Source organism: Physcomitrium patens, chromosome 16 (genome assembly GCF_059467195.1).
Source record: "Physcomitrium patens ecotype Gransden chromosome 16, ASM5946719v1, whole genome shotgun sequence".
Lineage (NCBI taxonomy): Eukaryota > Viridiplantae > Streptophyta > Bryopsida > Funariales > Funariaceae > Physcomitrium > Physcomitrium patens.
The window spans coordinates 9637224-9709312 of record NC_143425.1 but is presented as its reverse complement, the minus strand read 5'-3'; the positions used below and the strand labels follow the sequence as shown (position 1 = coordinate 9709312).

Here is a 72089-nt window from a genome sequence, read left to right as displayed (position 1 = left end):
TGTTGTCCCAAAAAATGAGTATATTATAATTGCACTATAAGCATCTCTTCCTATTAAAAATTTTATTTATAAATTAGCATATAATATATTTTTGTTAATAATTTTTCCATTATATCCTCAAAATTAAAATCTAGAAGTAATATTATTCCTTGTATAATCATCTCATAGCTTTGCAACAACCTGTTCAAGACTACATTGATGAGTAATTTTTCATTGACACATTCTTCAAAGGTGTATAACTAGTTATGTATGTTTATAATATCAATGATATATCCATTTTTATCTCTTTTATTCTTGAATGCCATATTATTCAATTTCTTAGTTAATAAGAAAATCTGTTATTGATCTTCAACTTGAAACATTCTATGAAGCATATTCTATGAATTTGTAAGATTGTCATGTTGAAATACTATATCTATTAAATTACTTCTTATTGACATAATGAGTCCATATTATGTTTTTTTTTTTTACTCTTTTAGTCTAATCTTCATGTATACAATCTTTGCTATGATTATATGATATTGATTTGGGATGCTTTTTTGATTTTATTAACCTCTACAAATTCTCTTGTTTAAAGACTGCATTTATCTTAAAATTCCAAATATTATAGTTTTGCAATCCTATCAGCTTATTCAACTCATCTACCTTGCAATTTAATATCTTTTCTTTGGAATTGAATATTGTGAGCTATTTTAGTAAATGAGAATATAAATATTTAGACTCTTCTTATATCTAATTATCTTTTAATAGTAAGGGAGCAAAGCTCACCTTCTTATTGCTTCTATCTACCTAAGGATAATACTATGCTTTGATATCATATTGCATAATTATCTATTTATTAAAAATGAAAGTAATATATATATACAAAAAATATCTATTTATACTAAGTTTATTTTCTAGTTAGGATTAATATAACATATTAATAAAGAAAAGGTGCTAGATTATTTGATTAATAGTTCTTGACTTGTACTAATATATTGCAAAGTTGTTCATGGCTAAAATAATTTTACTTAACATCTTAGATTTTCATGTTTTCTTTGCTTATGAATATACATAGTTAGTTATTAACTATTTTATAAATCTTCCTTATGAATCTAGACTACTGTTGTTCTCGTTGTATTCAAGCTTCAATATACCAAAGCAATTGAACTAATAGAGGTAGATTTGAACACGAAGAAAGACTAGTTATATGAATTGGATCTATTAGTGTCACAATTGACTGTACTCTAGCTATCTGAAATCAATTATCAAACTACAAAATACCAAGGCTTACTACTTCCATCTTAATTCAACCCATAATCCATTCTACGACTATCAATTCAATAATACTTCCATATTCTTATGCGTTCATCTCCCACTTACTCTCTTTGTGGTTTATATATATATTCAATTACTGATCTCCAGCTTACCTATTGTATTCAGTTTCTCAATTCATCACACAAAATTCAATATTTCGGCTTATGACTCTCACAGTCTGGCACTCCAGACTAACTTCTCAGTATTCAGAAACTATCCATTATTCATCAACAATTAAAAAAGAAAAAAGAAGTAGCACCAAGCTTGCCCCGGCTCATGACTATCATAGTTTGATCCTTGGCTTATGACTCTCACAGTTTGGCACTCCAGACTAACTTCTCAGTATTCAAAAACTATCCATTACTTGTCAACAACAAAGAAACAAAAAGAGGTAGCACCAAACTTGCCCCGGCTTACGACTATCACAGTCTGTCTTCAATCTCTCTTTCCTCAACTTTTTTATTCTACCAAAAAGATGATCCGTCGGCCAGCAAATTCCAAAGGTTATGACCCTTTGAATTCTTAACCATTTATTCCACTAACAACCTACTATTACCAACTAAATTGCATAACCATCAGTCTAATTCTCAAAGTTATCAATAATCAACTAGTAACTTATGACAAAGTTTATTTACCTATTTTGCATAGCCCCACTCCTAATTGTGCAGCGCCCTCGCAAACACATAATTGGTACCTATCTAAAAACTACTTTACAAAACTCTACAAAGGTACTATTTTTTCTAACCCATCCAATTTATCATTTGCTACATTATCGAATGTGCGTTCCATCGAATCTGGTTCCAATTGCAAATCTTCTTCTTCCTCCTCCAGTCCGTTTATCCACTCCTTCTTCAACTAGTTTGAGAGATCTTCATTATACTCTCTCAATTCACAGACTTGAACTTTCAGTTTTAAGATCTGGACATCTTGAAGTTCCAATTGTTGTTGCTGTCGACTCATCCATTCTAAAACATCTTCAATCGACACTTGTAATCGGCTCCTCATTATTAACTCTTAACTGGAACTACTACTCTCGAAAACATAAGAAATATAAGAATATGGCACTCCAGCCAACCCAAAACAACACCACAGAATGACTTTAACTAGTGCCCCACTCCTATTCTATTATTACCTAGTGATAATGACAACATATTATCCATACTGTCTGTGAAAGATAATGGGAAGTAATCTTTCTTCGTGGCCGCATTAAGTTTTTAAAAATCCTGATAAATTTGGATTTTTTCGTTCTTTTTCGGCACCATCATGATTAGAGAATTCCACTCACTATTCGGTATTGGATAAATAAAACCAATTGCAAGAAGCTTGTCCAATTCCTCCTTCACTATGAGAAAATATTTAGGATTAAGGTGATGTTGCATCTACCATATCGATTTAGCGTTCTCCTCTAAAATAATACGATGCTCACAGACTTCAGTGGAGATACCTTTTAGATCAACATAAGTCCAAGCAAAAGTTGATTTATGATGTAAGAAAATTTTTGTCTAGCAGATTAACTCATGTTCCTTAATACCTTCGAATACCTTAATTGTCCGAGGCTCTATTGTGGTTGCCAAGTTGATAGTTTGACATAAAGGTGTAGCGATGATGTTCGATTTCAACCCCCGTGCTCGTTTAAAATCAATTGGTAAGTCCGACATGTACAAAGTACTAAATCTTGTATCCAGGGCACTCACATGGTGCACATCATATTTGGTCATTTAATCAATACTAACTTTAGCAGAGATTTTTGAATCCATGAGATATATCAAGTACTCCCTCGGATTGTCACATTGGTACACCACTCCAGGGTATTGGTCTATTTCCATAGACGCCTTTGTAATCGGTACTACTGCATCATCATCGGTGCTAAGCTCATCATCTGGTGTCAATTCAGATGCTAGCAATTGAGATTACCTGTGATAGTATATTGGGTACATTTATAACACCATTTTATCTCCGCTCTTGTCAATTGTCAAAGTACCCTAATCTCAATCATTCTTGGCCTTTGCTTGATAAAGCCAAGGTCGTCCCAATAAAATTGAATATGATAAAATCGAACATTGTAACTGAAAGATGATGTAGTCAATTTCATACGCAATATCGGTAATTATAGTTTGAACACTCCGTAAAATATCCATTGGTTTAACTCGGCTATTATCTGCCATCCGTAACACGAATGTTGTGGGTACTAAGCATTCTAAATCTAAAGCATCCATTGTATCAACATTCATTAAATTGATGTTGGAACCACCATCCACCTGAATACCCAAGAACATAACATTGTCAATCGAAACATCCATGGTTGGTGCACCTAGGTCAGGGTTCAAATTGACTTCACAAACTTTCTTGTTACGTTGCCTATGCCGTATTAACGATGAATTCAATGTAGAACGGCACTCTGGTGCGACCGCTAGAAGTTACTTCATAGAAATAGAAGGCCAAATAGCATCCAAATCCTTCAAAATGTCATAGGGTTCTATATGTAAGGTAATATCCAATGTCCTCTTTCTTTTTATTGGTTTGAATTTAACTCTGTGAGGTAAGATATTCTTCCACCGTGGACTCAAAATTGAAACAATAGATGGAGCTTTTTTGGAATTTATGCCTCTGAGAGGATCTTTCAATGGATAGGACGTTTCTCAAAACTATGTAGAAAACGGAACAGCTTGACATGAAAGCAAAGCCTCCGTAATTAGTACCTCATTGAGATACACAACCGATTCAGGTCTTACACTGAATAAGGGACCCATGTGAGGACCTGGATTGGATGGCCCCATAATTGGGTCCAATTGGCCCTTCGCTTTAGGATCATCCAAATATTGAATTAGTCCTTTCTTCTTTTGCTGACTTTTTGTATGGACATCTTGGACTACTTCTACCCGATGAACTGGTGATTCCTGTGTCTCGTTATTTTTTTCCTCCACAATTTATACAGTCGATTGTATCTTCTAATTATAATTATTAGGATTAAATGGAACATTGCATTGATAATAAAAATGACCCGATTCCTTGTAATTTCTACATACTGGAGCATATTCGTCTATAAACCTTGGATTAGGGCATTCACTGGCATAATGACCAATTTGCTGGCACCGGTAGCAATGTAGTGGTTTTCGATCCATACTGTCAGGTATACTTGGAATTTCTATTGGAATATATTTACTAGGCCGATTCCAGGTAGCCATAGTAAATAATCCTAGCTGATCAGTTGCTACTGATCAAGAATTGGACTGTTGAATTGGTATAGTGTAGGGATTACCTCCTTGATTATTTCCACCATTCTGCAACTTTGTTCTATAAACCAGATTATAATTAGTATTTTAAAAATTTCCAAAGCCATCATTAGGTTGATTTGAGCGATTACTATTCCAACCACCTATATTTCCAGTCTGTACTTGATTAATATTCCATTGAGTTGGCTATATCGTCTGGTTATTGAATTGTTGTTGCTTGTGTAAATGCCAGTAATTTTGGGTAGGGTGCTTTCCTCTACAAAATGTATATTGAACACTCGTTTGTCTGCGTGATAGACATTCCGTATCAAAATGACCTTGTTCCTTACAATTATTATACCATACATTAGGTCTCGTATTAGAAGGCTTATGTCATTTCTCCTTGTCTTTAGTCAAATTTACGGCCAATTCTTCCATCTTCTTTGTTAGATTTAATAACAAGGCTTCATTTGGATCTTTAACAGTTGCATTTTTGAGCAACTCCAATTGTTGATAGATTAGCGATGTACAATAAGGTGTCATTATTATTGGCGCTATTGCTTGGAGTGGTGTAACATTAATTGATTTTTGCAATATAACATTCTTCATGTTGGATGCAACCATTTGTAGATAATTATCCATCGACACATTTTTCAATTGTATTTGTTGGCTTCTTGAACTAGGAATCATCATGGCGCCCACTATTAACAATTTGTCATAATGACATTCTTCACACACCTTTGCTCATACCAACAATGCCTCTATCATAGCTGGTTGAGCCTCTTTTACAAACATTTTTAATTTTAGTGGATGCAAACCATTGATTAATATTGACAAAATAAATGCATCTGGCATTTGATTATTTACCCATTTACGAAGTATATCTGCCACCCGACCATAATAGGACTCCATTGATTCTCCTGCAAACATCCTGCTATTCATAAATTTTTTTCTAAGCCGATTTTCAAATCTAATTGGTCTAAAATGGGTTAGGAAGGTATTATTCAAGGCCTTCCAATTGGAAAATCTATCCACTGGTTGCCGAATATACTATTCAAAAGCTATATCTTTTAAAGTTGCTGGCAACCATTTCAATCAAATGTCTTCAATTTTATCATTATTAGCCACACAGGTTGTCAAGAATTGAGATATATGGTGATTGAGATCAGAGCCCAACCAACTACTAAAAATAGGTAATAGTACCATACTTATAGTTCAATCTCCTACTGCTCCCATTTGTACTGTAATTGGTACTTCTAACATTTCCATGGCCATTAGTGTTATCACTGGTCTCTTTGTTATTTGAATTTGAATTTTTCTTCCTTTGCTTTTACTTGGACTTACAATTCCTTTTCGTTGTTCATGTAGGAGATTTCTTATGCGTATTTGCTCTTGTCTTTCTTTTTCTTATTGATTAATTCTTTGATAATCCTCTCCTTTATGATTATCACTCATAATCTTTCATTCTTCTTTACAAAATCAATACTGCCTTGAATTATAACTCACATATTTATAATCCTAAAACTGGTTCTTTTCATGTTCTCATTCAACATATAATTCCATCTCCTATACAATAAATTTCTAACATTTCATATTGTTATCATTTCTCCAGCAACGGTGCCAATATGTTGTTCTCATTGTGTTTAAGCTTCAATACACCAAAACAATTGAACTAATAGAGGTGGGTTCAAACATGGGGAAAGACTGGTTATATGAATTGGGTCTGTTAGTGTCACAATTGACTGTACTCTGGCTATCTGAAATCAATTATCAAACTACAAAACACCAAGGCTTACTACTTCCATCTTAATTCAACCTATAATCCATTCTAGGACTATTAATTCAATAATACTTCCATATTCTTATCCGTTCATCTCCTACTTATTCTCTTTGTGATTTATATATATATATAAATTCAATTACTAATCTCCAGCTTACCTATTGTATTCAGTTTCTCAATTCATCACACAAAATTCAATATCTCGGCTTACGACTCTCACAGTCTAGCACTCCAGACTAACTTCTCATTATTTAAAAACTATCCATTACTCGTCAACAATAAAGAAACAAAAAGAGGTAGCACCAAGCTTGCCCCGGCTTACGACTATCAGAGTCTGACTCCGATCTCTCTTTCTTCAACTTTTTTATTCTACCAAAAAGTTGATCCATCAGCCAGCGGATTCCAAAGGTTATGATCCTTTGAATTCTTAACCATTTATTCTACTAACAACCTACTGTTACCAACTAAACTGCCTAACCATCAGTCTAATTCTCAAGGTTATCAATAATAAACTAGTAACTTATCACAAAGTTTATTTACCTATTCTATAACTACCAACTTCATGAAGCAAATGCAAAATTTGAGTACTTGCAATTGAATGTTGTTTCTTTGACTAAGAGTCTATGATTTTGATTTACTCTACGTAGATCAAAATTCTACTTGATGATGTTATCTACTTGGATTGGCACACCTAAAAGGTGCATCTTAAGATTAGAAGTAGGAATAAAGTCTTATCTCTATGTCATAGAATAAATAAAATAATATTAAAATAGTAGTATTTCAATTATACTTTGAAGGGTCTTACTTATTCTATACTTCTTAAGTCATTTCATAAAGTTGGATTAGAATCAAGCTTAACATGGTCTTTCTTATTATGTGTAGGTTAGATAAGGAGGTTAATAATAGTTTAAAAGTATCTTTGATTGCTAAAGAAAAAATTATCTCTAAGCTCTACCATGAATTGCACACAATAAAAAACGTCTTTGGAAAGTGAGCATGAACAATATATTATTGAAGGACTTCTAAATCAGAAGGTAAAATAAATACTATAGAAACAATTATTTTGTAGATTCTTAAATTTTAAAATAAATATCATGAGTATCTTGAATTACTTCTAAATCAAAATATTACTAAGAAGTTTCTAATTATGTATAGATTACTAATGTCATGTAATTACTCACTTAGAATTAAATTTTTTTGAAAAAAAATCATTTTTCAAGGATTCAAGAATATAGTCCATATTTTTCAAAATTAAATTAATATTATCGAATTGTAAATACTACATAATGCTTTTTAATACTACTACTAAGTTATATAATTTTATTTCAAATGCATACAAGATAGGTGGTTCTACTAATTTTATATGAGCAATCTCAACTATTGAGTCTCCTATTTTTTGCTTATAAAGTTCTATGAATAAATGCAACATCTCATTTGACTAAGCATGGTAAGATCCATGATCTACTATCACTACTCCATCACTAGGCTTCAAATTACTGATTCTATTTTTAATGCATGTCTTTTCAACTTCCATTGTAGAGTCATTAAAATGCTTATCTTCAACAAGTAATATGTCTTTCAAGAAATTAGTTACTTCAATCTAAGCTTTTCTTTGTAAGAATGAATAAAATTCATTATTATTAGTTTCCATGCTAATAATAATGAAATAGTAATTGGATCTATTTAGATTTCATTGAAGAAATACAATCAATGAAACACGACTTCGTTGCCATCCTCATAGAACCATAAGTTTGTAATAGATTCATTATTCAATTAATAAGAATTTAGTAATATTATTAGTTTAAATTACTCTTTCTTTCTTATATCATATCAAAGTGATAAAATCTAATATAAACTAAAGATAAATAGATAATTAGAAAAAAAATAAAAGCTCATAAGAAAAAAGATTGTACTTAAGATGTTTTATATAGAAATTGAGGCACCAATAGATATTCTCTCAAGAGCATGGCTTCCAATAGCATTACAACCAAAGAATGGCCAAAGTTCAATGGCACTTAGTATACAGTTTAGAAGCAAAAGTAAAGAATGAAATTCAAAATAGAAGAAATGTAGAAGTTAGTTTTTGAGAAGAAAAAAGCTACAACATCCATTATAGTAAATAGGACATGGATGTTTTTTTGACCTCCTTTTTGGTTATTACCCAATTACTTGCCAATGGATTTTTAAGCTTAAATTTAATTCTAATGGCATTATTAATTGGTTTAAAGTATGCTTTGTTGTAAGAAAATTTAGCAAAGTATCAAGTTTTTATTTAAACAAAACATTCAATCTTGATGTTTGCATTCAATCCATTCATCTCATTCTTGTTTTTGCTATGCAACAAGACCTTTTCATTCACCAAATAGATGTGAAGATTGTTTTTTTTAATGTACTTCTAAATGAAAAAATTTATATTCAATTCCTAGATAGAGTTGTTTCTCCATAAAAAGATATGGTGTATAAATTACATAAAACTTTATATAGAATAAAATAATCTCCAAAAAAATGGTACAAAATAATTGATTATTTTCTTAGCTCTCTTGGCTTTACCAATTCTAATGTGAATAGAAATGTGTATTATCTTTACAAAGGATCAATATTTGCTATTCTTACCTCACATGCAGATGACACCTTGATAGTGTGCAATGAGCTTTCCCTTTTACACCATCTCTCAAGCATTGAAGTTTATTCTTGAGGCCCAACATTTCCTTATGCCAATGCAGTTGGGAGCCTCAATTGGGTGAAGCATGTACACTTGGCTCAATCTCACGTTCACAATTGATTTATTGGCTCAATATATGCACAACCCTGAAGTTGCTCACATCATTGTGTGTAAACACAATTTTTGCTATACGCAAGGGACATTTGAGTATTATATCATAAAATTGCCGTAATCCTATTCCAAAACCACCCTTTGGATTTAGTAATGCAAATTGGGGGGGGGATATCAACCAACAACAATTGACCTTTGAGTATTGTTACATTTTGTTACAAAGAGCAATGAGTTGGAAATCCTTGCAACAAAAGTCAACTGCTTTGTCAAGTACAGAGGCACAATACATGGCTATGGCCATCACCCCCTTTGAGGTTGTCTGGCTCCAACATTTGCCACATGACCTATGATAAGATCTCTCTGCCCCTTCAACAATCTTCTGTAATAATCAATCTGCATTAGCCCTTGTTGATATTGCTAAGTTCCACAATCAAACCAAGCACATAGCCATGAAATACTTCTTCATTTGACAACTTTCAGCTCTCAAGAAATTATCTTTTCAGTGCTGCTTGACTAAAACAATGCAAGCTGACCTCTTTACTAAAGCACTTTCTAGTCCCAAATTAACTTAGCACTTATCATCATTAGAAATTGCTGAAAACAACAACTTGATAACCTCTGCATAACAACTAAGCAGGCTTGTAAGAATGAACAGAAGTCATTGTTATTAGTGGCCATCCTAACTGTAATGACTAACAGTTAGTTGTAACAGTTTAGATCTCATTAAGGAGGTAGGGTCAGTGAGGCATGACCTCATTGCCCTTCTCACAGAACCATAAGTTTGTAATAGACTCATTATTCAGTTAATAAGAATTCAGTAATATTATTAGTTTAAGTTACTCTCTCTTTCTTATATTCTTTGGGGTCCATCTGAGAGAACCTGATGAAATAAAATACAGAAGAGAGAGAAACAGTATGAGTGGTAAGCTTATCTATTCCAGCCCTAAAAAAAACAGAGATTAATGAATATTTTGTGGTCTATTTGGCAGGACTTCAAAGTGAATAAACCAATGAGTTTACAACTAGATCATGTTTGGAATGACAACTTCCATCAATGGTCTTTCATTGCAAACAAAGAATACAATTTAACAAGTGCAGTAGAAGCATCTTGATGCCATCTGGTATAGTGAACAAGGTTGCTGAGATCAGTTGATCACTTAAGTTTCATCACTATTAAATACTGTCACACTCATCAGCATTTTAACTGATGTTGCTTGCCAAAAGGCTTGTATATATACTACATTAAATGTCCATCCTGCCAGGATTCAATTCTGTGGGGGTAACAATGTTCTGCAAAATACAGCCATTGCATAAATCACTTGACTGACCAGGGCTAACAGTAGTCCTGGATTCCATTAATTACATGTACACTTGGCCATTGTGCCTTGAGGATTTCAGGTGTATCACAGAAAATAGAAAACTGTTATGTAGACTTCTTTTACAGTACCAAAGATTTGTTGACAGCTCCTTGGACTCCCAATGCAGTGCACATGCAGGTATTCAGATGATGTTTCATTTGATATTGTTCCAGGCATGCACTTTAGACAACAATCCAGTATTTCAAAGACTCCAATCATTCACTGATCACAGGAAAAATATGAAGTCTCAAGGTTACATCCACTTCAGAAATTCTATTCATTTTTGTTTTGGGATGCATTTTCACAAACATATTCCACAACATTGGCACATGGCTGAGGAAGTATGATGGCATATACATCACTAGCCTTTGAAGTAGTATCCTCAGAACTGTGAGCTTATCACACAACTACACCCATGTGAAGGGCCTGCAATGGTGCTGTAACTACAACAATTGTTTAACATGATAACTACACAGTGAGATTGTAAATTTCCTCATTTTTCATTCACAACAAACTGCACCCAACTCACAGAGAATCAATTTGACCAAAACACTTCCTTCAAAACAAACATGTGCAGCAAATACCTTACAATAAGTTTAGACTTACCTGCAGCATACAACACTCCAATACACTGTTCTACAAAAGAATTTAAACATTGCCAAATTGCTTAAAGTCTCACTACAGAATCACAATTCCCATTCCAATCCTCTTGGCCCTGAGAAAACGGGCTGTCTCTCTACCCCAACCGAGTGGATTTAAGCAGCTCAACAAACCCTCTGCACTTGGGCAGTCTAGATGGGGCTGCCCTGGGCATGGAACAATTCATATAATAAATTTACTAAAACTATTAACATTTGATAATGTAAATTAAAACATCGTCATCTTTAAAACAAGATTGAAATTGAATAATATAACTCTTTTTCAATTTCTTTCAATATTACATTCAAGTCATTGAATTAAATAGCATATCATGAAACAAAGCTTCTTTCATGTTGTAGGTTTTGTTATTTTGTTTTTGCAATTTTTATTCTATTACTAATTTCAAAATGTGTTATAAATTTTTTCATAAATTATTATTAATTTCTAAAAATATTTAAATTATAAATTTATTAATGCTGCAAACTAAGCCCAGGCATCACTAGTAAAAAAAGGTGCTTAAAAAACTTGCATAGGTGTTAGTTTAAAATATACAAATATATAAAGAAATCTCACTTTAAAATTAATTAAATTAAATTAAATTAAATTTCTTCTATGAAAATAATTTTAAAAATATAAATTTTGAATTGATAATCAATCATATAAAAATTTGGTTGCTTAATGAAAAATGGGTGAGAACTTGTGGATGCAAACTTTAATGGTAGTTTCAAAAGCAATTTTGTTTGCCATTTATAATTCTATTTATTGTTGTTGTTACTTATTTGAATGGCTTAAGAATTTTTGTGGTTAAAAAATAATATTTCGGAAATTTAATATATAAATATAAATATAATTTATACTTATGCATTATAAATATATTCTATGTAAATATACCACATAAGCTTCTTAATATTCATGTTGCAATCTTTTCTTATTATCAAATTAATAAGTTTAGTGTTTAAATAGATATTTGAAAATAAAATTCAATTATATGTATTTTATTTGGATAATACTAGAAAAAATCATCATTTTATTTTAATATGAAATTAATTGAATATCAAACTTATTAAAGTATATTTAAAAAATAATCATTTCAAAGGATAAGTTTTAATTTTAAAATCAGTACAAGCTTAAGTAAATACCATTTGCTTTCAAGATTAACATGCACAAGTATCCAGGTTCCAAACAATCAAGTTTAACAAATTTATCAAATATTAAAAGTGATGTTGATTTGATGTGTTATACACAAGCACACGAAAATCTTGTTGAGGGTGTTTGTGGATTTGATATGTGGGGTTGCTGTTTTTTGTTGTCCATCCATTTGCTTTTGAAACTACCATTAAAGTTTGCATCCACAAGTTCTCACCCATTTTTCATTAAGAACTTCCAACTCATCACAAATTACTGGTTGCATCGTCAGAGAAACAAAAAAAGAGGATTCAAGGATTCAAGTGGTATTGTATCTTGGTGTCGATGCCTTCCCGATGCATTCTAGAATAGCTGCAACTCCTGCTCATGCCTTGTTTTAATAGATTCCAAGTGTTTTGCTTCGTCGCAACTACAAGATGCCAATCCGACGACGTGTGAGTTATATTTGGCTTTACTTTAACTTCTCAGTTTGATTTGTGTGGAGACAGGTAGTGAGAGCATATTTGGGGTGCGTTGTGAGGATAATTTAGGGGGGTGACATGGCTGTGGAGATGACACACCGTAAACATTCGACTTTGGCCTTCGGAAGTGCGGAATCTGTGCATTGGATGAATCCTGCTTTGTGGTTGAATCTACCGGAGGATATGATTTAGCTGGTGTTTGCACGCCTTCCTGTCACAGGAATCACTCGCCTGCGATGCCTCTCTAAGGAATGGAAGAGGAACATCGACACAGTAGACTCGAAGTTCAGACAGATGTGTGCTGAGACATCCGCATCATTTATGTTTGCACTCATTTCCAGGAAGGAAATCGAGACTCTGAGCTCGGAAGAACCGCATGAGAATTACCTCTGTGTCACGACGTTCGATGTCTCCACTAACAGATGGCACGGTTCCGACAACACCTTCCCCCCCGGCCGACACTGTCTCACAGTGGATTCATGTGAAGGAGGTTTGGTGTGTTTCCCCTCCAAAACATTCGCAAGGGACATGACCCAGCTTTTCTTCATCGTCGTGAATCTGTTAACAAACGACGTCATTGAACTCCCCTCCCTGGATTACTGGAGCGCTTTCAGTACCACGTTGGTACAACATTGTGTGGACCACCGGAGGAAACGTTACAAGGTGATCATTGTGAACAAGGCGTGCCTAAGAAGTGGAGGAAGCGACAGAGCCGACTTGTATAATTCATAGATACGGCAGTGGACCGTAACCGAAAGGTCCACAGAGATCCTGCTTGGCCATTCATACTCTTGGATGTATACCTCCGATGTAGTTGAAGAAGTTTAACACAACGCTGATAAAATGCAGACTAGTGCGTGTATGTATGATTTTGCAGAAGAACTAATGTCTCCTCTCATTCTTGACAAGACGATTCTCCAAAACCTGCGGGAAGGAGCTTCGGTTGAGAGCTACGTGTTTCTGATGGACCGTGTCTTCGTGCTGCTGCGAAGACATGGGCAAGATAATGAAAACATGCCACAAGAGCGTCGAAGTCCATGTTATTGTATATCCGAGCTGATTGTATATCCGGAAGGGACGCGAGGGGCTTGATGGAGGTGAGAACCCATTCGTGCAGGCCTTTCGAGTGGTGGCCGAACGGAGCATACCGGATGCAGCTTCATGGTTGCAAAAGCTTTCTCATGGTTGTGGCCAGGAACAAGCCTGTGGCATTCTATCACCGGCATCAGTGCCAGTGGCTTATCGACGTGTTCACTAAGAATTTGCGTGGGTCACCTTCGTTGTTAGAAGATGGCACCATTCCCAAGGATTCCGTCATGTGTGATCTTCACTGGAATGTGATCGTTTAGGGGTAGACAGACCTTTCCTTTGAGGGCTCAAGTTGTTCGATTGCGCATTCTATCGCCGTAGTAAATCGCTCATTGTGTCAAACTTGCGCCATCAGGAAGGTGATGAAATTGAGTTAACTCAGTTTTCAGTTTTTTTTATGATTTTTCTTCAGTTCGTTTAAGATTTCCGTTTCCAGTTGGATGGGAAATGATAAAGGTGCGCATGAAACATGATCATAGATATTCCCACCTTCATGCACTGTCTTCCGCTATCTTTGAGCAGGACCCCTAACAGAGAAAACTTGTAGCCCTGGCATTGAGTGAGAGAGTTTACTTCAAGGAAAAATCAGTTATCAGGTAAATTCGGCACTCCGTGTCAAGTCCACCTCGACAAAAAAGCTTACATCGATCTAAATTCTGACATATACTCTGAATATCACAACAATCTGGCTAGGCTGCCCATGGGATGATAAATCATCGACTTAACCCTCCTGCATAAATCGTCTTCTGTCTCGAACTATCCAAAACCTCACAAACACTTCAGATGCAAATTCTCTCGTAGTTAGACCTCCTTCAATCAAAGCACTCAACTCATGAATTGTAGACCTCCAAGAGACGGAGGATGTGATCGCACAATTTGCCAAAGGAATTCAATACGCCGAACGAATGTGCGCTAATCTGGACACTATGTCAGGGCTTGTACTATCAGATGAAAAGAATGCATTGTAACCAAGAAAAAACACTGGTGGTCATATCTGGACAGACAGCTCTGGTGGGACTCTGAAACAAGTGGATCATTAAGTAAGTACGTGTCATTCTTACACACACAATGTGCGTATGAATTCTCTTGTCGACTAATAATTCTGATTCTGTGCAGTGTCTTTTAACATGGGGTTCAATCATACTCTTGAATGGACATCCTGCAAATCGATGTTGATGGCTGCTATTTTCATTCTATTCATGTACAGACAGATGTGAAAGTGACTTACTGAAAAATGAAAATGAACATACAATTTAGCATAAAATGGTGCAACCCAACTTGAAACCAGGGCGTTGGAATAAGATCCCAGCTGGGGAGTGAAACGATTAGACAAGCTTCTTTCACCATTATTACAGCCCCATAATGAGGTGGTTGGAGACACTTCGATGTTTTTATGTCTCCTTCAACTCCAGTAACATCCAACCGCCAACGCAATTCCTTCTAGTACCTGGTGGTCTCATCTACGATCCGTGCCTTGGATCCTCGCAAGTATGAAGCATCACAATTGTTGGAATCTGTAGTTTTCGCCTTCGTCTTCAGATTACTCTGTGCAGCACTAGAGCTTTAAATGCAAGGAGAAAAAAAATTTCTATTTCTTTATAATTTAAAGTGAGGGCTTTTTATTAATAGTTATGGAGAAACAAACCAATAGGACCTCCAACTTCCCGGTCTGGATCGGATTTGCACGAGGAAGAATTGTTGAAGCTGGCCTGTAATTCATCTCTTCAATCTATGATGAACTCAACCTTAATTTTCGTATCTGATAGACATGAGGGTTGGACGTGGTCCTTTTGACAATGGGCTTGGAATTCGCAAGCAGAGGATTAAACCTAACACTTCGAAACATTCTGAGCTCATGTCCTCCATCTGTGAAAAATAAAATCCATTACATCGTGTTCAAATGACTGCAAGATTTTTATTCTGAGAAGACTAACTTTTGCTCACTATTGAGGAATGACGATGTAAGCGCTTCACTTGTGAGGCATGGGCTACCCATATCAAGTTGAAACGCTGGTGAATCCGAACTGGACACATCAGAGTTGGAAACGTTGCAGGAATGAGACAAACTGGACACTGTGAGGGTGCACAATCTGATGCTGGACGACCTTAATTTTCTTCATCTTCAAAACTGTTAATTAGACCGCAGTTACATGGGAATTTCTACCCCAAAGTGGTCAAGAACGAATTGATTAATGATTTAATCTGCAGCCATGATTATTGACTTTGAACCTCTGCAAGACAAAGTCCGTAGAACCCAATATTTTTTAATTTTTAAAATTTTACCAATATCAATAATGCTGAAACGACACTGTTTATCAGATAGGATCATAATAACCGACTTGAAATGCGCAATTTTCATTAACAGTGAATCCCACAGTATTGGGAGTATTATACAGTTTAGTACACTAGTCTCTAGTATAGTATACAATCTACTAGTTGTGACTCTACACCAAGAGTTGCGACTCTTGGTGACACTCTTGTATACACAATATAATGTTGATGTTTCTAACATGGTATTGGAGTTATAGAAATATTTGATTCTTAAAACTGTAAAAGTAGATGAATGTTTTAACCTAAAAAGAATTGCTGAAATTACAAATTAGATTGTAATGATAACAATAAAACAATCTATTGTAATAGGAAAGGATGATAAAGAACTTGAAGTTCTTCAAGCTATGAGAAAAAATTCTAAACCTAAAAATGACAACATACAAACCATAAGCTAAGGTAAAATTAAATTGTTCAAGAATAAATTAATAAATAATTACAAATCAAATTCAAATTAAGAGTATTTAAGATAATATAAAAGGTCGATATCAATTAAGTTCCAAAATTTGATGATTTACATTTTAATTTATAGAACATAGACTAATATTAGTTTTTAGGGTTGAAAAATTATGGCCCATAGTGAGTGGTGAAGAATTCTTATCAATGGAATCAAGAGTAGTTGAAATTGCTGCCAAAACCTTAGCTTTACTTGCCATAGGAGTAGGAAGTATAAGTGCATGGATAGACAAGGATATCTTGTTTTTAACTATAATAAAAAATAACCTAGAAAATAATATTTTTTCATATATACAATCTTGCACATCAATACATTCAACATGACAATAATTAGTAAAAATAATTGAATTACATAATGTAGTAATTAAAATATATTTAAAAGACAAGTTTTAAATGTTAAAAATAAGAAAAAGTAATAGTGTTATTAAACACATACATACTTTTAGAACACATTTAAAAAAAAAAATGGTAATAAGATTAACAATTTTAGATGATTAAGCAATTTTCACCTTAATGAAAAGTTTGGCTTTAAGTTGTAGATTCTTTATTAGCTCCTTAAGAAGACAGCTTGGAATCACATTACAATCATTAATAAAAAATTTGATTTAAAAAGAAACTCTCATGAAAAGAAAATCATGCAATTGACAAAAAGCATTTTTTTTTTGCAAGAAATCAAGTCACTTGATTAAAGATTATTAAACTAAAAATTATAATAAGAAAAAAAAAAAAAAAAACAAAACAAAATAAATATTGTTACAAAATCAAACAAACTATATGTAGCAGCACTTATAGTCAAAGATAAATCAAATATAATATAATATAATATGTGGACTTGGAAGCAACTCAATATATGTGTCATGAATTAAAAGGATTTGTCAAATACATTTAAAAGTAAAGACAAGTAAGTTGTCTATTTAGGAGATGATACTATATCATACATAATAGAAGAATATGGTGATGTAAATATAAAAGTTACAAATAGAGATGAGAAAATCAAACCTAATATTTTATATATACTAGGACTTACAAAGAATTTGTTCTTTGTCAAACAATTAGATAAGACAAGAGGAGAAATTTGCATTAGAGTTGAAGCCACTACATTCATAAACTAATTTGGTTAATATGAAAATTAAATCTTAATCTAAATTGAATTAGGTAAAATAATTCTATCAAACAAGCATCAAATTGCTATTCTAACTACTACAGAATTAAACAAAGCTAATGTGTAGCACCTAAGATTAGAACACATAAATTAACAAAGACTAAAATAAATATAAATAATGACAAAGAAGATTGACATCTTTGATGAAAAGAAAATTACCTTATGTCAAAATTGCATAGAAGATAAACAACATAAAGAGAAGTTTCATATACAAGATGTACAATGAAGTGCACAATTATTAGAACTTATACATTCTGACATTTATGGTCTTATGTAAGTAAGAACACATTTGGGATGTATTTACTTCATGACATTTATTGATGATCTATCAAGATATTGCCATGTATATTTGATGAAAGTCAAATTTGAAGTATTTGAAAAATTCACCTTATACAAAAATTTTGTGGAAAAACAAACAAGTTTCAAAATTAAAATCTTAAGATCTAATTATAGAAGTGAATTCAAATCAAATAAATTTAAAGATTTATGTAACAAAAAAAATCAAATAAAAATATACTAAAGCCTTTATACCACACCAAAATAATATTTTTGAAAGAAAGCATAAAATATTAATAAAAGAAGTTCTTGCAATTCTATCTTATTCAAATTTACATACAATGTTTTGGAATAAAGCACTCTAAACAAAAACTTATCTCTAAAATAGGAGCTCTATAAAATTTGTACAAGGCAAAAAAATACCATTTGAATTATAGTACAAAAAGTAACTAAATTTATTCTACTTTAATTCTTTTAGATGCAAAGCTTATATTTTTATTTCTAAAAAAATAAAAAAGAAGCTAAACTCTCATTTTTAAGAAGCTATTTTCTTATAGATACATGAATACACAAAATCAAAAAATCCTCATTTTAAGAGATATTTTCTTTAAAAATCTACATAATAAAAAACCAAATGTATTCTTGTAAAAAGATAATATGAAGTTTTTAATTGATTTAGAATTATTTAAGCACCTTTCAATAATTATAAGGCCCAATGAGCAAAGTATACCTCATGCTCAAGGAATGTCTTCACTACCAATACAACCACCATAAAATATACATATATTTGATCACCAACAAATACATAATAATTTTCAAAATATGGAAGGATGATCTTCTTCTCATATTGATGTCATTGAAGCCTTCTCTCAACTATCATTAAAAAATGATCAAGCAATCTTATCTTTTGAAGATAATGAAGTCCATTCTACATTAAAAGAACCAAGTCTTCTTCTAGTTCTAGACCTATAATAATTATTTAATCAAATAAAAGATTGTTAGAGTCTATACAAGGAAGAAAAGAATATAATTAACAATCTAATAAAAGTTATCAAGCCTACCTTATTTCTACTAATATAGAAGCTTCAAAATGCATTCAAGAAGCAATAGAGAGGGCTAATGCTAAAAAATGGAAAAAATAAATCAATGCTAAAATTACATCCTTAGTCAAAAATAACACATAAAAAATGATAAATTTACTTTTCAATAGAAAGTCAATCAATTCAAAAAGGATTTTTAAAACTAAAACTAAAGCTGATGGAACTATTGACAAGTATAAAATAAGGCTAGTTGCAAGAGGTTTTACCCAAGTTCAAGGTATTGATTACATTGAGTCTTTCTCTCTTATGATCAAACTTAACTCAACCTAGATGTTAAAAAAAATATTTTTAAATGGTTTTATAGAAGAAGACATCTATTTGACTATTCTTAAAGGTTAATCCCTTACACATACAAATATGATATGTAAGTTAAATAAATTCTTATATTACCTTAAATAATATTTTAGAAATTATTATTAAAGATTATATCAATATTGAACTCTTTATAAGTATCAACCTTTAGAATTAGATGCAAATATACACATAAAAAGAAATAATGACAATGATTTTACCATAATAATAGTCTATGTTGATGATTGTATAACTATAAACAATAAGATTACTTATATAAAAAAAATCTAAGACATTCTACAACAAGAATTTGAAGTATCAGATGACGGTAGAATCCATTACACTTTAGGCAATGCTATCATAAGAAATAAAGAAGGATGAATAATTCTTCATCAAGAAAAATACTTAAGAAATAAACTTAATGAATTCAATATATTAAATTGCAATCCATTAATTCCACCAATCTAATCAAGAATTAGTTTAAGTAATGAAGAAAATCTCACTTCACAAGATTATTTATATTCTTAAATTGTTGGCAATTTCATGTATGCCATTGTTAATTCTAAACTAGATTGTGTTTATGCCATTAGAAATTTAGTATAATATCTCTCAAATTGACACACATTCAGACTTTAAAAAGAAAAATGAGATATATAAAAGATATATTAAATTTTGGAATAATATATCAAAAATTACCACAAGGCAATTCTTTATATAGATATTTTGGTGCTGATTAGACAAGTGAAAAAGACAGCCATCGCTCAACTTTTAGATTTTTTTCTTAGTAGCTAAAAGAATTATTTCTTAAGATAGCATGAAACAACAATCCATTGCTTTATCATCTATATAGTTATAATACATTGCATTAACTAAAGCAATAATTGAAGCAATATAGTTGAAAAAATTATTACATGAATTTAGATTTTTTCAATATAAATCAATCATAATATATTGAGACAATCAAAGTACAATTGTTCTCAGTGAAAATCCCAAATAAAATTTTAGAAACAATATGTGAATACACAATATCATTTCATAAGAGAAAAGATACTTGCTAAGGAAATCAAACTACAATATGTGTTAACCATAAATATAATAGTAAATATATTTATTAAATCTCTTTTTAAAGAGAAATATTTCTAATGCCTATTTCAACTAAGTATGCATAAAATTCTTCTACAACCAAAACAAAAAACTTATTCTACAACTATTTAAGCATTTTTGGCCTATTTAAAACAACCACACCTTATACAACATCTATATTTTGATACATTATAGAGTGGGAGACTACTTAGTAAGCCAACTCTGAGTTCTACCAATGGATCTTAATTGGTGGATTAGTCAAAAATATAGTATTGAGTCATTTAATGAGATAAATACTAAGGTTAAAAGTCTTTTTGACTATTTACATACTTATTAGAATTTGGAGGTATTTATAAGTATAAAAGTCTTATTAGAAGAAAAGTTACAAAAATGGACTCTTAGTAAGTCTTGGAGGTAATTATCTTTGTTGGTTTAGTATTTTCACTCATTATTGAGTATTAATGATTAGTAATTGAGACCAATTTCTATATTGGCCTCATATCTACATATATTACTTACAAAAATCCTATCAATGATTACTTAATAGTTAAAAAAAGCATAAAAAAGAACATATCTTTTAAGTTGTGTATATAAAAAATAGGATTTTTAGTAGATTTAAATTAATTTTATCACTATAAAAAATCACCAAAATAGAAAAATAAATCTTATTATGGATATTAGTATTATAGAAATATTATAGTATTTTTTAGAATTTATCTAAAATTTATTTAGGATTTTTTATGAATTCTTAGAGAAAATTTTAAGACATTGGTAAAATTGAGTTTTATCATCTTGAGAGCCACTATGAAGAAATGAAATAAGATTTGAAGACTATACAAGGTTTCTAGGCTAATTGGATGTTTTTGAACACCATGGTGAAGTCAAAAATATAAAAAAATAGTTTTACTAGTAGAAAATAGGAGGACTAACAGCTAGTATAGTGCATGTAGGAAGAGAGGTGCACAATCCCCATATGGGTTGTAGCACCTTGGGTATAGGTAGGAAGATAAGACTAAGGCTTCAAGGCCTCTTTAGACAACCAATATACACTACTTGTGAGCCTTGGTGAGGTTCGAACTCCTGATTTCTTAAACAAGTTATTCTTGAGGTAAAAATTATTCACTTAACTTTTCTATTATTTACATTCTATCTTTAATCTATCATAACTTATTTATAGTAACTTGAAATTACATGTTTTTTATGTCATTGAAAAGATAAAAAATTATCTATCTAAAAATATATTTTTTACTTTTTTACTTTTACTGGATCTTTTACTGGATCTTTTACTGGATCTTTTACTGGATAAAAATCTAGTGAACAGACTATGACTAGTTTTATAGTGTACAATTGCTTGATTGCACTTGTTTCACTTGTTTGGTGTTGTCCTTCTTTTGTTCTTGTTTATTGCTACTTCTACTTCTCACCACCAATTACAAGCAACTCTTAATTGAGGCTATCTTGTAATTTGGAGTGAGGGAGAAATTTACCCTCACACCAACTTATTCCAAATCCATAAAATATCAAAATATACAAAAGAACTCATATACTAAGATTGCCAAGAGAAAGAAGCTTTTGGCTCAAGAGAGGCAGACTAATAGTAAAGTTGAAAAGTTTCAAAATAAGAGATTTTAGCTCAAGCCATAGTAGTGCTTGCATCGGCAGTCGCAACAAGGGATGCCTCAATTGCCAAGGTAGTACTTATACCAATGGTTGTAGCAAAGCTTGCTCTGGTACTTATATTAGTAGCCAATCCTATAATGGTTGAGAATGTATTAGATACTTAGTTGTAGAAGGAAAAAATAGAACTTACAACAAGATGATCCTAATAATTCTAATAGAATCCTAAAAAAGAATTCTAATTAAATTATAACAATACTAATCAAACTTTAATTAAATTTAAAATAAATTTTAAGAATTTATAAAATAAATTAAAAAAATTAATCTTAATAAAATATATATAATATAGAAATCTTAAAGAAATATCAAAAATAGATATCATAATTGAATTCTAATCAAATCCTGATGTAATTCTTAATAAATTCTAATAAAATTTTAAATCAATTTTAATAAAATCTTAAACCAAATTTTAATGAAATTACAATAAAATCCTATTTAAATCCTAATTAAATACTAAAAAAATCTTCAATAAATCTTCATCGAATCCTAATCAAATATTAAATCCTAATCAAATCTTAAACCAAATCTTAAGCAAATTTTAATTAAATCTAATAAAATCTTAGAAAATCTAAATCCTAATCAAATTTTAAATCCTAGATTAATTATAATCAAATCCTAATAAAATCCTAAATCCTAATAAAATCCTAAATCCTAACAAAATCTAAACAAATCCTAATCAAATTATAAATCCTAATATTTGATCAAATCTTAGTCAAATCATGAATCTTAATCTTTGATTAAACTCTAAATAAATCTTAATCAAAACCTAGATTTTAAATTAATTCTAATCAATCTTTAATCAAATTCTAAATCTTAAACAAATTTTTAACAAATCTTATAGCAGATATAAAAAATCAATATCTAATGTTTGAACTATTGATTTTGACTCAAAATTTGAAAACTTTGCAACAACTAAGTTAGCAACAAGTACAAAAAATTTGATGAAGATTTTACATATCAATTGCAAAAAAAGCTCCCAAAACCTCTCGATTGTTGGCCACTGTCTTTTTCCAATTTAAACGTTGATCTTTCAATAAAGATTTTTCCTTGTTGAACTATTCAATTGCTCCAAGTTTTAGGTTATATATAGATATTTAAATCTAATTTTTTCTCACCAATTTTTGCTTCAATCAAACTAATAAATATTATCAGATTGCAAAATCCCTCACTGACCTTGAATCACAATTATCTAAAATCATAATTCACAAAAATTCTTATACTCATCAATCTAACTATTTGATTGACCTCAAATTATTTACACATTTATAATAAGCATAACAACAAACCTTCAAATATTCATCCATGCACATGCTACAAAACTCAAAAAATTCTCAAATTTATAAATATATTTTTATTTCTCAAAATTTAAATCCATCAAGTACATCACTAATCTTGAAAATCCCTCAAAATCTCAATATTAATCCAAATGACATGAAATCAACTTTCAAAAATCTCTTCTCTAATCTACTCTCAAACTCCACTCTTAAATTTACAAAAAAACCTCAAAAATAACATAGATACTTGGTTTTGACCTCAATTAGAAACCAATCCTCTTTACATATCAATTCTTATTTTCTTGAGGTAATTTTTTCTAAAATCAACTCTCAACTTCTTCCTACACATACTTATATTTTTTATTTTTCTAATCTATCTTATTTTATCTTATTTATGGCTATATAAAGTATATAGAATCTAATTTTATAAGAGATAATTTTAATACTACAAGTTTTTACTACCTTTGTATCTGTTATCTATATTTTTTTACTATATCTTTTATTTAGGATCTTATATAATAAAATAATTTCTTTCTTCTTTTACCTAATGACCATGTTGTTATACAACAATGCTAGCAATAGAACATGTTGTCATACTCACATTAATAACCTTAACTATGCCTCTATCAAATCCTTTGCAACTGCGCCTCTACCATATCAATGCCCCAAACAAATCAATTTTTGCACCTTTCAATCTAGATGAAAAAAGAAATACAAAGAACTACAAATATAATTCAATAATAATTGAATAATAATAAATTAAGAAATATAAAAACAACACATTACTTTCTCAAATTTGAAAAGCAATGGGAGAATTGCAAAAGAACTCTCTTTCAATGTTACACAAGAATACCATAAAGGAGTTTGAAAATCCTAACTCTTTCAAATGTATCTATTTGCAATGGATAAACTTTTGTTGTAGATGAAGTTTAATATAAGGATGAAGACTAATTCTTTAGTAGGAGTATTAGAAATATTATATAATTTAATATATTAGTCTCTAGTATAATATACAATCTATTAATTGTGATTCTACACCAAGAGTTGTAACTCCTAACAACACTCTTGTATACACAATATAATGTGTAATGTTAATAATATAAATGATAACATCTAATGTTTCCAACACAAAGATAGCTCTAGATTAAAACCAAGATAAAATATTTTATAAAATTGGTTATTTTTACTCTACAAAAACAAAAGCATGTGCCACTAGGCTCTTTTGTGATAGATCCAAAAGTTAAGATCAAGATATACTTTTTCTTATTAATAATCACAAATTATTGATACAGTTTCATACTAGATAATATCAAGTTGGATATAAACAATAAACTTATAGACAAACATCACTCAATAGGATGGATTGAAGAGGAATGTGGCTAAAAAAAGGAGCTGAATTAGAGTACAAAATTAAATTGATACTCAATTAGAATTCACCAATATCTGATTGGGAGTTAAGTTTCTTACATATCTAAGTCATGATATACTGAAAAGAAGTCTAACTTTAATATCTAAGTTTGGTATGACACTGTTGATGTAATGTAGAAATTTGATCATATTTATTAGGATTTCATGGTGATTTGTATACAAGATGCATTGATCACTAGAAACTCTATTTTGAGTTGGCTACCAAAGTATTGGTGGTAGATGTTTGTCTATATAAATAAATTAAAAACTCTACTTCATGCTGGCTACCAACTTATTAGTAGTAGATGCTTGTCTATATATATATATATATATATATATATATATTATTTTGATTATTTGCTTGTTTTCTTGTTAAAATAATTAGTGAATTGTTTGTAGTTTATACATTGCAAAAAACGTACTAAATGGTGTTAATAAGTATTTTACATATTACTTGCTTATTTATTTTTTTTATTGCTCAAGATATATAAATTTATTTATAGTAAGTAATTTTTTGATATTGTCATGTAATAATGCTATGACAATAAATGGATTGAAGGAATAATTCTTTAAAATATAATATTAAATATTAATAAAAATAATTAATAATATTTTTAAGATATTTTCTTATATTTAGACTTTAATTTTTATAAAAAGTAGAAATTTTTTGCATAAATTTTTAATTTTATAATATATATATATTAAATTTTTTGTAATTTTTTTATTTTTTGATATTTTTTTTTAGTTTTAAATTAAAATATTAAACACAATCAATTTTATCTCATCATTACTATGTTCTTACATTATAATGTATATGTCAAACAAAAACTTATCTCAATGTAGCATATTTGTTAAAGTTATATTTCGGAGTTTTGTTTTCCTTCCACTTATACATTTTATGTAATAATCATATTGGAGTGCATATCATTGTTAGACTTTATATAATCATGGAATATAATGAATCAAGTTTGTGTGAGACTTTAAGAAGTTTATGAGCAAAGTTTTTACTGTATTTTTAATCTTATAAAATAATAAGTTAAAAGTAAGAATTTATTTGTATATACTTAAATTACGTTCAATTGTAGTACCAAAAACTTATTTTATTTAATTTTGAATGCATAAAAATTGCACTAAAAAATATAATTATAGATATATTCATTCTTTTACAGATGTTATAAAAAATATTATTTTTATTTTATATTATATTATATAATAAGAAAAATAAATAAATAATATATGTATATTTTACTCAATTAGGTAATAATGGTGCTAAATGCTTGCTTTATATGCTATTATCATTATTTATTAGCTTTAAAATTTATATTACTTTATAAAGTCTTTTTAAAACTTTATAATCTCTTAAAAGATCTATTAATGCTATATGAAATTTTATTTTAGATTCTAAATAAATAGGTAAATTTTTTATTAATTTCTATCTATTTTAAAATTTATTGCAAAAATAAAAATTCACGTTTAATCAAAAAAACAAATTAACTAATATATATTTCTAATAAGAAAAAAGTTGAAAAATTTTATAAGATATTTTTTAAAAAATTCCCAACCATAAAAATCAATTTTTTTTATAATTTTTTAAATAAATAAATTTAGATTTTATTATTTAAAAATATATTAATATGCACTTGTGATTTTTTTTAAATACTCTTATATTATCTAATTTAATTTTAAAACTTACATTCCTCTATTTTTATTATAACATAGATTATTTGAAGACTTAAAAATAGGTTAATTGTTTCAAAAATAATTTAGTATTCTAGATATGAATTTTATATCTATTATTATAAATATTTAAGGTTTTTATTAACTTCAAAGTATTTTTAAAAACTTCAAAAAAGTTTTATTAATATTTTATTCTTAAATATTCAAAAATTAATACATCAAATTATAATGTTTATAATACTTAAGATATTTAAAATTGTAATTTATTTATATTTTTTTATAATTTTTTATTTTATTAATTATTTTAATCTATGTTTAAGTAATATGAATTGATAAAATCTGAAGTTGGATAAATAAGTACTTATAGCTCAAATCACCTCAAATAATTTATAAAGTTTAATTTATATAAAATCAATATTCAAAAATAATAAGATCTATTAATTACTTTATATAATTTTAATATAAATTAATTGATTATTATTATTTATTAATATTTATATTAATTAATATTATTAAATCTTTCTTTAAATAACAATATCTTTTATACTATAATTTAAGCTATTTTTTATTTTTTTTACTATAAAAATCATTTACAATGTCAAGAATTTATTTTTATAGTTAAAAAAATGATAGATATATTATATGCTTATAATAATATTTTTGATAATAATATATATTTTTAAATGATGCATATATCTTTAAAAAGAAAGAGTAAAAATCAAATCCAAAAATCTACAAATTATATATTTTGGTAGACTTAGAATTTTTTTTTTTGCTTCCAAAATCTAAAAAAACTTGAATTTGGTTACTTTTTTTATAAACTTCTAGTATAAAATCATTACATATATCTTTATCTTTTTTCCAAATCTTTACATAATATTTTTGCTTGTTAGAATATTTACTTTAAATTTGGTATTACAAATAGAAGAAAGATATGATATTTATATATTTAAAAATATTAAATTATAGATGCAATAATCATATATTTGATCCAAATCAAGACAATTGTTGACAACTAATAATGTAACAATAAATTGTAGAAATGTGGTTCTTATCAACTTATTTAGTTTTTAAATAGACTTTTATAAATAAACTTAAAATTATTACATTGTTTGTATTTATTTAGTGGTTACATCTTTTTTATTGAAAAATAAATGATATTATTACTATATATATATATATATATATATATATACATTAATATAATTATAAAATTTTATTTTTATTTATTAAGTCTAATATAAATATTATTTTTCATAGACTTTTAATCAATAAAATGCTTTGTGTATAGTTAAAATTTTAAATTATGGATATATTAATTCAACCCATCTAAATCTTAAATTGATTTGCTTATTTGATTACAATCTTATTGTAATTTTTACTAGATTTACTCTACTTTACTCCAACACTAATGAAGGCTTTGCTACTATGCTTGCTACTACTTTACTTTGCTTGTAGATTGATTAGAGCTTTGCCACCATATCTTCTAGCAATAATAATTATTTATTCAACTATCTATGTGCAATCTAGTAACATCAAGAAAGGAGATCAATTATTTAAGTAGCCATTAAAGAAAATAAACAACCATCTACTCTACTATAAAAAAAGAAAAGCAATCATTTTTACAACTATTGAGAAGGATGAGCAATTGTGCATGCAACCAGCAATGCACAATTTACCAACGTAAAAGAAGAAAAACAAAAAAGTGAGAATGGCTATACAAATGTAGATCAAAAATGAATTTATAGACTTGAGTTGCTTGAGCTTGTTGTATAGATTAGAACTTAACTTAAAGATTTGAATAATTTTTTGTGTAGATTGGAATTAAACTAATTACTTTATATTTCTTGGACTTCTTATGTGGGTAGGAATTAAACAACTTATATTGTAGATTCAAAATATATATATATATATATTTTGGATTGGAATTAAAAAACTAATTTTATAGATTAAAATTAAACAATTTTTTCTATGGATTAGAATTGAATTTATTTGTAGATTAAAACCTTAACAACTTATTGTATAGATCAAAATATAAGTGTTGTACTATGACAAAAAGATTATTGGTTTAATGTGTTACTTTTTGCAAGTTTAATATGATAATGGTTGTATATTCATCATTGTCAATATGACATATTAGAGCTATTTTATTAAACTATCAATCTTGAATCAATAAAAAAAAATATCTTGATTTTCATACCTTATTCCATACTCTTAATTTATATTGCAATACAAGTACAAAGTTTATTGTTTAAATTATAGTTTGGTAGTTTTATAGTATTATAATGTGGTGTTATGTAAAAATCAATTTGAGAATGGATTAGAGATCTGGTTATTGAAGGATTTAATCTTACCTTGAAGTTGGATTTGTAACCCAAAATAATGCATAAGATATTTAGATATGTCTTTTTAACAAACTTAAATAATTTAGGTAAGCTTCTAATTATTTTAAGTATATCCTATCAATCACAAAAAAATCCAAGTTATATCTTCTTACATTCTAATCAATTTTAAATAAAATCTTAAATAATCCATAAAAATCATAATTAATTTTCTTAAAAAACCTTAATAATCCTAAATATATCTTAAATAAATCTTTAAGAAATTATAAAGAAATTATAGTAAAATCTTTAAAAAATGCTCAAAAAAACTCTATGAAGTCTATTCATCAAACATGTTCTTTAATAAACAAAAAAAATACCACTCTTACCATAAGCATGTTGTTTTGTGCCTTGGATTTGGTTTCAACTTTAGTTCACAACTAGTCCTTTTAAAGTACCAATCTAAAAATATTTTAGAATTTTTTTGATAAAAAATATTCTTTATTTATATCTAAAAATATCTATAATATTATTTTTATAATCTACTTTATTTTATCTTATTTATAGGTCTAAAAAGTAAGTACAAGCTATTTTATAAAAATATAATATTATTATTATTTTATTACTTTCCTATCTTTTATCTATATTTTTTAAAGTAATTTTTTTATTATACTTTCAATAAATCTCTTCTATAATATAGTATTTTTATTTTTTCTTTTTCATCCAATAGCCATGTTAGAATACAATAAAATGCATAAAATTTTAGTTGAGAGATTGTAAGGTCTAATCTTACATGTATTATATTCTAATTAGAAGATTAAAAGTTCTATCCAATAAGCATTAGATTTTAATTGAAACATTGTAGAATCCAATTTTATTATATCATTAATTATACATTTAGGAACAATGCTATCTACAATAGAACAATCTTATGAATCATTAAAGAGGGACATCAATGCAAATAATCATTTTGTATATATATAAAGATATGCACTTATAAAGCAAAGTTTAAATGCTACTAGGATCACTTTAAAGTATAATTGCAATTGATGGTATAACCCTCAAAATGAACCGGATGCCAATTATATAATATGTCAACAAAATATAACTACATGTTTAATTGAATATTCATTTGAGATCTATAGGAGATTATTAAAACCTAATAATTAGTGTTATATCTTAGTTTGCAACAACAAACATTATTACAAACATGTAAAAATTAATAGTCTTTAAGTTGCTTGCAAATGTCAACCTATTGAGCATGCATACATTGTATACTTGCTTAGTATGAGAACAACACTAAAATATATATAGACTACCTTAGAAATGAAAAATACTAGCTCAAATACAATTAGCTAAAAAATTTATTATGAACTAGTATATCTCTACAAGCCAAGTTGTAAGATTAATCCTCACTTATTTTTTCATAAATATCTTCTACAAAGATGAATATTATATCAATTATAACTACAATACTTCCAATAAGATGATACATTTATTTTATGCCTATCCAAGTTGGGTCAAATTATCAAAGGAATATCCATATTAACTCACAATTGACTATACATTCAAAACAATTAAATTCAAGATGTCAATACTCCAATTATTGGCATGACACGCTTTAATATATGATTTGCTATTATAGTCGTATTTTTGTATGAAGAAAGCAAAGCATATTATGCATGAGCCATAAAACAATGGGCCTAGTTTTTTTTCTTGTTAAAAAACAATTATAATAACAATAGATTGTGAACTTATGTTGATACATATACTTGGAAGATTTTTTTCTCTTACAACTGCTTCTTAGTCTTTGGTACATCAATTAAAATGTGTTGACAAACTACAAAAAATAATTTGAGACCAAAGAAGATTGAGATGCATTCTAGCAAATTTCTTAAAGCGTTATGTACTCTTGCACCATGCAAGCTTTTGAAATGCATAGAAACAAGTTAAAGAACAAGTACTAAGCTATGTTAATACTTATTAAATACAACAATTATTAGATAAAGAGTTATCAAGATTACTTTCTTGCAGCATGGACAAATAAGTACTCTTACTTTATGAATATAAATTCTATGCATATAGAAGAAGCTCACTCCATTTTGAAGGAATATTTGCAAGTTTGAGCCTAAGATTTGCTTTAAATTTAGATGAATTTGTCGTGAGCATTTGAATTAAGTCAATGAAATTAGTTCTTAAATTGCAAGGGAACACATAGGGATTTATTGTAATCATAGTCAAATGCTTCATAAAAAAGTTATCTAAAAAGTGTGTACATTTGTGCTCAAAGAAGTGCACAAATAGTTTCTAAAAGTAAACCAAATAGACATTTCTTATTCCAAGAGTTTTACACAAAAAATAAAATAGTCTTATGTACATATAATCAAAGAAATGCTTTGGAAAATTTATTCTTAAAAATGAAATTTTTTCATTTATTTAGAAATTTCACAAAAATTTTATGATTATCACTATAGAAAGCTACTCCAAAAAAATGAAATGAGAGAATTAAAGAATTTTATGTATTAATAATACCACAAGCAACTTGACTTATATATATATGATGGCACCAAAAACACTTAAATTCTTTCTCATTGTTGTAAAGTACCAAATACTTGCACCCCATTAACAAGGAAAAATTCAAAATTGATTACTTGAATTAACAACTAAATCACTTTGGCTAAAAAAACCTCTATTAAAAAAGAACCAAGACTAGGTAAAAAGTGCGTTGAAGGCAACAATGGCCAAATCATCTCATTGATCAATTTAAAGTATTATTGAACAAGAAATCTTTACAGCTAGGAACAACAAAAGCATTGTCATTGATCCCAATAAAACTAAACCTCTATTACCTAAGAAATGTTGGATTTGTGAACTACACAAGCATAATTCTTAGACAAATAGTCCACGTCCATTGTTTATTGTAAGACTAATGAATAGAATTACCATTGATGCATACAAAATAATTAACAACTATTCACATAGAGGTGAGAATTATATCTTGAATTTGAGATTAATGTGGGTCAATTTAATTTCCCCATAGATTATTCACTTGCTCATGTACTTAGCATAATGAAAAATAAATTGACCAACACTTCCAATGCATTAACCAATTCTTATCAACTAGCCTGACATCTGAGAGTGCATAGAGTCAAAAGTGATGCAGTTGCCTGAAATTCATGAATTGGCGACTGTTGAGGATTAGCAAACCTCAAAAGCAGAGCGCACCAGGGGTATTTGCTAGTAATGCTGCATCACTACCTTAGAAGAGATGCCGAAGAGTTTTCAGAAACGCATTACACAAATTGCATGGTCAACCAATCAAAATCAGACCAACAAGCACGTAATCACATGGCTGATTGTCAAGCATTAGTACTCCAAAAGGACAATTGACAGCCAGAGAGGAAAAGGTAGACAGTCCAACATATGTAACTGATGCGTTTGAAGTGTTAATTTTTTCTAAATGTAAACATACTTATGTCTCTAGAAAAGATTTACTAACAGGGCTGTATTATGGACTTGCTGAGTGTAAGAAAAATTGTAAAAGCATTATGAATAAATATTGTTAACTTTTGAAGGATTCAATTAATTCTACGTGTAATTTAATCTAAATGCAAACCTATAGAAATGTTACTTGAGCACGTGCATATGTGTTCAGACTTTAGCAGTCAAATAACATCAAAAGAAGTTGAACTGTGTATTGTTCTCAAAAACCACCGAATGTGCATACTCAAATTTCAGGAGTCTAATCAGAGCTCGGAAGCTAATGTTTACCTCTGATGCACCCTTCTAGCGAATTGGCATCGCATGTCAGGAGCTCAATGTTCACGCAAGCATGCTTGGAAACAGCATCGCCCCTGGCTAATCCGCATTCCAGTTCAAACGCAAATTTCAATTCTAGGCGAGCGACCTTTTTCCACAATATCAAATCGGACAAACCATTGAGCAGTCTAGAAATCATCATAATAATTGCCCTATCAGATTCAGCGAGTTTCTGCACAAAACAGAAGCATTGAATTCGATGTTACCAAAATCGTAAATTTCTTCAATTCCAAAGCCCTCCCAATGACCGTGTTGTGGAGAAGCATGTACATAACTATCCTTACTAAAGGATACAAGGGTTTTAGAATACGCATCCTCCAAATCAAATCCTCAAATTGCAGTGACTCCTGCGAAGTGTGGTGCTATGATTTGATTATATATCGTTGAATACGCGTCAATGTCGATTGAATGAATAATTTAAGTAAAATCAATCATGAGACGCCACTTGCGAGGCTTGATGTGCAATAAACTTGCAAAGAATTTTCTGGAATGTACAAAGCATCTGCACAACACCACCACTCATCCGTTGGTAATTGCGAAAGAAGTACCTTGGTCATTCCATTACAGCTCATACAAACAATCACCAAGAATGTAAGCGAAAGAAAGTAACTGTATATCAGATAATAGAATTACCGTGCTCATTCGTTGCAATGTGCAAGGTATCGAGCGTGATGATGCCGCTTGTGAGGGGAAGAAGCTCACATCGAACCGCAGTTGTTGCATGAGGGGGCAACCGACTACACCAGTACATAATTTTCAGCCTCATGTCAGAAGTGGCAAAAACTCACAACTTAATACAAGGACGCGACTAAGAGCAGTTCAGCAATCTGTCACAGCTCAAACTGGTGCTACGAAAAGAGCAATTCTACTGAAGTGGACTGCTTCTCTGAAGTTTTGAGTAATACAAAAGTGGCATCAGAAAAACCATTGAAATATGAAACATGAATACAAAAGAGCGTAGATGAGCGTTCTGATCCCGTAACTTGAATACTAGGTGAAATCATCATAAACGCTTAAAGCATCGACTTCCCAAACAAAGTATTTCAATAAAACACATAACTGGGAAGACCTATGTTCCAAAGGCAAACTAAATACCAAAGAGAAACGCTATGAAATAAGATGCTTTTTAAAACTAAACCAGATCTAGAGAGGGATCAGGACATACCCAAGTGGAACAGTGCTCTGCAACCAAAGATGAGTTCGAGCAGATCCACTATCAGCAGCAGCATCCGAATCAGAGATTATACGCTCTTTCAACACTGTTGGCTTTATACCCAATACCATCTCCATGGGCTGGACTGGGGGTAGAGACATTCTTCGAGATGACAGTTGAGAACTCAGCTTGGATTCGGATGCTGAATCCTCCATCGCAAGAACTTCCCGTACTGTCAGTGATTGCTGATGTTCGCTGCTTTTAGAAACGACTGGGGTATCATTGCCTGGAAAGGAGACAATTGAGAGAGAGGATCCAGCCATTGAACTGGGTGCAAGTAGTGTTAAATTCATGTCTTGTGATGTCAAGTTCGTTGCCTGCACACGTACCACCTGACAATCCACCAAATCGTTTGCTCAAATTGGGGCAAAATTGATGTTCAAAATGGTTACTACCAAGTAATAAGTATAAACGCAAAAACCAGCACACATTCTTGGCAGCAACGGGAGCAGTGGGAGTAAGAAGGATGGAAAATAATAAAATAATAAGGTTGTTATACCTGAGGTGTAAGCTGAGCCAGAGTTTCACCAGAGAGTTTTGCTGGAGAGTAATTTTCAAGAGCTACGGAGAGTAACAAATCTCGAGGCGGACGTGGCCGCCAAGTGAGAGAGTGCTTGAAGTGTAGTCTTGATTCTGAAATGTAGTCCCAGCAAAACCAGATCAATAAAATAGACACACTCCAAAAGTAACGTAAGTTCACCAATGAAAACACACACTTCAGATGATTGCTATCAATGAATTTCTATTCATTTACACGTGAACAATCGAGAACAGTGACGTACAAAACAAAAATAATTCATCAGACGTAAAAACGAGTTCTAAAAGTACTCCACAATTGAGAAGTAGGGTTTACCTGTGTGACTGCAATGGCACGACACAAGGATAGCATATTCACCACAGTCTGACTCATGATTGCTACCACGTCTCGTTTTTATGTTCCCAATACCTTGTCCATCCTGTGAAGAACGATATCTAGGTGTGCCGTCTTCCACAGCAGGCTGCTTCCCGGTCAACCATGCCTGACTTACAGGCCTCAAAATGAAAGAGTGTTGTTCACCCGGTCTGCCATGAGGAGAGTAGTCAACCGAGAAGCAATTAGAAAGAATCATCATTGCATAGCAGAAAGATGATGATGTCGCATTACTAAAGCTGAGCTTTTCACAATGCTAGAAGACCACAATGCTTCTCAAAATAAGAAGCCAAATAACTATGTATCATGTAGATTGTCTAACGCAGAACCATCATATTGATTGAGAATCTACACTCTATTCTTTGAAGCGTTAAACGAATCTTCAGCATACAGAGGACTTAAAAAGATAGATAACCTGAAGAGAGATAAGGGTTAAACAAGACCACCAACCTGAGAGCAAGACCTGGCAGGCTATGATCCTCCCCCACCTCCACACAAGCAATGGGAACAGGCAGCGGCAAGCTCCCTGGCGAAGCAGATTGACATACAATACTAACAGAGTCAACATAGATAACAACGTCTGCCGTCATTCCTGTAGCTGGTAATGAATTCTGCAAAAGGCAACGACAACGATAATCAGTATAAGAACTAGAAGTAAAACTGCAAATCTATGAGATGCTGGAGTTGGCTATCAACTTGACTGAGTCGATAACTTTGAGCTGAATAACAAAGGATGAAAGAAACAAACACAAAGCATGAGTGAAATGATGAATGGTCATCCACATACATTGGGAGTATACAAAATACCAAGAGTGAAATTTACAAATAGAAAACCAAAGAAATGAACTCGACGCCACAGCATAGACATCCAGAAGAAGAGAAGAACCTCGACAAGGATGCAGATGAGATCCTGAGTGTTACAATCAGCGAAATATGATTCCAATCTCACAGGCTGCAGAATGGCCAACGTACGCTTCCACCTCTTTCCAGGGACGTAAGGTCCTGAAAGACCGTGAGCTGAGAAGCGCTGAGGTTCAAGCGCAGCTCCTCTAAATGAAAGAAGTCCTTCGCTACCCACTTCTCCTTGAGAATCCTTCTCAAATGAGAAGCGACCCCATTCCTCAGGACCATAAGTAGGAGGTGGAGGTGGTGTATAAGTGACCACTGGAGGAGGAGCAGGGGTCGTTATTGACCCCACTGAAGAACTTCGAACGTGAGAAAAAGAAAAAAACGTTGAATTACCTCCACCGGCGAATGACAGTCTACCTGAAGGACTAGGTGTAAGAGCCGGTTGAGGCGCGGAGGCAGGAGGAGGGGGAGAAGATGGTCGATCTAAAGGCAAGAGCCATTGTAGTAACCCTTCAGTAGGATTCTTAGACATCTCTTGAAACTGATCGTCCATCGGATACGCGGGAGGCGTTACATAGGGCTCGTACTGAAGAACTTCAAGCTCTGCAGAGTTTGATAAGAATTCTGAGGCCATCGTGACTTGAAGTAAAACCTGCATTCTACCAACTATTGATCAGAGACTATCGCCTTCATTGCAGCTCACGTTTCAGTGTTTCCACATTTTCTAAAAACATAATACTGCATAGCTTTTACTTAAACGCCCAAATGTTTTTAAGCGCCATGCAGATTACAATAACATCACATGTGTGTAGATTGTATGGTTTAATTTATAAAATCACTTAAAAGAAAATCTCAAGCCTTTCATAGGAATATAATGAACACAAAATATCCACCAAAACAAAGTAGAATAATGTTCCAATTTACTGTTACAAATTATATGAATGGGAATCAACTATGGGAGAATAACTCACCACGACATCACCATTTCTAAGCGACCAGCAAGAAGTTGCTCCTCTGGCTAAGCCCCCTGTAGTAAATGGTTCAAATTTTCCATCCTCTGTTACCACAGGTTTGCATCCGTAAGCAGTGCCAGGACTATCTGTATCAGGACCATCCTCATCTGACAAGTCCTCCTCGCTCTGCTCCGGTCGTCCCACACCATCTTTAGGCTTTGTTGCAATTCCATCAGCTCTTTTACCAACTTTGACATGAAAATGAGATTTTTGAAAACTCTCTAATAGCAATGCAGTTCTCCGTTTTTGACTTTCGGATGAACCATCATCGTCCTCAGATTGTTGTTCATCGAGCCATTCAGTTATTGCCACAAGATTGCCTCCTGGAGTGGTATTGAACCACTTGCCTTTCAAGGAACTTTTAGCCGATTTCGGAGTCTTGATCTTCCCTAACTCCTGAAGGTTTTCCTGGGAGCTCTCTGTAGAGTCTTGGACTGAATCTGATCCATAGTCTTCATACTGCGATCCTTTCTCAATAGCTGCAGCTATCTTGAAAGGAGTAATGATACTAGACTCCGCTGGGTGATGAACCGAAATATGGAGGATGATATGAAGCTGCTCTCCTAATATTCCAATTCACCCAACATAAGTCATGTAGCAAACGAAAAGGACGAAGTAGTGTGAGCACAATTAATAGATAATATTGTAAATTGCTTTCCGAAGCACCAATTAAAAGTAATGCTGATCCACACATTCCCGTGCACGAAATACTTCCATTGAGTAGCTAGCAAAAACAGACAACCCTCTCCTCTCAGCAAATCAATCGAGATCATAATCAGCCCAGTCAAAACCTAACGTAGAACGTACTTATGCACCACAGAATTCCTAAAATAGTAAAATAAATAGACAAAGTATGGAGACGAGCCAATAATACCAGGAAATATAAATGGGCGATCCAAGGTCAAAAGAGATGCCACATTGGGAGCCTCATACCAGTTCTCCGACAATTCCTCTGCAAGACGTCCGCATCGATGATTTCAAAAGCTAAAACATCTAGAATTCACTATGAGCTCTACACATCTACTAGCCTTGCAATTTACCTGTTTTTTTTTAATGTACTGCTACTTCGATGAACTGGCCTTCTTTACTGACACTTAGCAACCCAACGCTCTAGAACTGGGATCCAACATGGCACCCTAAAATTGAAAGTGCACACAAAGTCCAAACCAAAATGCGAGCTCTTCTAGCAAAAGAACAGTCTTCATAAATCGCAAGGCAGCAGAAGATGATAGGAAAAATGGGAGAAGGAATCGGTGGGCTACTCACGAAAGGGAACCAAGATGGAGCCATCCGCAGGTGCGACATCGGCGTGACCCTCGATCGGCATGCGAGTCTTCATCCTGGCAGACCCAGGAAACAGCCTGGAATCGTCGTGATAGTCTCCCGCCGATGACAGCGCCCCAGGCCAGGAGGCAACGCTCTCCAATGCCCCCTTGGTCGGCTCCACTACAGGAGGAGGGGGCTCCGGAACACTCGGCTGTGTGCTCCGCAACAGAAAATTCATGGCTCACGTGATTCAATACTCGACAATTTCTGCTGCTCCTCCTCCTCCTCCTCCTCCTAATCAATCCCCGCGTCAAGAACAAAACCCGATCCCTCTGTCGCCACCCCCCCACGCATCCACCACCCGTGCGTCTCAATCTCTGTCCCTCTCTCGCTACACACGCATGGATCTAGCTCAATGCATCCCGCTGATCACCTCTGTGGCAGCGATCCAACCGCCAACCACTCCAGCATCGGCATTCCGGAACTGTGAGTGATCGATCGGGAACATCCACCACGATGGAGCAAAGACAGGCATATTTGCTGAGCACGAAGGAATTCCATGGCGAAACCCTAAAAGCCCTGAGCTCTCATTCTGCATGTGTGTTTGTGAGATTTTCCTCCTCCTTTGGTGTTGAAGGTGACGTCAGCGCCAATTTAATTCCCTCCTCTCCCATCGTGGTTGTTGAGCTTCACGTTACACCCTCTCTTCACAGTTACTGTTTTGCTGTTGAAAGGTGTCTTTTATAATTATGTAACCAATGGGGTTATCGGATATATTAAGAAGACGGACTAAAAAGAATTGAGAATTTGATCCCCTCAAATGTGAGAGTTTAGTGTACGAAAGGAAATGATAAGATTCTTGTAAAATGATGTGTTTGTATAGTTTTAAGAGTTGTGTCCATAGAATGAGTAAAATCTAGTAGAAAGTTGATGGATGGAATCTTCTAAGTATTTTTAGATGTTGTACGATTATGAATTCTAACATGTGGTGGTTTGTACTTTTAACCAAATTCTTAAAGAAGGTAATTAAATTGTTGAACAAGAATTAAAATACTTGGAATGATTTATGATAATTGTAAGACTTGTAAAAATACAAATCTTGTCATTAAACAATGGTTCTTAATTTTGGATTAAAAAAAAAGAAAAAAAAGAAAAAAGAATTTTTCTAAAATTATAACATTTATTTCAATAATAAATTATTTTTTATTAAAATATTATTTTAGAAATAGCAAAAATAAATCTTAATTACTAAACCTTATAAAACCACTTTTAAAATTTGTACCTTATAAGAATAAACAATATAATTTGATTTATATATTTCTAATGTCTCACAATCTAAAGAAAAATTATAATTTATATCATTTCTTAAAAACTTCCAAAGAAACTTATGACAATGACTAGCTCTTAAAGAAAACAACTATTAGTCTTATTAAGAAATAAGAATAATTCTATTATGTTATATCTTTACTTACATATTGCAACTAACTTCAAAAGATGCTAGAAACCTTGCTTTAGAGAAATTAATTCCATAATCGCTATAATATATATATATATATATATATATATAAATTAAAATGACCCACCTATTTATTAAATTGATCCACCCTATTGAAATCATTATTAGAAAAATGGACCATCACTAGAAACCATCATTACAATCATGGCTCTCATCTTAACCATTTTCAGCCTTTTTTATCTCAATTTCTTCCTCCATGTCTACTTTATTCTCTCTATTCCTAATCTTCATTCCAACATCCCTTGTTTTTCCTAATCCTAAATCATATCTCAATTCTCTTTGTTATCCTCATTCCTAACCCTCATCCCAACCCCTCTAATTCTCCCTATTCTTAACCTTCATCTCAACCCCCTTTACTACTCTTCTTCCTAACTCTCATCTCAATCTTCCATTCCCCTCCAGACATTTAGCACCTTTTTATTTATTATCCATCTACTACCTTTCTATGAAATTTTTTTTTTTTCTATCTTGTAGTGAAGTTTTTATAATGTCCATTTAAACTTATTGGATCCAAAGGCTTTGAATTTTGTAAGGTTAATTCTAAAACAATTTTATTTTGAATTGAAGGTTTGTATGTAAAATAGTGCTTGTTCTTAGTAATATTGAAAAATCAACATGCGTTTATTCTTCATAGCTCATTTTTAGGTCAAATGAAGGTTTGATATATAGATTATGATCTTATAATACAACCACTCCAAAAAAAAAAAAAAAAAAAAATGAATGCATTTGCATGAAAAATAGATTCTAGTTATATATTTGTAATGGAGTATAGAAAAAAAAAATGTATTAATAGAGAATAATGACTTGATTTTGTATATTGAAGAGGGTTGGAAAGAATTTAAGGAAAAAAAATTAATTATATATGTGTATTAAGCATCAAATTTTTATTCTTACTTGAAGAATTTTTAGTCTTTCAAAGAAAATAATTAAACTTGTACCAAATGATATAGCTTCTATGACCTAAGCATTATTTTTCACAGTAATTTGATGACATATTTTTGCTTTCTTCCTCAAGCATCCTACTTCACTTTTGCAAAGAATTAATTTCTTTCAAAATTTGTTACTAAATTTTATCATCAATATCATATATGGTTTATTTCTTTATTTTTTTATAGATCTCATTGCATGTCAAGGACAAGAACTTGATGAAAGCAAATAATCAAATGCGGCTCTCTCAAAGAAATATGACAAAATAGAAATATAAAAGCATGTATATTAAAAGGAAATTGGAATGGCTATTGCCAAAAGACAAAGAAACTAGAGACTCTTGAAATTAGACTAGAAACAAGAAAGGAGTTGTTAAGAGTGAAGAAGGCTTCTTTCTTTCCTCTATATATACTATCTACCTAAGATCCATGTGGCGATATTCTATAAGACCTCCAAAAATGTGTTAACTTTGCATGACACATATCTTAAGTTACAAGGCAAGTTTTTTATATGGACACCACATAGTTAGCTTGTTCCACAAGCTACCAACACATGTGGCACATGGTTAGCTTATTGACCAAGTTTCTAACCTACCAATCAGCTACAAATACATATAAAGTCAAAACAACGTCTAAAAAGCTTCTAGGAAGCTTCTATAGAAGGTATTACAAAATTAATTTACTTTTACCTACTTCTACCTATTTTTATTATATAGATAATAATTATAATATATATATATATATATATATATATATATGACATTTCTTGATTATTAGATTTAAAATTTTATTTTTGATATTAAATCACAGAACTTTAAAACAAAGAAATTACATGAAGTTTAGAATAAAGAAAAAATAATGTTCTTTGAAAGAGTCTTAGTATTAAGAAATTACACCATTTTTTATTTTACATGCGCATGTTTGAAATCTGTAAAGAATAATATTTTAATAACATACCATAGTGAAGTTTCTTATTGTTATTCTTTGTGTTTTGAATTAATGAATCTGAAGAAAGATTTTAATGATATGTTTGAGTTTTATTCAATCTTGCATTAGTGAGGTAAGAAAAGATATTCATCTAAGATTCAAGGTTTAAAAGGCATTAGAATTCAAGTCAAGTAGTGAACTTCTTTGACATATGAGACTTCATTTTTTGTTTTATTTTATTTGATAAGAATGTATATGTGATCGAATTATAGATATTGTTGAGTAGAACTTTTGATTGAGGCTTATACAAATGGAAACAAAGGAGGAGAAGGAGAGAAAGGAGGAAGGAAGAGGAGAGAGAAAGAGAAAGAGAGAGAGAAGAAGAGGGGTTGAGATTAAAAAGACTAAAAATGGAGAGAACAAGGACTATAAACAAAGGAGGTCATGATGAGAATCATGATTGAAATAATGGTTTTTAGAGGTAATAGATTTTTCTAATGATGGCTATAATAGGGTAGATTAATTTGATAAATGAGTTGGTTATTTTAATATTATATATATATATATATATATATATATAGATAGATAGATAGATAATATTTTTTTTATCTATTGATTAAAGATATTACTTAAATATAAGTCATGGAATTAAAAAATACCAAATACTAGTAGACATAAAAATAAAAAATAAAAAATTCTATCATCTTCTTTAAAAATTAAAAAAATAATAATCAAAATTATAAAGAAATATTTTCAGTAATTTTATAATGATCAAAAATTGTCACTAAAATCAAAGACATTAGAACTTTATTTTTATTATAGACTTAATAAATGCCATCTAAATAAAAGATGGATTTTTTATACTTTCTACAAATATAAAGCTAATAGATATATAAATAGTAGAAAAAAAAAAAAGCTAGTAGAAACATACATGACAAATCCTTCAACCTCCTTATTTATATCAAATAACTAGAAAACAACAATATATACTCGTTTTATGTAATAGATGCCTATATTATTTATGTAAATAGAAATATATAAAAATATAATAGAAAGATAATATCTTTATTAAGAATCTTTAAATAAATTACTTTACACAAGTATTATATATTTAGACTTTTATAGATATTCCATGTAGCTATTGAAACTTAACATATTAATTTTCTACATTTAAAAAGTTATTTAAGAAGCAACCTACAATTTAATATTTAAACCACAAGTCTTATGATTTCTAAAAAGCTTTTGCAAAATTGTTTCGATAACTAGTACATATAAAAGTAAGGTTGTAGCCATTTTTTAATCTTTTTAACATCTTTATAAGTCACCAAATCAACTCACTTGTGGATTTAGTACAAAAAACAAAAAACTCACTTATAGTGCTTTAAATCACTAATTTTTTGAGTTAGTAGTGGAATTTTGAGACAATTAGATATAAAAATAGAAATACTAATGTAATTTATACAATTTACAATCTGCAATGATACCTCACCTTGCACGGACCTTGCAGCAGCACTCTTCTTCTCCTTTGATCAATGTGGAGGTTGACGGTTTGGTAGTGTGTCTAAATCGTATTTCCTTGGTTAATTGTAAGTAGCGGCGGTATTGCAGCCCAAGCCTTCTTATTTGGCATTCCACCGATGGCAAAGTCATTGCAATTGTGGCAATTAAAGCGATACAAAATCTCCATGGTTTCTTCTATTGGAGGTGGATTTGTAGGATGAAGAAGTAAGCGTAAAGGTGTTAATTTAGTAATCTAAACTACTAGATTTTGATCTACAAGTGGTCAATGGCAGTTGGGCTTTAGCAAGCTCATTGAACTCTAACTTTGGGGGACTTTGGCATCGATTCTTTGTAAATGGGGGCCTTCTCTTTTTCAAGTATAGCAGGTTTGGTGCTTTTAAGTTTCAAATCCTTGTAGGTGCCATTGAAAGCTACAAAAAATGCATTGGTATTTTCATGCAAGACAATTCTGGAGCTCCTAGATATTAGGTCACAACATCACACAGATTTAGCAAGGCTTGCTCTTACCCCAAAAAGTGTCTCATTCTCAGCCTAAGCTTGAATTTTTTTTCTAATTCTAAAAAGTCTTCAAGATTATTACTTCAATAGTGAGAACAATGTTATGACCACTTGCAACATTCATAATAAGAATGAAGGGGACAATTACTCCATTGAACATAAATGAAACACCATATTCATCCTTCCAAGATTTCCTCCTTTACATCAAGCCCATATATAAGTACTAGAAAGAGTTCAACCATCAATAGCAAAGTGAAAAAGAGACTTACCAAGAAGCTTAGCAATTAAAGTATGTGCCTGTTTTGGCTCGTTTCAAGCCATCTTCTACTTCTCTATCAGTATCATAATATCTTTTTTGTTGGCTCCCTCACCTTGTACATTGGCAATTTCGTCTTTAAGCTTTGAAAGAAGCTCTGTTATATCTACTACTCTTAGCAGCCCAAAATTTGACCCATTTAGCTCAGGAACTACAATCGGATACTTTAAAAAGTGAGCATTGTGGAGCATCAAGTCAATCCAAACTTCTTCTATTAAAACTTCTTTGTGTTAAGAATGGTCATAAAAAATTGACATGCATTTAGGAGCTCCGGAATCATCTATGTATCATTTTTTTTAACTTTTGTTTAAATTCATACCCTTGATACACCAATGAAGTAATAATTGAAAATGGTAGATTTAATAAGAGACTTTGTGAAAGATAATAATACAAAAAGCATAAAGATTGTTGATAAGCAAGATGTGCAGTACAAACCATGAAGAAATGAAGATCACAATTGGACCAAAGATATTACAGCCTCAAACAAAGTCATAACTAAAGCAAAGAAGAATTAATTATTTTTATTAATTATATTAAATGACAAAATATTATTTGAAATTTATATAAAAAATATTATTTTGAAAGAAATAAATAACACATGTGGATATTATATAATATACTTAGATAGTATCAAAGACATGAATTGGAAGATGATACATAAACCAATGAAATCCATGTCAAAGAAAAAGTGAAAAAATAGAAATAAGAAAGTACATATATTAAAAAGAAATTGGAATGGCTTATTGCCAAAAGACAAGAAAACTTGAGACTCTTGAAACTAGACTAGAAGCAAGAAAAGAGTTGACAAGAGTGAAGAGGGCTTCACTCTTATCTCTATACATACTATCTAACTAAGGGTGACGTGACATTATTTTATAGAACTTCTAATATGTGTTGACTTTACAGGACACATGCCTTGACTTACAAGGTAAGTTTTTCTATATGTTCACCACATAGTTAGCTTGTTCTTCAAGCTACCAATATGTGTAGCATATGATTAACTTGTTGACTAATTTTTTAACCTAAAAGTCAATAATAGACACCTATAAAGTCAAAGCAGCATCTATGAAGCTTCTAAGAAGCTTTTTAGAAGATATTATAGAATTAATTTATTTTTATTTATTTCTATCTACTTCTACCTATTTATATAGGTAATTACTAGCTTACATGTCTATGTACGTGATAGCATGGATAGAAATAATAATAGAAATAAATATAGCTATTAAGTTTAATCAAATAATAATATTATAAATAAAAAAATATTTGACTAAAATTACTAGCTATATTTATAATAATAGAAACGAATACAGTAGCTATATTTGACTAAACTTAGTAGCTATATTTATAATAATAGAAATAAATATAGCTACTAAGTTTAGTCAAATAATAATATTATAAATAAAAAAAACTATAAATACTTAATTAAATCAATATATTAGAAAAGCTTCATAAAATAAAATAAAATATTTAATACATTTTTAGCATCTTATATTAACAACTCAACACGTAAAAGGAGCTTTTAAAGTACACACTATTATAAATTATATAAAAATAAATTGACTAATTAAAGTTTTATAAAAAGTAAGGATATTATCTTTATAATAGATATGTACAATATAAGATGATGAAATAGACTCTTTTTTACTATAGAAAAATTCAAATGATAAGTAATCAAATTTTACAAAAATCCATGATGAGATTTCTAAATTAATGTAAATATATAATAATATTCTTTAATATATGGATTAGACTTTTAAGAGATATTTAGTATATAGGTTATTTTAATTAAGCACCAAGTTAGATTAAAACTATTGTTAATATAATAGACATATTTTTCCAAACATGTAATAAGATTTTATTGCAAAAGTAGATCTACATGTATATTCTCTTGGAAAGTTTATATAAAATATTTTACTTGGTTTTAATTGTAAATAGAAAAAAAAATCAAACAAGAATCATTTATTTTCTAACTAAAAATTGAAGGAAATTAAAGAAAAAGTTATAATTGAGCTACTTTATATACTTCAACTTAGACAGGTGGGATTGAAAGTGAAGAAATTAAAATATTAGTTTAGATGTTAAATTTCTTTTCTTTTTAAGAATTATTAAATTATATACCACTCAAAAATTAGTTTAGATATTCAAAATTATATTAGAATTTTTTAAGAATAAGAACTAAGTAGACTAATGAAAGAAAAATCTAACATAAATTACAAAATGATTCAAATTTCTATATTCTAGAAGTTATAATACAACTACATTAAAGTTGTTAAAGGAAAAATTGTATATCTTAATTAACTCTTCTATAAAAACACTTTTTTTTATTAATAAGATATTTGTTAGAAAAAATGGTCTTGAAGATTATTTTTTGAAAATACACTAATTAAAAAATAGACATAATAAGTATTTAGATATCTAATAAATCAAATAATAGAAATAGACTATTAAAAAAAATCTTATCAATATATTTTTGAGAATATCAAATAGGTACTTGAAAGATATTAGAAAATTAGAAAATAAAAATAAGACAAATTCTTGTATTTCAATAAATAAAAAAGAAAAGAAAATTAAAGTAAAGAAACCATATGAAATGACTTTAAAGGTCAATTTGACTTATGGGGCTATTTTTAATATTTTTGAATTTACCGACAGAAAAAAATATATTTTATTTTATTTTGGCCAATTTAAATATATTTTAAAATAAATTAATTTTCATAGTTATATTTAAATCTAAATGTATCAAGAGTAATTCAAGCTTATAATTTTTTTAATTTTTTTTTATTTAACTCATTTTTTTCTACCAATCTACTTTTAGATACAAACTAAATACAAGACAATTAAAAAATAAATTATTTGAAATAGAAATATGAATTATATAGAAGTGTATTATTAATATAAAATTAAAAAAAAAGTAATTTTAAAACAAATGGTTTACTTTTATAGGAAATTTTGTAAAATAAAATTAAGATAATATATGAAAGAAGATTATTTCTAAAAAAAATATACTAAAAAAATCACATCAAATTTTTCTATAACCTTTAAAATACAGGAATTTATAGCAATATTTGGTAGCGACAAGAAAAATTCTTTGATTTTAAATAATATATAAAATATGGCCAATTAAATAAAAAAATTATTACATAGATTAAAAATAAATTTTTATTTTTGGTTATTAGAAATAAGATTTTCAGAAAAAAATATTAAAATTTAAAATTGACTTAATTTTTTCTCTTACATCATTAAAAAGATAATAAAACTAATTTTTTAAAATATAAGATATATTTTTTACTTTTTTACTTTTTACAATGTGAAAATCTAATGAACAAACTATGATCAAATTTTGGAGTGTGTAATTTCTTGATTACATTCATTTCACTTGTTTTGTGTTTGTTCTTCTTTTGTTCTTGTTAACACGAAGGTATGGTTTTGCTCCTTCAATACCAAGGGTCTCAATTTTGGTTGTATAATCATAAAAATATGTATATGTTTATCCTAAACTAGCCTCCTAAATCCATCTCCTAGTTTTCTAGTCCTACTTTTAACCTCCAACATCCTCCTATTACTTTTCAACAACAACAACAACAAGAACAATACTTGCAAGAATGAAAAAAAAGTAAGCTAAATACTTTTATTATTTATTAAATCTTAGCCACCATCCCAACTTCAACCTTTGCCTTAACTAGATTTTTCATCCATCATGATAAAAAATCATCCTATCTTGGTAGTCTTGTAACTAATCAAACACTGTTTATTGCAAATAACATAATAAATATTAAGGATTAATTTGACAATAAGTATTTTATTGTCTTAGGTTATTAATCTATTAAATATTTGATTAACATTAACTAACTAAGATAGAGAGTTTTTAGGTGAACTTTAGGCTATATTAGAACAAGCTTACATTGATCACATAACTACATTACAAGATCATTTTAAAGAAGTTGGTTTGGCAAAATGTATGATGTATATTGTCAAGAAGGCTCTTAAGAAATATAGTCTATAGAAGAGACATCATAAAAACTAGAACTTATAAATATCTTAGTTGGCTATAGAATATATGTTTAACAAGGAAGCATTTTTAGCTATATTTACTTCTATTTTTTTATTGTAAAGATAAAAATTAGTCTTGCCAACTTTTATTAAATATGAAATATATGTGATAATTAAAATAGATGATCAAAATGTATAAGTAGTTATATATAACATATAGGCAAAGTTATTCCAATGGATTATGCCAATGGCATTTGATAATCTTATTATTACCTAACATTGTCATATCTTCAGATATGCCATTATTAAATAAAGAGACTATAGATTATAGCTACGGCAATTTGCATTAGATGATTATATTTACTTATAGAAAATAGTACCAACCACATTAGATGTGACAAAAAGTTGAGGTATTTTAAGAATTAAGAAAGTACTTTGAAGTAATGTATTAGAATTAAAAGATTGTGATAGACAAATTTGCAAGGATCACTCTAAGAATTGTGATCCTTCTTATTTTTAAAATATTTATGGTATGGTAGATTCTAATGTGTGTGTAATTTCAACCAACTTAAAGTGCATGTTATGCGAAACAGCTCAATGAACTATTATAATTGTTGAGAATGTTTAGAAAGACACAAGAGTAATAGTAAGTAATACATACACACAAGAGTAGTAGTAAATCATACACATAAGAGGGTTTCTAAGAAGAGAGAGCTTCACACATAAAAATCTATTGATTTGGTTGTGTCTCATATACAAGAGGAAAAAGGGGAGAGGATAAACAATACTTCTCTATTAGACTCTAAATACTGTAGCTATAGTTTTTATTGTAGTCTACAGTAAATATTATGGAGAGCGCTAGTTACATTTAATGCTCTCAACACTCTTCCTTGCTCATCATAATATTTACATAATATAAAATTTGTATAGAATTATGATCTATACTTTTCTGTGATCTTGTAAGATCAAAAATTGTTGCCTCAATAAAACCTTATCTAGGAAAACCCTATTATATTTATCAATTGATCGCAACCAAATATATTCTTGAGATGCTTCATGTAAGGCAATAATTTTTGTATGGTTAGATGAAGTTGTAATTATTATTTGTTTCATTGATTTCTATGATATTGCAACTCCATGTCTTAAAAATACATATCCTACTTGAGATTTAACTGTTGTAGTATCAGATATATATCATGCATCATAATATCCAACTAATTTTGGATCTGCAGATTAAATGTAGTATAATCCCAAGTCTTCAGTATCTTTTAGATAACATAATAAATGTTTGATGCCATTCCAATATTGTAGTGTTGGACGTGCACCAAGTCTTATAAGAACACTAATTGCAAATGCAATATCTGATCTTGTAGATGTAGCTAAATATAAAAGTGCTCCAATCGCTACGAGGTATGGATATTGATCTCCCAATATTTTCTCCTCCTCTTTGCATAGACGGTATGGATCATGACCATCACATCCATGTCCAACCATTGGTGTAGACAATGGATAAGCATCAATCATATTAAATCTTCAGAAGATTTGTGTAATATACGTTAGTTGGTAGAGAAAAATGCTATCATCTGTTAGATGCATAATTTGAAGACCAATGCAGAAAGATGTTTTTTCTAGCATTTTCATCTCAAATTCACATATAAGTAGGTTAGTACCTGTAACACATGCAGATATAGTACCTACTAGGTTAAGATTATCAACATATACAGCAATGATCACAAAAACAGTTTTATCTCATTTGATAAATAAATAAGGGATTAGTGCATCACTTTTAAATTTATTTGTAATTAAATAATCTCGAAGACGTTGATACCACATGCGTCCAAATTGATTTAAATCATACAAGGCCTTACATAATTTAATACCACGATATTGTCCTAGAACGGGTCCATTTGGAGTTCGTGTTTCTAAGCCAGGTGGAACTTTTATATAAATATTTGCATCAAGAGAACTATATAGATATGTAATTATTACATCCATCAGATGCATCTCAATGATGGCATGAACTATCATTCCAATAATATATCGAAATATAATTGAATCCATGATTGGAGAATATGTGGATTCATAATCAATGCCAAATTATTTAGTAAATCCTTGAGCAATAAGATGAGTTTTATAGCGGATTATTTGACCTTGAGCATCTTGCTTGCATATTAATACCATCTTATATCCCACAGGGTGAGATATAAGAGTGTTTATAATTGGACCAAAGACTTTCTTCTTATGCAAAGAGGCATGTTCTTTCTCAATAGCAGTTTTCCATTTTGACCAATCAAAGCGATGCATCGCCTCCTCCATGGTTTGAGGTTGAGGATCATCTTCCTCCCAAAAAACGTCTTCTATAATCATATATGCAAATGATTCATCTATCATAATAGATGGTCTGTTCCAAATATCATCTGTATCACAATACAAAATAGATAATTCTTTATTCAATTTATTTTTATTTCTTCTAATTCCAAGATTGTTTTTCATCGAAATTGAAGGTACATTATGTATAGATATATCATCATGAATTGGTAGTCCCACATGATGAGTGGCAATTTCTTGAAAAATAATATTAGGATTAGTCAATTTTATAGCTTTTTTCTTACGTGATTGCTTATTTGGTCCACAAGTTCTTTTAGTTGTTGTTGTTATAACTTGAGGTATTGTAGTCAATGGCACTGAACTTTGAGCAAGTGCATTCTGAGCCTCATTAATTGGAATTCTTGTAATTCTAAGTACATCATTGAAGCCATCAGGTATTTCATCTGGAATCCATTTTAGATGCAAAATCTTAGCAACTTCAATTTCTACCAAAGATGTCGGAGGATTGGGATTCATTGTAAATATTTCTGGTACTTCAAATATGAGTACTTTATTTCTTTGTTGATTGGATATTCTTCCTTGAAGAGATGGGAATATATTTTCTTCAAAATGACAATTTTACAAACGTGTACGTAATAATGTGCCAGTTGATAGAACAACAATATGAATAATGTTTGGTGAATCAAAACCAATATATATGACTTCTTGTCAATGAGTTCGAATGGTACGCCGTTGAGATTCTGGTACTAGAATTCAAGCACGGCAACCAAATACTCATAAGTAAGATATATTTGGAATATGATCCGAAATGAGTTCATGTAGTGAAACAATTTCAAGAGAAGAAGGGCGAAGGCATATTAATGTTGCAGCATGTAAAACTGCATGATCCCACATAGATGCAGGTAAATTTGCGTGAAGGAGGAGTGGCCGGGTAATGAATTGTTTACACTTTATAAATGACTCTGCAAGTCCATTTTAAACATGTTCATATAGAACTCAATATATCAACTCAGTTCCTGTTACAGTACAATAGTCTTTAAAAGACTTTGATGCGAATTCTTTTGCATTATCCATATGCAATGATTTTATAGGATAATTAAGAAAATGTGCCCAAAAAAAAATAAGCATAGATATAAGATTGGCAAACACCATGTTTCGAGTTGATAATAATAAAACATGTGATTGTTTACCTGATGCATCAATAAGGACCAAAAAATAATGAAATAGTCAAGATATTGGATTAATAGGACCACAAATATCACCATGCAATCTTTCAAGCATTAGTAGTAATTTTTGTGGGAGTTTCCAAATTGAAGGCCAAGTAATCATTTTACCTTACATACATGTATGACATAATTCTATAGAGTCTACATCCGTAGGCTTTAAATTGTGTCCAGTTATACATGGAATGATCTTTCTAAATAATGTAGATCTTGGATGTCCCAATCGTCTATGCTAGAGAGAAACACAAGTCTCTAAGATAGATGATGCAAAATTAAATATAATGGGAGGCTGAATCACAATTTGGTATAAACCATTTTTTGTAGCAAAAGCTTTTTCAACAACTTTATGATTCTTTGCATGAATCAAAACTTCTTTTCTATTTAAAATGGCGATTGAGAGGTGATAACCATTAATACGCACATCTCAGTAGTTGATCAGACTCCGAGGTACTGAGAGTGTAAACATCCCATGTTTACATTTTATGATGGAACCCGCAAGTAATTTTACCATCGTTGTGTCCTCTTAGAAACAAAATGCATTTGCTCCAGCCATGGTCATCATAATTTAGTTTGCTAAGTTGAAGATTTTTTAATAAAAAATTATCTATCTCACAAGATAGTATGTGTTGTTGTAGAATCAATGAGCGCATCATTTGATTCATTATTAGAGGTTTTGTCATTCATATAAGCCTCTAAGTCATCAATACCAATTGAATCCATCGATGCATCTATGGTATGAACTTCATGAGCCTTAGCTCGTAGTTTCTTATTTTCTTAGAATATTTTAATAAAATATTCTGAAGTATAGCACGCATGTACTAAATGTCCAATCATTCCACACTTATGGCAAGAATGTATCTCTGATTTTTGTTTTTTACTATAATTAATAGTAAAATATTTATTCTTTCCATATGGATAGAAATGGTCATGACTATGACTACCCTGATACTTATGAGTACGTTTCCCATGTTTATATAATTTTTCCTTAGACTTTGAAATATTAAGTGCATGAGATTCTAGAACTGTAGTTCCAATAGGATGAGCTTTCGCATTGAATAAGAGTAGCTCATTTTGCTTTTCCGCAAGAAGTAGATATGACATGAGATCAGAATGACTCTAAAATTTAATGTTCTTATATTGTTGTCCAAGCATAATAGATACAGGAGGAAATGTAGAGAGAGTTTTTTCAATCATTTCTTCTTTAGAGATGCTTTGTCCACATAATCATAATTGTGAGACAATATTATACATTTCACTATTGAAAGCATTTAAATTTGAAAAATCCAAGACACGTAAATGTTTCCAATTATGACGTGTATGTGGAAGGAAAATGGTCTTTTGATGATCAAACCTAGATTTAAGATTCTTCTAAAGTTCTATAAGATCTTTCATTTCCAAGTATTCATATTGTAATGTAGGTACAAGATGACAATGAAGGAAAAGAAGTGCTTTTCAAAGAATAGAAGGAGAAATAGAAATACTTATTGTAGGAGATTCTTCAAACATAATTGCATCTGAGAGTTGTTCTGCAAATAAATTTGCTTTTGCCATTTCTTTCCATAATAGATAATTGTTTCTATTCACAATCAATGGTGAAAACAAAAGAGCTTGAAAATGTTGGGATGCACTAGTAATAGTTGAAACCATAGTAGAAGCAGTTGAAGATGTTGAAGCACTCATTATAAATAAATTTGTAAAGAAAATACAAGATCAAGTAGAAAAGTTGAATAAAACTTACTTTAAAATATAAAGTCAAATAAAATAATAAACTTGAACTTGAAAAATAAAATATTAATTTTTATTTTATTTTTTAAATAAGGTTGTGGATTAACGTAGTAGAATAGCAATAGCATGGTGGCAACAGGCAATGGCAGGCGGTAGCAGTAGGGCGGCAGGGTGGCAGCAGTGACAGAGTTGCGGTGGTGGTGTGAGCTCTCAATTATGCTCTAAAATTTAAAATTTTGTTATTTTCCTATTTTATGATAATTAAACATATTAGATTAGGATTTATATAAGTGGAATTCAGTTTTATAGAATTTTTAGGATTACAACCCTTAATAGTATAAATCATAGCCTAATTCCTTGAATTAGATTAATTGGACTAAAGTGATAAGAGTTAGAAAATTAGAATAGCAACTTAGTTATTTTAATAATTTAGAGGTTGTTAGTCATTACTATAAGGATTGACTAAAAGCCTATGAGTGCATCTATAATCATTCACATGATTTAGGAGTTGGAATTATAATTCTCTAAAAGATTTAGAGAAGTTAGCAATGGTAATTTTGGATTTTCCTCCAAATTCTACAAATTTAAGCGGCATGGTGGTTCTTCTACTTAATGGGAGTCTTTTTAATGCAATGGTGGCATCGGATTTACCTCGTGGAGTGAAGAAAACAAGATCAGCAACCTCTCCTTCAAAATACAAGAAAAGCAATGAAATTCTCATTTTGAAGAATTTCACAAAAATTGCCAAGATCCTTGTAAGTAAAAACTTCCATGAAAATTATAATTGAGCATGGATTGAGGCATGTGAGTAGTCGATCTAAGCTTAAAAAAGTATTTTGAACACAATAATGAAGTTAGATTTACAAAAAAAATGCTTTCTTGACTACTTACAAGAGCCATCAGTCTTAATAACGAGATTGACTCTTGGATGAATGAAGGCCATAGATCTAGATTAGGAATCTTAAAAATCAAGAGTGGAGATGTAACCACCCTTCTACGAGCCTCCACTCAATTGTATAAGAGAGGCTTGGTTTTCCAAGCCCTCTCTCTCTCCTCTTTTGGGTGAAGGACAGAGCTATGCCAAAATTTGTCTGAAATCCTAATCTTAATTTTATTTAAATTTTAATTCTCATTTTGAACCTTGTGATTGTGTATGTATGGATTTTTCATTGTGAAGGATGATCATTAAGTTTTAAAATATGTTTCATTGAGGTAGATATCTTCTCGGCCTTCCAAATATTCCAAGGGTTTCAAGGGCCCTGGATTTTCTTCAATCAGTGAGTCAATTTCTGTTTTCTCAATGTGAGATTTTGAATAATTGTAGCTTTTGTTGTTAAATTTCCAACAAAATAAGAATTGATTATTTTGAAGTAAGAAGGAATTTTTGGTAAATTTTTGAGTTTGAGGGAGTCGACTGCCTTTGCAGTTTGAATCAATCGAGTTTGGGAAGGCATTTCTCAGTGCTTGGTGATTTGATTTATTTGAAATTTTGGGAGCATTAAGCTTTATAAGCTAAGCTCTGAAAGGCATAAGTTTTGGTGAATTTGAAGAAAATCTGAATTTTTAGTGAATTTCTAAGTGAAGAGGATTAGTCACCGCAGTAGTTTGGATCACTCAACTTCAAAGGAGGAATTCTCATGATTGGATCATTATATTGCAACGAAGATTGTTGGATCAAAAGTGCCTTCAAGTCAGCCTTGCAACAAGCTAAGAATCATTCAAATTGAAGCCGATTAAAAATTTTGGAAAATTTTGGAGTAGAGGGAGGTCGCTCCCTTCAATCCTTAAGTGTTGTCAAGGTACCTTCGCTTTCATCTCTCTCACTTTATTTTTACTATCATCTTCACAGTGAATTATAAGCTCCACATTTCACTTTTTGGCTAATAAATTTTAAGTTTAACTTTTAACCTTTAATATTCTCACTTTAATTTTTAACTTTAACTTTTAACTTTGACTTTTAACTTTAACTTTTAATTTTAATTTTTCACTTAACCTTTAATCTTAACTTTTAACTTAATTTTTTTACTTAACCTTTTAATTTTAACTTTTAACTTAACCTTTTAATCTTAATTTTTAATTTTAACTTTTTTTAACTTAACTTTTAACTTAAATTTTAATTCAAACTTAAGTTTTATTCTTATAATCAATTAATAGTAATAATTTAGTTAATTATTTTTATTGTGTTTGCATAGTAAATTTTATTTAACATGTTAATTTAATATTGGTAACCATTGCTTGGAAGGCCTAAACTAATTGAATTTTTAATATAAATATTTAAATTAATCTAAAAATTATACAATTGGAAGCTCTCGAATTCCACCTCTTGGACTTGTTGTATGGCATAAGTTTCATCAGTGGTGAAATTTGGCCTCACAGGCAAGCAGCAGCGGCAGCGGCGATAAGGTGGGCGGTAATAAGTTTGGCGGCAATTTTGCAATAGGCGCAGCGGTAGCTCAGTAACAATTTGGCAACAGACACGGGACACAGCATGGAGCAAGCTGAGGTGGTGTTCGATTAGATCAAGTATTCTAAGCAAGAAATCTAAACAAGCAAGGCAGAGAGTGGAACAAGTCCTCTAAGCAAGCAGCTAATATGTGAGGGACCAATAAGAAGAGTAGAAAGTTCATGAGGCAGACACTGAGCAAGAGTAACAAGAGGTTTGAAGAATCAAGACTAGAGCAAAAAAAATTGTGATAGTATGTAGAAGAGAGTCGTGCTGATAACGTATTGAGAATGTTTAGAAAGACACAAGAGTAATAGTAAGTAATACATATGTATAAGAGTAGTAGTAAGTCATATACACAAGAAGGTTTTTAAGAAGAGAGAGCTTCACACATAAAAATTTATTGATCTCGTTGTGTCTTGTATATAAGAGGAGAAAGAAGAGAGAATAAACAATACTTCTCCACTAGACTCTAAATTCTGTAGCTATGGTTTTTATTGTAGTCTACAGTAAATATTATGAAGAGCGCCGGCTACATTTAATGCTCTCAACAATAATTATCTCATGTGATATTTATTCAATGGATTACCATATGAGGTATTTAGCACTACCTCTAGATTAAATTCATATTAGTAGATGGACTTATCTACAATGTATGAAAAAATTTAGATGAAGTTATTAAGCTAATGGAAGCTACTCCAATCAATAGTACACAACTCTTTAATTTGATTAATATTGATTGAAGTACACTATCATGAAAGGAGCTTCATTAATGGCTCAAGGAGCAAATAAAAAAGGCTTAATTGACTATGGCTTTATCAAAAATCTTTGTATAATTGGAACTACTTCTATCTTTTGCTTTGATGATGTTTTGTGTGATTGTTCTACATACTTTTTGATTGTAATAGATGTTGAGCTATAACTCAAACCAAGTGTGGATTGACACTGTGTGAGGTGTTTTTCAACACTACCACTTACACATTAGAAATACATATTTATTATTGTAAGTATATTAGTGCATGCATAGTTTATATAAATTCTAAATCACACAATGCATTGATACACAACAATTTTATTGAATACTTTTTTATATTCTTTTGATCTTTTTATAAAAATATTTTATGGAATTTTAGGCAATTTTGACTTACACATAATAAATCTTGAAAAAACATAAAAAATCATTAAACCTATAAAAATATGAAAACAATAAGATATTATATTTTTAAAAAAAATAGATATTATACTTAAGATAAGATAAAACTTAGATAGTTTTGAAACTCATCTTAAAAAAATTGAGAAGTTCTTTTTTTTTCCTTTGGTTTATAGATAAACAACTAATTTTATAAAAAATTAATAAAATATTATATAATTCCAAAGAACCTTTATTAAAAAATTTAAGAAGATTTTAAAACGCTCTAAAAGATAATTTTAAAAAATCATGTGAGATTTTAAAGACCATAAAAGATTTTTTGAGAAATTCAAAATAATTTTTAAAATCTCATAAAAGATTCTAAAAGATCTCTAAATTTTTTAAAGATTTATATATATATATATATTTATTTTTTTTAAAATAACCATTGAAGGGATCTTTTAGTTACTAAAAAATTATCAAGGTAATCATAAAATTTTATCATAAGATTATTTTTATTATAAAATTTAATAATAAAACTTGCTAAGATAATTTATTTGGTATCATAAAATTTTATTTTTTTGTAAAATCATTTAATATGTTATTTAATAATAATTAATAAAACTTAATTATTGATTGGAAATTGTCTTTGTGTCTGTGAAGTATATGAAGGGATATTTTAGTTACCAAAATCTGATCGTAGGATTTGAAAACTTGTACCATAAATTATTAAATCTTCCATCTAGAATTTTATAATACAATTAATATACATTATAAAAAAACAAAAAAATTGTAGATAAAAGCAATTTGTTTGCCTTTGAATAATATTATGTGCACTATATTTAATTGCTTAAAAAGTAAATTATCTCAATGAAGTCAATAAAATAAACTAAATTTACAACTAAAACCAATAAAAGAATATGTAGTTCGTGCAATATAAGCTCTATAATATATCTTCTACAATTAGGGAAAAAAAAGAAAAAAATGAAGAAAAAACATGAGTTTTAATTTTAATTTTAATACAGCTAAACTACTTTTAATACAGCCATGTATGAAAAATGTTATTCATTTTTAAAAAGCATGTAATTATCATCTATGATAAATATGTATATATATATATATATATAAGACAGATATCTGTGAAACCTACAATTATAATTTTAATAGAAGGAATAATAAAAATAAAACAATTGTGCATACTTTAGAATTTAATGTAGTCTGTTTTAGATTTCATGAAAAAGTAATTTTATATTTTAAAACTATTTAGATATTAAGTTACACTTTCATATTTGTTGTCTGTATTGGTTAAAATGTTTATATCTATTGCAATCAGTTGCAATATTTACAGAATTAAAAGTTACACTTCTTTTTAGTTTTTTATGCATTTTAAAAGTTGATAAGATTTCATGTCGTCTCAAAATATCTGACAGCATATCTCATGATGTTCAACCAATACAAACCACAGATAAAAATAAACGACATGAAAAAATAAAATTTCATCATATTCTTCGAAGCCACTCAAAGAGCATGAAATTCTTACAAATCTCTTTCATTCTGAGACTAACTCACCCTTCAGATGCCAAAATGTCAATGAACATTTCAAAAAGAAAGAAAAAGAAAATAAAGACACATCATTGATGCATGACCTTAACTTTTCTACTTATCACTAAAATATATTATACTAACATAAAATACATTATTGTTATTATTATTGTATTTCTAAAATTATCATATTTGATCTGTCACCGACAACTCATGATTTTTCTTTCCAATACTCCACAGAAATAGTAGCATGCACGTTTTGTTAAGGTTCAAAGTCTCCCTGATTCGGCACGAAGAAAATACAAAGTCCCAACCAGAATAAAGACCAAGATCATGACCAAAAAAAAAAAAACTTAACCTCCACCAGAAATGGAAAACAATTTGAAATGGACATCAACTCTGGTTCCGTGACAACAACAGTAACATTATAGTTCCTTTTTTCCTAGAACTACGAACCATAACGCATGCTTGAAATCCTATACAACCACGACCTCAAAAGAGCCGTAGAAACGGCGCACCTGAGAAGTGGAAGACGGTGCTCTAGACACGAAGAAGTGATGTCGAGGTCCACTGGGCCTTTACAATGGACAACATGGGACCAAGGGTGGAAGACTAAGGCTTGCATCTGGCCACGGAGGAGACCACACACTCACATACATAAAAAATAAAAATAAAAGGCACAATCATGCGCTCAGACTAGCAGTGCCTCGGCACTACGTGTCGCAGAAACCTCCTTATTCAATCGAGGGCCGTCGGATCTCAGATGAAATCTCAACTGCTGATCGGATTTCCGGGAACTGAGGGAGGGAACGTAAGGAACCACGGGGGGGGGGGGGGGGGAGCAGGTTGGGAACTCCGAAGCCATTCCGCATTGGGCCCGCACTGATCCCACATTGACAAACACGAGGGCTGAATTTTGCTCAGGGCTGCCTCTCAATCCCACTTTTCAACCATCACTCTTGCTTCAAATAATTCTTTTTTGTTGTCATACACAACAGCACCCAGTGTACATGATACTTTTGTTCCAGGAAGAATTCTTGCATCTCATTAAAAAAAATTACTTCTGTTTCTAGGAAGAATTCTTGCATCTCATAAATGTTTTAGGTAGTATTTCATTTTTTATTAAATATATTATAAAATATATATTGCATAACAATAAATTTTTTAAAATTAAGCTTAATTAGTTAGATTCTTTTAAAATATATGTAATATAATTTATTTGAATAAAAATAATAATTTATATTAAATGGGTTTTAGTTTTATGACAACAAAGTAGTTCAACTTTAAAATAATAGTCTTAAAACTTTAGTAATGCGAAAACACCCTAGTTTTGAGTTTTATACATACATACATACATACATACATACATACATACATATGTACATAATGCTAGTTTTTTAAAGTATTTTAGTATTCACAATTTACAATATTAATACTTTTTTCAATAATAATAGTTCATAAATTAATTAAATATTGAAGTAAAATACATATTAATGTTTTTCTATTTTTAGAGCTATAATAGTGCTAGAAGCACCTTTATACATTAATAAAAATATTGTGTTCATTTTTATAATGTACAAAAATTACTAATTAAAAATTATAATTATCAAAATTTTATTTAAAAATAAAATAAAAATATTTAAAAATAATACTTTTTATATTTTTATATTATACAAAATTCAGCACCCATGTCAATGTGGATGAGTGCGGGCCCAATGAGGAATGGGTTCTGAGTTCCCAACCTACCACCCTCCATACTGCCCGGCCTCCAACCTGCCCGCCCCCTGGTTCCCCTACGTTCTCTCCCTCCGTTCCCAGATATCCGATCGGCGGTTGATATTGCATCGGAGCGGCAGCTGCAATCCGACGGCCCACAATGGCGGAAGCAGACGAGGCTAGCGGTGAATGAGTTAGGGGAGGATGTACAATCCACATCGACCCTTCTCCAGCTCCTCTTTAACTTTCCCTTTTGACGAGACGCACACCTGCTTTGTCAACAAAGGCCTGAAAACCCATCTTGGACCAGATCGTGCTTACTTCGGAGCTGGATGTGACCCAGCTAGTCAACTTTCCGGCCTGCTTGCCTTAGGGTTCACGCTGGAGTGAGAAGGGGACGATTCCTTGTAGAGCTCATCCCTGATTCGGACACCTCAAATGTGGATCAAGAATAAAGAGAATTGTTTTTGCTGGACCTGCTGTATGGCTTGGTGGGGACGAGTTTGTTGTGGCGGACGGGAAGAGAAGCTGCTGATCCCTTACCCACGTCGAGGCCTGGATCGTCCAGCGATAGGGATGATGAGAGCTTCTGTCGCCTGACCGATCTTCCGTGGTCCAGTTCTCTGCCTGCCACGATTGGCCATAACTAGAATTCCGACTGCGATGATAGTGGTCGAACTAGTGTTGCGCTCATGTGAACTGTGTGTGTCGCATGCTCTGGAAGGAAGCAACACAGACTGGAATTGCTTGATTCTGGACCCTCACAAAGAAAGTGATTGTACCCACATGCTCTATAGTGTGGCCAGTTCTCCCTGCCGTTTGTTTTGTTGGGGAATCTGCACTCTTTTGTGCCGCGGAGAAGAGACTTTGTTGTTGAATTTGAGCAGCAATGGTCATATAACTTCATTTTCTGGGAGAAGTTTACCTGTACAACATGTGTCTGTCTCTGTTCACCATCCATGTGATTCTATCACTATTCTCTCACATGCCCTGGTTTAGTAAACTGGTTTAGTTTGGTGCAGGCATTATGCTTCTCGTTTGTTGTTTTCATGGTTTTGATGAAACTGGGCTCCACATGATTAGTGTCTTCTGCAAAAAAGCAGTATTATGGTTGCACATTGACTCTTTTGTAAAAATGATTTCACCCAACATCACCTTGAGTTGGATGAAATGGATGAGTGTGTTGGTCAAATCAAAGTGGACTTCTGAAGTAGAGAACTTCACAGTAGAGAATGCACCCATAGTAACTTCATTAAATTTAAAAGGATGTAGTAGCTTGATCCCCCTTTAGAAAATTGTTGAGCTGTTGATGCTTATTCTTGCACAACATGAATAACTTTTTTAAAGAATATTGGAACAAGAAAATTTACGGAATATACAAAAGGCGCAAATTTAGGTAACAATGAGTATGGGTTGCACAGAGTGGTTGATCCAAAAGTAATATTTTGGTGAATTTGTTTTTACAGTTGTGGATACAGTTTTATAAAGAGAAGAACAATCTATGCAAGCAATGTTATGATATGTAGAAATCAAGAAAAACAATGATGCATCTACTTATATACAATAATGTATATGAGAGTTGGTATCCAAGTATGAATGAATGTCAATAGATCTATGATGCAACAAAGAATGGTTAAATGTGCATGTGACTATGTTGCAAGAAAATCTTTTTAAACCAATATTTGTTTTTATTATTAAAAATATTAAATTAATTTTTGAATAAAAATTATTTTATTTAAAAAATATGGTATTGTAAGACAAAAATACCATGGTATGAATTGTTTTAGAAATAAGCATAGATTGAGTGTTGAGTTATAAAACAAATAATGTGTTTGCAATGACTAAATGCAAGTATCAAGAAAACACTACAATTAATATGGTGCTCAAATGAGTATAGAAATTAGTTATTTGACACTTGAGCCTAAAAAGTGATTAGGTTTTTAAAATAAAAGACCAAAATTTTTAATAAAATATTTTAGAACTCTAATATTATTATTCTAATTTTATCTTTTTTCATCAAATTAAAAAAAAAAAGAAAGAAAGAAAGAAATACTAACATCAACAACATCACCAAAAATATTCATCTCTTGACTAAATTAATTTTGTTTTTTCTATCATTCTAATGAAACATTCTGCATTTTAATATATTGTAAAATTCATTTAAATTTTTCTTGTAGAAAACATTATATAAACAAGACCAAGACCATATTTTTGGATAAGAGAACGAATATTCTAATTTTCTATAGAAAGAATATTATTTATTTATTATATTGGTATCTGCCTTATTAGAAAAATATCTAAAATAAAAAATTACTATGCTTAAGTGCAATACCTAAATAAATAAATAAATAAATAAATAACAGGTATAATAAAATACACATAATAGATTTTTTTTAAACTAAATAATTATAGAATTTTATTTTAAATTATTAATACACTGTAATACAAGTTAAATTAGTAAATAAATTATTCTTTCTTTGATGTTTAATACTTATTCTATATAATTATTAACAAAAATTAAATTTTATTTAAATGCCAATCTTCATCATAAAATATTAATATACGAATTTATAAAATAAGAAATAAAATTTATAATATAAGAAATAAAAGTTTAGTTATAAATGAAAAAAAATCCAAGTAATACTGATTTATTACCTTAAATTAGCATAAAACAGATATTTGACTTTAATAAAATAATTTAATATTAAATAGATTAATATCTATCAAAAATATTTAAAAAATTATACCAATTCAAGTATAATATTGTTATGTAGTGCAAAAAATAAAATTATGCTATTTTTTGAAAAAAAATTAAATATCATATATATATATATATATATATATATATATATATATAATCCTATTAACCTTTATAATAGGTTAGAGATTAAAATTATTGAATTACTTATAAGTATGATTAAGTTTAATTATGTATATAATATGTATTGTGAAAGTTTTAAAAATATATATATTTAGAATGTTTTTACATTAAAAAATTTAATTTTTTTTATTTTTATTTTTTATAATAATTATTATTCTTAAAAAAATTTAAATAATTCTATTGATTCTAATATAAATGTAATTTTTGGAAAGTTTTAGAATTCAAACTGACAAGTAACTAAAGACACGGATTAAATTAATGTAGATTTAATCATTTGAAAAAAATTAATTTATGGAAATATATAATTTTTTAAATATTATAATTGTAATTAAAAAAATTTATAATGATACTATCAATTATATATTGTAATTTTGCAATTTTTAAAAATAAATTATATATCTATATATGTACGTATACATATTAAAAACATGAACAAGATGATTACAGTTAATAAAGTTTTCTATCTTTATTAGTATTTATTATTTATTTCTATACCAGAGTTTTAGAAATTATATAAAAATAATGAATTAAGGACATCAAATACAATATTTATGTTAATTTAACTATCATCTTAACTACCAAATAGGTTTATTTTAATTATTATTAAAAATTAATATATCTTAAATAAATTAAAACTTTTTTATTTTAAATGTATTTTTGTGTTAGTGTCTTTGACATATAAATTATCAAAAGATCAATATAGATGCATTTTAACATCTTATTTCAAAAAAATATATAAATTGTAGGATTGTATTGGTTTGAATTATTAAAGTGTTAGAATAAGTCGTTTACTCTTATTATTATACTTTTATCTTTTGTTTCCTTATATAATTTTTAATTAAATTTTATTGTAGTTTGACACTTAACAATGTTCAACTTGGAAAAATGCAAAATTCGAGTGCAATATCATGATGACATGTAAAAATATAATAGTGCAAAAAATAAAACCAATAAATACAGCAACTTAAGAATTAGTTGATGTTGGATTGTTAGATTTTTTTGCATCATTAAAAAATTACACATGTACCCCCTTTACTTTTCCATGTATTGATACTTTCCATGTCTTAAGAATCTTTTCTTTGTTATATCTATATATCTATATATATATATATATATATATATGTATATAGATATATATATATTTTTTATGAATGAGCATGAAAAATACTCAAGCATAGAACATTCCTAAAAGAAAAACCTCTGCCCTATTCATGAATACTAATGAAGCATACTATTGAAGTATTATTTTATTTTATTTTATTTGTTTTTATTTATTTTCTTATAGTAAATGAAAATCTGAACCTCTCTCAGACATTACCCAACACCCAATTGCAATATTGACCAGCCCTGTTACCATCCGGACCGTTGACGGGCCATAACGGCACAAGCCTGATGATTGTAACATCACAAGATAAACCCAGTGACAAAAGCAGAGCGAGTTTGACTACTAACAGGTTTTTGGATTTCTCTTCAAGGAGTAGCAATCATGTTAAAGTGCAGGATTCGGAACATCAATTCCAAATTACAGACCACAAAATCGCTGTTAAAAATGTAACAGTAGGGACGAGACCTGTTGTTGGGAGTCTCTTGCATGTATGTCAACACAACCATTACTTGCACACACACACAGAAACACGCGACTCTTTCCTACGTGGATTGAAATTTAATAGCCACAACACCACATGCTCTATTCAAACTACAAAATTCTTGGGTGGAGTTTATTTAATGGTGACTCGTCAAACTGAGGATCCAACTAAGTTCAGTACCAAAAAATAGAAAAAGGGACCACCAATTGTGGCCGAAGAAGGAGATGAACTTCAGTACGAAGATAGAATTTTGAAACCACTTTTTTGTGGCAGTGGAGTGAGAAACGGCACTTGCAAACTTTGACCCCACCCGTTGCAAGTGTCATGATCCTGAGTCCGCTAGTTCCAGTCACAGTTTAGGCTTCTAGTGCATGTCTAACGAACAGCTCACCTTTAATAATTTCATGTCATTGGTGTTTCTTCGGATGATCCTGCTTTGAGAAGTAGTATCAATAGGAGACTTCGACTTAATTGATAGGAATAAAAGCACAATTAGCTTGAATTGGTGAAGCGTTACCAAGATCAGAAGATGGGTTTCTGTTAATCTTGATTCAGCAACTGCTATAAAAATCTGAAGGCTCACAACCAGTCACTTGGAGAGTTCATATTGGCCTGAAGAAAATCTGAGCTATGACATGATCTAGGGCTCTGAATCCCCCAATTTTGATCATTCGTGCCATTTTTTGAGTGCATGCTCTTACCGCAAGATACATGAGTTTTTGAAAAAGCCGCTTCAGTTTAAGACCAGAGACCCCAAGTTTGACCGATTGCAAAGTAGCAAACGCAGCCGACGTTGAGATTCTAAAACAAAAGTAGTGTAAAGACATATGGAATTGCAATAAGTCCAACAACAGCTGAGGATAATGATCGAAGAGACTCTTGCTTCAGGTATATTGCGATCCAGTGATAGGTGTGGCTGGAGCGAGTGGACCCATTTTCGGCTTGAGAAAGCTGCAAAGACACATGGAGATCACTCATGAGCTTTTGTCGTCTTCTTGATGCGCTGGAGGGTAAAGCAGCACCTTCTCCTTCGCAGAGATGTCGCCTCTATACATTAAATGAAAGTAAATACAGTACTGCGTAGAAAAGCCCACAAATTAACACTCGGTAGAAATTCACTCTGATTATGCAAACAATAGAACAATGTGACATGGTGTCTGTAGGGAATCGTCAACCGACAATTGCAACACTGATCAGTTGAGAGCTTTGACCCTCACAGGAAACCGCCAAGTTTATGCATCAAAAGCCAAGCTCACTCCTGCAATTTGTTGTCCTCTGAGACACTAGCAGGGTGGTTTCTTATCAAGACTATTTCTGGTTCAGGATTGCCCATTCTAATATGGACTAGTCCACGAAAGCATCATGAGCCATAACAAACATGTAGTTAATGTCTCAACTGCAGTTACAGCACCCCATTCACCTGCACAGCAGCGACCAAAGCAACATTCCAGTTTCATGCATCCTGTTTCGATCGCCATTGCGTCCCACTTTTCATTACTCGCCATCTCATCACAATCTGGAGGTGAAATCCCGTTGGCTGTTGCGTGACACTCTCAACTTACCGCTGTTTTTCTAAAGCACATTGAACATGCAGATGCCATCTACTGCGTGTCAATGAACCTTCATGTCTCAGGTCTAAGTGTTTTTAGTGCCGGAACTGACGAAGCTCAGGTCCTTAAAAAGCTCGGTCCACGGACCATGTTTTACTTCTTTCTATCTTTCAAAATATCACATCCTTTTCATAAAGGCAATGACTCGACAAGTCTGAATCTAACCTCCCCCCCCCCCCCCCCCCCCCTCCCCAGAATAGCAGTTGAGCAAAAGATACTGAAAGCAGCACAAAAACATAAGTTCGCGGAAGACAGTCCACAGGTCTTAGCTACTTGGACCGTCAGGTCCATAGGATACGTCCCTGCCGTTGACACGAGTCCATAAAACCTCACTGATGCAGCCCCACAGTAATCAACTTCCTCCTCCGTGACAGAATCATACTCTCGCTTCTCTAGCCACTCGGCAACTTCACGACCTCTTCGAAAGTTTCCTGGTGTTCAGAGATCAGCTGCTGCTGCAACATGGGTTCCATAGTAGAAGTGCTCTATGTATGTGACCTTACTGAACCGAGTAATCATCACTTTCCCTACGCAATCGCAATGTCTCTCTCTGGAGTTCTAAGAATTGAGGACGTGCATGAGACTGCACATCGGCTCATTGTCCGGTGTTGTTTGGAAGGAGACCCCAATCTAGTTCACGTTTCTTCGCTTACCATCGGCGATGAGAATGCATATAAATGGTGTCGAAAGTCATGAGGTCTGAAGTCTGTTGAGAAGACTTAACTCATGTGGAAGCTGTGCAGGGTTCTGCCATTGCTGTTGTCGCCATCTTCCTGCTAGCGAGATTCATCACCACACCAAAGAACATACCGCCTGGTCCATTCGCATGGCCCATTATTGGCTCTTTGCATCTAATTGGCCCTTATCCCCACCGAAGTCTGGCGAAACTCGCTGAGAAATATGGATCCCTGATGTCGGTGTGGTTTGGACAAAGATTAATAATCTTCGCCACATCCCCGGAAACGGCTTTGGAATTTGTGAAGACGCAGGACGCCAATTTCTGCTCGAGACCGAAACAGCAAGCTCCCTCAGTTCTTTTGCCACATGGTAAGGTTTGCCGTTGTTGATGTGGCATGGTTGTTTTAGTTGAGTGCTGTTTCTTATCAGGTTGGAGGCAATTTCAACACCATGGTTTGAGTTTCTAAAATAATCTCAAATACATCTCGAGTTGCAGATCTTACATTCTCAGACGTTACATCCCATTCGAAACTCCTTCGAAAGATTTTCCAGCAGCAGTTCACAACTTCAAAGAAAATGGAAGCCACGCAACAGCTTCGAGCGAACGAATTTGCCCATATGTTGCGCACAATTCCACATGACACCACGGTGAACGTGAAGTTTCACTTAGAAGTGTTGGCCGGGAACATTTTCTCACAATTGGTGATGAGCAGAAGGTTGCTACAGCCATCAAGCATTGAAGACACTACCACTGATAGCACGGAGAAACTGAAAGACCTCATGAAAATTACAGCAGATTTAGACCGCATCATCGGCACGTTCAATCCTGGGGACTTCATTCCCGCTGTCAAGAGGTTCGATTTGGCAGGAATCGGATGCAAATTCAAGCAATTCCGAAACCGCATGGATTCTTTCGTCGAGAAGATCATTCAAGAGCGTCTTGAGGAACGCAAGTCTAGCCGCGCCCCCAAAGAGTTACGAGAGAAGGACTACCTAGATGCGCTACTCGATGAAGCTGACCAGCAAAAAGAAATTGATTTGAATGTTGTGAAAACCATGATCTGGGTAAGCCACTGTTTTATTCGCTTGCTCACGTTGTGAGTGACGTCCTTACAGCAGGAATACGTAGACCCCTAGTTCAAGTTACAATCCTGACATCTAACCGCGTGCATGATCCGAATGCTTGTGCAAACCAGGAAATCTTCGCCGCGGGAATGGAGACGAACATAGCCTCCTCCGAATGGGCCATGGCAGAGCTCGTGAACGCACCCCACACAATGAAGAAAGCGCAAGCAGAGCTCGATGCTGTAGTTGGGCGGGATCGCATGGTGAAGGAATCTGATCTTCCCAACCTACCTTACATCAAAGCAATTGCTAAAGAGTCTCTCCGCCTTCACCCCCCGGTCCCTTTTCTTGCCCACCAATGTATCAAGAGCTGCAAAGCTTTCGGATATGACATCAAATCCGGAACAAGCGTCTTCGTCAACGTCTATGGATTGGGACGACTTGAAAGCATCTACCCCGACCCCAATACATTCAACCCTGACAGATTCCTTCCCGGAGGCAGCAACGTCGGTCTCGACTACCAGGGCCAAAACTTCGAGCTCTTGCCCTTCGGCTCCGGACGTCGAATCTGTGCAGGAATGCCAGTGGCTTCACTCATGGTGCAAACCGCCGTCGCAACCCTATTACACGCTTTCACTTGGATTGCACCCAAGGACCATGAATTAATGGAGGGGCTTGGGGCGGCATCACTTTCCAAGGCTGTGCCATTGAAAGCTCACGCTACACCTCGTCTGCCATCCCATGTGTACTCCTTGTAATAAGATGCACCCTCTGACGATGTCCATCCAGAGTTCAGAATTTACGTTATATCTGAAGCTGTAGGCAAAACTATTCGATATGTTTGCTTCAGGACCTGTATAAATGTCATTCCTAGTGTGTTTCAGATTTAGTTTTATAGTTTTTTTTGTAGCTCACATGGATTCTGCAGCATTGCAATATTCGGTGCCTGTGCAATGAGGTAACGACCGGCACAGGTTCCGCAAACGTCTGTTGACATTAATTTGATGAAATTCAATAAAAGGAGATTTCAGGTGCCAACCTACTCCATTCACAAGAAGTCATAATACAAATTTATGAAGAAATATTGCACAGTAGAGAAAAGAATAATAAAATCTCAGCGAGCATCTGCGGTTAGTACTGGAAACAAACTGGAGAAGCGGCACCGTTCCGATACCGGACACTGTACAACGCAGAAACCCAGTTTTCAATCGACGCAGACGATCGGTAACGGCCAGTAAACGAATTGGGTGACAACTTGAAATTGACATCTACAAATACATTGAGGGAGTCAGACGAGCAGGGAAAAGGAGAAGGAAAAGAAAAATGTTAGGGTAGAAGCACTTGGCGCAGTTAACAGCAAGTATTAGGGCATCCTTGACGCCTCAAGACGAATAATGTGGAGTTGGGCAGGAAGATACACCAACGCGGTGAGGTGGATTAGCAAAAAAACAACTCCGCCCCAGGAGGTACAGAGGAGCTGCCTTGGTAATTGGGTATCCATGGTTTTGCGTCTTCCGAAGCGTTTGCGACTACAGGAGAAGAAAGTCACGACCAGGTATCCTCGATTTTCCCGCTGATTCAACCCGTCTGACAGCCTCCATTAGGGCTTCAATCCCCCCCCCCCACTACAACGGTGGATGAACTGTTTGGATGAGGATCATTAATCTCTTTGCATCACTATAGTGTGTCTTCGGGATGGTTGCCTCCGAATTCTCGAGGTTGTGATTCTAACGCCATGGCAATGGTTCAAGCTCCCGTGATGTTTCGCCAATTCTGTGCATCCTCGTATGGTCTACCTCGCTTCAGTTCTTTTTCTCCAGCTTTGGGGGAACGTCTGGTCGTAAGATGTAGTTCAGGCTCTGATAGCGATTCCAAGCAGAAGGTCGTCTTCCTCGGCACTCCCAGTGTGAGTGGATTTTCCTCTTTCTGTGTATTTCCAGTGGATTTGGGTTTTTATTCTTGGGTTAGTATTGGGTCATTGCAATGTGTTGAATATTGGGAATTCGAGGACTTCAATTTTGCGGGTTCCTCGCCGAATTTGGTCAGGAGGGCGTTTCTTTCTGCATTGGAAGTTTCTGGAGTGGTCGAATAACGCTGGTGGATTGACTTTTGTTTGTGTTTGCTTCAGGTGGCTGCGGGCGTATTGGACGCATTGCTGGATTCTTCACGAGCTGACGATTCTTTGTTCGAGGTTGATTTCATAGGAAAACCTGCCATGGGCTTTTGGAATGATTGAGCATTGCAGTATTTCGGAGTTGAGAAATGTTTTTTCGCTTCATTGATGGAAATTCTGTGTCGATTTTCATCAAAGTGAGCTCGGTTATGGACTGGTTCGAACTCCGGTTCGTAATTGATATTGGAATTTCCTTGAGAAGCATCCTGCATTCTTCAATCTTTTGGAATAAGCAGGGTTGGTTCACCAGCAATTTTGTTCCACCCTGTCGAACATGTTAGATCATGTGTTGCATTATGTGCTAAGAGGGATCTTCAGTAGGTTGCAGCCATTGTGACTCAGCCACCGGCTGCCCGGGGCCGAGGAAGGAAGCAGCTTCCGTCTCCTGTTGCAGCTCGAGCTCTTGAACGCGAGTTTCCAGCTTCTCTTATTTGGTCTCCTGAGAAAGCCTCAGAGGTGAGACACTGTTTTCTCAATTCGGGCCTGCTACATTTTGTTACACAAACCTTGGAACCTTGAGGAAATAAGAAGCTACCCCGTGAATTGACTTGGATGAACAAGACAGTTGCTTTTAGAACTGAAACCAAGTCATAGTTGTTCATTCATGCAGGAAGGGTTTTTGAAAGATTTGGTAGCACTTAGGCCAGATCTCTGCGTGACTGCAGCATATGGCAATTACCTTCCCTCTAAATTCCTTGCCATCCCAACATGCGGTATGCTGTTCTTGTTCACAACAGAGATTCTGCTACCGAGTTTGATGTGTATTGCACTTGTCTTTATGAAATTCTCGTAAAAAGCCGAGCCACTTCCTCGTCTTCTTCTCCTTTCTCTAATTGAGCAACATGCTGTTCCCAATTGGGAGTTTTTTTCAGTACGTTTTAATGATGGTCACTTTATCCTAATGTGGCGTCGATTTACGTACAGGCACAGTGAATGTTCACCCTAGTTTGCTTCCTTTGTACCGAGGAGCAGCGCCCGTGCAAAGGGCTCTATATGTGAGTTTTTCCGAACCTCCTATCTCATGTTACTAGTCATTTAATTTGCATACAGCTATTTCTTTTGCCTTTCTCTTCTTGATTGGAGAAGTTTCATGAAACAGCTTTTAGCTTTTTGTACAATAATACGTGGATCAACACTATAATGCCAATATTTCATGGTGTTGGATGCCCTTTTTTATGTACATACAAGTCTGACATGGTGAGGGGCGTTATTCCAGGATGGTGTGGACGTAACTGGTGTAACTGTTGCGTACACAGTTCGTGCCATGGATGCCGGTCCAATAATTGCATCAGAACGTGTGAATGTCGACCCCAATATTAAGGTAAAATATTCTTGATTTCTCATTCCTGTACTCCAGCAGCTAATATATATTCCCTACTCGAGCAGAGCATGTTTAGAATAGTGATTCTAAATAGGTGATGTTATTGAGTGTGGCTTGAAGTCACACTCAAATCTCTACTGGGGGAAACCTTGATATTCTGTAATAAGTTCTCTGGAATATAAAGTTTTACTGATTATACTTGCCTGAGTCTGTCTAGGCACCAGAGCTGTTATCATATTTGTTTGGAAGAGGTACGTTTATGTGAGCGTTCTTCCACCCTATGGCTTCTGGAATTTATTAGGATCGTGTAGTCGCCATCGATATATTAAAGGGTATCTCACAAACCACGAGACTTGTATTGAGAAGAGTTCGTCGTTTCTGTGGATGACACTTCTAAGGTCCGTTTCATAACAGGCACGGAGCTGCTTTTAAGAGAGTTACCAGCTATTCTTGATGGATCTGCCAAGCTTAACGCCACACCACAGGATGATTCTCTTGCAACTCATGCAGCCAAAGTAAATGCCTTGCCATGGGATCCGAAGTTCTGTAGCCATTTAATTATTTTTTGGTACTATTATCACAATGATCAACTTGACAATATCATGATGTATTTTACAGGTTACAGTAGAAGAATCGTGGCTGTCATTTCAAGAAACTGCAGTTACATGCCACAACAAGGTTTGCTTTCTAAGCAATTTGCGATTTGGCATGATTCGTCCACACCATGTACAGTCCTGGTGTAATGTAGAATTTGGAAGTCATCACATAGGTTTATATCTAACTCAGCTGTGATATGGTTGTGATTCAGGTGCGTGCATTTGCAGAATGGCCTGGAGCGAAGTGCAAGTTTCAAACACGGAGTTCAGATGGACAGATTAAAACGTTAGAACTCAAAATTATAACCACTAGGGTAGGTGGTTCTGTGGAAAACTCAGATGGACTCGTGAAACTGATCGGTGACGCCCTGGTGGTTCCCTGTGGAGACAACACGACTCTAGAAATACTAGAGCTGCAGCCACCAGGAAAGAAAGTTATGAGGGCGAAAGACTTCTGCAATGGCTTACGCGGCCAGCAGATTTTAGTTAGTAATACTGTTCAT

At 31.7% G+C, this 72089-nt stretch overlaps 3 protein-coding genes and 2 long non-coding RNA genes across 6 annotated transcripts in view; 3 read left to right on the top strand and 2 right to left on the bottom strand.

The window, feature by feature from the left end:
* Positions 1 to 14763: 14763 nt before the first annotated feature.
* On the bottom strand, positions 14764 to 16064 carry LOC149987644 (uncharacterized). The gene is made up of 2 exons (XR_016507094.1): positions 15400 to 16064; positions 14764 to 15299 (listed from the first exon to the last, which is right to left on the bottom strand). It is a non-coding gene; the product is annotated as an uncharacterized LOC149987644 (long non-coding RNA).
* A 275-nt stretch (positions 16065 to 16339) lies between these two features.
* On the top strand, positions 16340 to 21710 carry LOC141046330 (uncharacterized). The gene is made up of 3 exons (XR_012219198.2): positions 16340 to 16481; positions 16663 to 20864; positions 21392 to 21710. It is a non-coding gene; the product is annotated as an uncharacterized LOC141046330 (long non-coding RNA).
* Positions 21711 to 32815: 11105 nt separating this feature from the next.
* LOC112293887 (uncharacterized) lies at positions 32816 to 38147 on the bottom strand. The gene is made up of 10 exons (XM_024543837.3): positions 37877 to 38147; positions 37485 to 37562; positions 36569 to 37173; positions 35635 to 36249; positions 35199 to 35359; positions 34692 to 34900; positions 34338 to 34471; positions 33791 to 34170; positions 33259 to 33362; positions 32816 to 33127 (listed from the first exon to the last, which is right to left on the bottom strand). Exons 1-10 carry the CDS (start codon positions 38112 to 38114, stop codon positions 33057 to 33059), a joined length of 2595 nt encoding a protein of 864 aa, XP_024399605.1. The 5' UTR covers positions 38115 to 38147; the 3' UTR covers positions 32816 to 33056.
* Positions 38148 to 66115: 27968 nt separating this feature from the next.
* On the top strand, positions 66116 to 68534 carry LOC112293641 (flavonoid 3',5'-hydroxylase CYP75B138). Its single transcript, XM_024543312.3, has 4 exons — positions 66116 to 66242; positions 66497 to 66800; positions 66928 to 67496; positions 67628 to 68534. Exons 1-4 carry the CDS (start codon positions 66216 to 66218, stop codon positions 68252 to 68254), a joined length of 1527 nt encoding a protein of 508 aa, XP_024399080.1. The 5' UTR covers positions 66116 to 66215; the 3' UTR covers positions 68255 to 68534.
* A 258-nt stretch (positions 68535 to 68792) lies between these two features.
* Positions 68793 to 72089, top strand: part of LOC112293642 (uncharacterized) — a 3382-nt gene continuing 85 nt past the window's right edge. Inside the window, exons 1-11 of one of the 2 annotated variants that reach the window (XM_073539573.2) lie at positions 68793 to 69051; positions 69248 to 69402; positions 69625 to 69687; positions 69991 to 70125; positions 70280 to 70382; positions 70594 to 70664; positions 70886 to 70990; positions 71208 to 71241; positions 71405 to 71505; positions 71609 to 71668; positions 71799 to 72089. The exon at positions 71799 to 72089 is cut by the window's right edge and continues 85 nt beyond it. In XM_073539573.2, the coding sequence (XP_073395674.1) occupies positions 69256 to 69402; positions 69625 to 69687; positions 69991 to 70125; positions 70280 to 70382; positions 70594 to 70664; positions 70886 to 70990; positions 71208 to 71241; positions 71405 to 71505; positions 71609 to 71668; positions 71799 to 72089 (1110 nt within the window). In that variant the 5' untranslated portion in view covers positions 68793 to 69051; positions 69248 to 69255. Of the gene's footprint in view, positions 69052 to 69214; positions 69403 to 69624; positions 69688 to 69990; positions 70126 to 70279; positions 70383 to 70593; positions 70665 to 70885; positions 70991 to 71207; positions 71242 to 71404; positions 71506 to 71608; positions 71669 to 71798 lie in introns of those variants that run through there. The other variant, XM_024543313.3, reaches the window with a different exon arrangement.

Bases quoted from the DNA above. Each gene is read 5' to 3' on its own strand.
- LOC112293887 (XM_024543837.3), bottom strand. From the start codon at position 38,114: ATGAATTTTCTGTTGCGGAGCACACAGCCGAGTGTTCCGGAGCCCCCT. The intron at 36,250-36,568 runs GTGAGTTATTCT...GGTAGAATGCAG, and splicing joins TTAGAAATGGTGATGTCGTG to GTTTTACTTCAAGTCACGAT. The intron at 34,171-34,337 runs GTATAACAACCT...GTGGATTGTCAG, and splicing joins TGGCTCAGCTTACACCTCAG to GTGGTACGTGTGCAGGCAAC.
- LOC112293641 (XM_024543312.3), top strand. From the start codon at position 66,216: ATGGGTTCCATAGTAGAAGTGCTCTAT. The intron at 66,243-66,496 runs GTATGTGACCTT...GAAGCTGTGCAG, and splicing joins CCATAGTAGAAGTGCTCTAT to GGTTCTGCCATTGCTGTTGT. The intron at 67,497-67,627 runs GTAAGCCACTGT...TGTGCAAACCAG, and splicing joins TTGTGAAAACCATGATCTGG to GAAATCTTCGCCGCGGGAAT.